A 61104-nucleotide genomic window follows, 5' to 3' on the forward strand; every position below is an offset into this window, starting at 1 on the left:
GGGAACTTCTTTACTCAGAGAGTGGTGGCTGTGTGGAATGAGCTTCCAGTGGAAGGTGGTGGAGGCAGGTTCGTTTTTATCATTTAAAAATAAATTGGATAGTTATATGGACGGGAAAGGAATGGAGGGTTATGGTCTGAGCGCAGGTATATGGGACTAGGGGAGAATACGTGTTCGGCACGGACTAGAAGGGTCGAGATGGCCTGTTTCCGTGCTGTAATTGTTATATGGTTATATGGTTATATGGACCTGTTGAGTTACTCCAGCATTTTTGTGTCTGACTTTACTCTAAATCAGCATCTGCAGTTCCTTGCAGTTATTGAATGTGCATTCTTGCAAATTGCATTATTTTGAATGTAGCGAGCAAAGAAGAATTTAAGCAATTAAAAAATCAAAGGCATTGGCATTGCAGCTTTGACCGCCCACATTGTGCTTTGGGGAAGTAATATGGTCAGGACGGGGCGGGGATATTTGCATTTGTTTTCTGTTGTGTGTGTGTGGTGCTGGAGGGGGAAGCCATTGGCACCCGGACGTCGAGCGAAGCAGGAGAGAGGGAAGAAGGCGGGAAAGACGATTGGAAGCGGCGCGCGTCTCCCACCGCCCGCCCGTTCAAACCCCGGCGGCGGTTGCCGGGGGAACCGCCACCGCTTGGCCAATCAGCGACCACCCGGGGGCTGTTGCTGGGTGAAAAAGCCCCCGCTCGGCCAATCAAGGACCACCGGGACGCTGTTGCTAGGTGGAAAAAAGCCCCCCCGCTCGGCCAATCAAGGACCACCCGGGGGCTGTTGCTAGGTGGAAAAGCCCCCCCGCTCGGCCAATCAAGGACCACCCGGGGGCTGTTGCTGGGTGAAAAAGCCCCCGCTCGGCCAATCAAGGACCACCGGGGGCTGTTGCTGGGTGAAAAAGCCCCCGCTCCGCCAATCAAGGACCACCGGGGGGCTGTTGCTGGGTGAAAAAGCCCCCGCTCGGCCAATCAAGGACCACCGGGACTCTGTTGCTAGGTGGAAAAAAGCCCCCCCGCTCGGCCAATCAAGGACCACCCGGGGGCTGTTGCTGGGTGAAAAAGCCCCCGCTCGGCCAATCAGCGACCCCCAGGTGAAAAAGACCCCGTTCGGCCAATCAAGGACCACCCGGGGGGCTGTTGCCAGGTGGAAAAGCCCCCGCTCGGCCAATCAGCGACCCCCCAGGTGAAAAAGACCCCGCTCGGCCAATCAGCGACCCCCCGGGGCAGTTAAAGCCCCGCTCGACCAATCAGCGATCCCCCCGGGGGGCTGTTGCTGGGTGACAAAAAGCCCACGCTCGGCCAATCAGCGACCACCGGGGGCTGTTGCTGGGTGGAAAAGCCCCCGCTCGGCCAATCAGCGGCCCGGTTGGGGTCTTCCCTCCAAAATGAGGGGCAACGGACGGCGATGGCGATGGCTGCTCCTCCTCGGCTTCTTCTTGCTCGACGCTGCGGCCCTGGGTGAGGAGGGAGGAGGGGGGTGGAGGGAGAGGAGGGTGGAGGGAGAGGAGGGTGGAGGGGGGTGAAGGGAGAGGAGGGTGGAGGGAGAGGAGGGTGGAGGGGGGTGAAGGGAGAGGAGGGTGGAGGGAGAGGAGGGTGGAGGGGGGTGAAGGGAGAGGAGGGTGGAGGGAGAGGAGGGTGGAGGGGGGTGAAGGGAGAGGAGGGGAGGGAGAGGAGGGAGGGGGAGGGGGGTGAAGGGAGAGGAGGGTGGAGGGAGAGGAGGGGGGAGGGGGGTGAAGGGAGAGGAGGGTGGAGGGAGAGGAGGGTGGAGGGGGGGTGTGAAGGGAGAGGAGGTGGATGGAGGGAGAGGAGGGTGGAGGGGGGTGAAGGGAGAGGAGGGTGGATGGAGAGGAGGGTGGAGGGGGGGGAAGGGAGAGGGGGGTGAAGGGAGAGGAGGGTGGAGGGGGGTGAAGGGAGAGGAGGGTGGAGGGAGAGGAGGGTGGAGGGGGGGTGAAGGGAGAGGAGGGGTGGAGGGAGAGGAGGGTGGAGGGGGGTGAAGGAGAGGAGGGTGGAGGGGGTGAAGGGAGAGAGGAGGGTGGAGGGAGAGGAGGTGGAGGGGGGTGAAGGGAGAGGAGGGAGAGGAGGGTGGAGGGGGGTGGAGGGAGAGGAGGGTGGAGGGAGAGGAGGGTGGAGGGGGGTGGAGGGGGAGGAGGGTGGAGGGAAAGGGGGAGGATTAGATTAGATTAGATTAGATTATACCTTTAATAATCCTTTACAGGAAATTACAGTGCCACGACAGCTTCAAGACAGACATAATAATAATAATAATAAATTTTATATTTAATGGGCGCCTTTCATACAAAATCTCAAGGACACCTTACATAGTAATCGGAATAAAAACATATAATCGGAGTAAAACAAGTAATTAAAGACATCACAATGACATAACACCACACATTTCCTCAAAATGGCTTCCATACTTAACAAGTTAAAATACAATTAATTTTAAAAAAAAAAGAGGGGTGGAGGGAGAGGAGGTGGAGGAGGGTGAAGGGAGAGGAGGGGGGATGGGGAGGGGGGGGTGGAGGGAGAGGGGGGGAGGGGAGGGAGAGGAGGGTGAGGAGGGAGGGGGAGGGGGGTGCAGGGAGAGGGGGTGGAGGGAGAGGGGAGGGGGGTGGAGGGAGGAGGGGGAGGGGGGTGGAGGGAGAGGAGCGGGAGGAGGGATGAGGGGGGGGAGGGAGAGGAGGGGAGGGGGGGAGGGAGGGGGGGGAGGGAGGGGGTGGAGGGGGAGGAGGGGGGAGGGGAGGGGGAGGAGGAGGGGGAGGGGGGGGTGAGGGGGGAGGGAAGTGGTGGTGGAAGGGGGAGGGGGGGGAGGGGGTGGAGGGAGAGGGGGGAGGATGGGGAGGCGAGAGGAGGTTGGAGGGAGAGAGGAGGGGAGGAGGGTGGAGGAGGGAGAGGGGGGTGGAGGGGGGTGGGAGGGGAGGAGGGGGAGAGGGGGATGGAGGGGAGGGTGCGTTGTGGGTGGAGGGTAGGAAGAGGGTGGAAGGGGAGGAGGGGGGTGGAGGGAGAGGGGGGGAGGAGGGTGGATGGAGAAGAGGGTGGAGGGAGAAGAGGGGGGAGAGGGGGATGGAGGGGGTGGAGGGAGAGGGGGTGGAGGGAGAGGGGGGCGGAAGGGGAGGGGGGTGGAGGGAGAGGAGGGGGAGGAGGGTTAAGGGAGAGGGGGTGGAGGGAGAGAGGGGGGAGGGTTAGGTAAGTAAGTAAGTTTTATTTATATAGCATGTTTCAAGTCAACTCGCATTGACTCCAAAGTGCTTTACATAAAATAGGTAATAAGTTTCCATACAAACCATAGAAAAAGGTTAAAAACATAAAGAAAATGGACACAACACATTATAGAGTTCAACACAAACGTCCCCCCACAGCAGAATCAAAAATTTCCACTGTGGGGAAAGGCAGCAGAAAGTTAAGTCCTCTTCCTCTGAAACACCCGAGGTCGGGGCCCATTTGTGGCCTTGCAGCCAGTCCGATGATTTTCAGGGCCCTGGATGTGAAGATGGAACATCCGGCGTTGGGTGAAACATTCCTCAAGCGGCTTGGAAAGTCTGGATTAAGGGTGAGGGAGATGAGGGTTGAGGGAGATGAGGGTTGAGGGAGAGGGGGGTTGAGGGAGAGGACGGTTGAGGGGGTGAATGGTTGAGGGAGAGGAGGGTGGAGGAAGAGGAGGGGGTGGAGGGTTGAGAGATGAGGGTTGAGAGAGAAGAACTGTATGGGGTGGAGGGTGAAGAAGAGGAGGGGGTGGAGGGTTAGGGAGTTTCGAAGGATGAGAGGGAATCTTATTGAGACATATAAATGTTTCAATAAGATCCCCTCTCATTCTTCTGAACTCCAGAGTGTACAACCCCAGCCGCTCCATTCTCTCAGCATATGACAGTCCCGCCATCCCGGGAATTAACCTTGTAAACCTACGATGCACTCCCTCAATAGCAAGAATGTTCTCTCTCAAATTAGGGGACCAAAACTGCACACAATACTCCCGGTGTGGTCTCACTAGGGCTCTGTACAACTGCAGAAGGAACTAGGGCTCTGTACAACTGCAGAACTGGTTCTGTTATGTTCTGTTTAGTTTTTGCACAATCTGCAGGCATTGCCACTTTCATTTCACTGCACATCTTGTATGTGTAAGTGACAAATAAAGTTGACTTTACTTGATTTGAAGAGGAAGAGGTTGGAGGGGGTGAAGAGGGCATGGGTGGGGGATGAATTTGGCAGCAGGTTAGGGGGGAAGAGGGTGGGGTGAAGAGAGCATGTGGTGAATGGGTGCCTTTCGACAATTTGACAAACAAATCAATGCCGTGGTAAAGGCTAGCTTCTTTCAGCTTCGGATGATAGCTAAAATAAAACAATTCCTCCTGGAAAAGATCATCCACACATTCATCTCCCCCCGCCTAGATTACTGCAACTCACTTTACACTGGCATCAGCCAATCTTCCCTGTCCCGCCTGCAACTGGTCCAAAACGCCACAGCGAGACTCCTGACGGGCACCCGAAAAAGGGACCACATCACCCCGATCCTGGCCTCTCTCCACTGGCTCCCTGTGCGGTTCCGTATAAACTTCAAGATCCTCCTCCATGTCTACAAAGCCCTCAATGGGCTTGCCCCCACCTACATAAAAAGTCTTCTCACCCACCACTCCACCTCCAGGCCCCTCAGATCGGCCGACTTGGGGTTGCTGAATATCCCGCGGTCTAGGCATAAGCTCAGGGGCGATCGACCACACCTTTGCGGTTGCAGCCCCTAGACTGTGGAACAGCATCCCCCTTCCCATCAGAACGAACCGCCCCCTCCATCGACTCTTTTAAGTCAAGACTAAAGACTTATCTATACTCCCAAGCCTTTCCTGACGTCCTCTGAGTAAGGGCTACATGTATATATGTATGTAGTTTGTTTTGTTGTACAATACAATACAATTCAATTTATTGTCATTTGGACCCCTTGAGGTCCAAACAAAATGCCGTTTCTGCAGCCATACATTACAAACAAATAGACCCAAGACACAACATAATTTACATAAACATCCATCACATTGCTGTGATGGAAGGCCAAAAAAACTTCTCTCTCCACTGCACTCTCCCCCCCGATGTCAGAGTCAAAGTCAAAGCCCCGGCGGGCGATGGCGAATTGTCCCGTGGCCATTAAAGCCACGCCGGGTGATGCAAGGTCGCGCACCGGGTCTTGGTGTTAGAGCCCCCGGCGTGCGCTCGCAGAGACCCGCCGCCATTCCAAGCCGCGCGGGGCGGTGCTGTAAGGCCCCTCTCCAGGAGCTCTTCAACCCCGCAACTCGGGCGGGACAAGTCGCCGCTGCGGAAGCCCCGAAAAGCGGTCTCCCTCCAGGGACCCGCGGGCTCCCGGTGTTACCGTCCGCCAAACCCGCAGTTGCAGCCTCCAAATCTCCGGGGGTCGGGTCGCAGCAGCGTCCACCACAGCTCCACCCGCTCTGGACTCGGCCAGCTCCGCGACGGTGAGGTGAGTAGTCGGCACCAGAGCCCCCGGTCTTCCTGTTGGAGGCCGCTCCTCGTTGCAGCCCCAACGACAACGGAGACCCGACAAAGAAAGGTCGGGTCTCCCGTGCAGGGAGAGATTTAAAAGTTACCCCCAACCCCCCCACACCACCCCCACACCCCCACACACATACCCCAACAAAAATAATAAAAACTACATAAAAACATAGACATAAAATAATAAAAATGCAGACGGACTGCAGAGGCCGCTGCAGACGAGAGTCGCCCGCCTACCGCATTGTGCTATTCTTATAACAAATGCAAAGCACTTTGGCCAACGAGAGTTTTTTAAATGTGCTATAGAAATAAATGTGACTTGACTTGACTTTCACCCCAACATCGATTATTTTCCGCTCACCAGGGATGCACGTGGGTCAAGTGAGCATTTCTTGTGCTGGTGAAGATTTCTCCCTGGCGCTCCTGCGATTTGCATTCGACGGCGAAGAGTACATCCGCTTCGAATACTCCTTGAACAAGTTTGTAGCCAAACACCCCCTGGCAGAGCCATACGCCGATGAGCTGAACAAAAATGAGAGAGTTATCAGCAACGTTGCCCGTTACGTTCGCCGCTGGCCGTTAATCTCTAAGATAGTTAAAGGAGGCATCCGAGCTGAGACGGGTAAGGTTTTGCACGGCTTCACATCACGCTGAAGGTGGCGGAAATGTTGGAGGACAACGTTCGGTACCGATTAGGAAAAGGGGAGATGCAACGAGACCTGGGTGTCATGGTACACCAGTCATTGAAAGCAGGCATGCAGGTGCAGCAGGCAGTGAAGAAAAGCGAATGGTATGTTAGCATTCATAGCAAAAGGATTTGAGTATAGGAGCAGGGAGGTTCTACTGCAGTTGTACAGGGTATTGGTGAGACCACACCTGGAGTATTGTGTACAGTTCTGGTCTCCTAATCTGAGGAAAGACATTCTTGCCATAGAGGGAGTACAGAGAAGGTTCACCAGACTGATTCCTGGGATGTCAGGACTTTCATATGAAGAAAGACTGGATAGACTCGGCTTGTACTCGTTGGAATTTAGAAGATTGAGGGGGGATCTTCTAGAAACTTACAAGTTGGACAGGCTAGATGCAGGAAGATTGTTCCCGATGTTGGGGAAGTCCAGAACAAGGGGTCACAGTTTAAGGATAAGGGGGAAATTTTTTAGGACCGAGATGAGAAACATATTTTACACACAGAGAGTGGTGAATCTGTGGAATTCTCTGCCACAGAAGGTAGTTGAGGCCACAGTTTGTTGGCTATATTTAAGAGGGAGTTAGATGTGGCCCTTGTGGCTAAAGGGATCAGGGGGTATGGAGAGAAGGCAGGTACAGGATACTGAGTTGGAGGATCAGCCATGATCATATTGAATGGCGGCGCAGGCTCGAAGGGCCGAATGGCCTACTCCTGCACCTAATTTCTATGTTTCTAAGGATAAGGGGGAAATTTCTTAGGACCGAGATGAGAAACATATTTTACACACAGAGAGTGGTGAATCTGTGGAATTCTCTGCCACAGAAGGTAGTTGAGGCCACAGTTCGTTGGCTATATTTAAGAGGGAGTTAGATGTGGCCCTTGTGGCTAAAGGGATCAGGGGGTATGGAGAGAAGGCAGGGATGGGATACTGAGTTGGATGATCAGTCAAGATCATATTGAATGGCGGTGCAGGCTCGAAGGGCCGAATGGCCTCTACTCCTGCACCTATTTTCTATGTTTCTATGTACGGAGGTTGACGGAGATGATGAGAAGAGTCTCTGCAAGAGGCAGGGTGGGAGGAGTAGTCCTTTCTAGGATATCCGAGATGCCCTCACAAGTGATATCTGGACTAAACCTACTCCCATCCATCTTCTTGCAAAGACGTTATCTCTTACTCACTGTATCACTGTCTCCCAGGATGAAGCCTGACTACGGGCGCATGTCTGTGTAGAGTTTGCACGTTCTCCCCATGACCTGCTTGGGATTTCTCCAAGATCTTCAGTTTCCTCCTACACTCCAAAGACAAGCTTGGTGTAAATGTAAAACATTGTCCCATGTGTGTGTAGGGTCAGTCAGTCAGTCAATTGTATTTGTATTGCACATTTAAATACAACTCACGTTGACCAAAATGCTGTACATCAGTGCAGGTATTGGTGTTATCTGCAGACCTCCAAATAGTAGCCCGGATGTAGGGTGTAAGTTGCAGCAGGAGTTAAAACTGGTATGTAACAAAGGTAATGCCACTATGGTGATGGGGGATTTCAATATGCAGGTAGACTGGGAAAATTAGGTTGGTTCAGGACCCCAAGAAAGAGAGTTTGTAGAATGCCTCCGAGATGGATTCTTAGAACAGCTTGCAATGGAGCCGACCAGAGAAAAGGCACTTCTGGATTTAGTGTTGTCCAATGAACCAAATTTGATAAGAGAACTCATAGAAACATAGAAAATAGGTGCAGGAGTAGGCCATTCGGCCCTTCGAGCCTGCACCGCCATTCAATATGATCATGGCTGATCATCCAACTCAGTATCCTGTACCTGCCTTCTCTCCATACCCCCTGAGCCACAAGGGCCACATCGAAATTCCCTCTTAAATATAGCCAATGAACTTGCCTCAACTACCTTCTGTGGCAGAGAATTCCACAGATTCACCACTCTCTGTGTGAAAAATGTTTTCCTCATCTCGGTCCTAAAAGATTTCCCCCTTATCCTTAAACTGTGACCCCTTGTTCTGGACTTCCCCAACATCGGGAACAATCTTCCTGCATCTAGCCTGTCCAACCCCTTAAGAATTTTGTAAGTTTCTATAAGATCCCCCCTCAATCTTCTAAATTCTAGCGAGTACAAGCCGAGTCTATCCAGTCTTTCTTCATATGAAAGTCCTGACATCCCAGGAATCAGTCTGGTGAACCTTCTCTGTACTCCCTCTACGGCAAGAATGTCTTTCCTCAGATTAGGAGAACTCGAGGTAAAGGAACCGCTTGGAGGTAGTGATCATAATATGATTAGTTTTAATCTGCAATTTGAGAAGGAGAAGGTTAAATCGGAAGTGTCAGTGATGCAGTGGAACAAAGGGGACTATGAAGGCATGAGAGAGGAGCTGGCCAAGGTAGACTGGAAAGGGATCCTAGCAGGAATGATGGTGGAACAGCAATGGCAGGAATTTCTGGGCATAATCCGGAAGACGCAGGATCATTTCATTCCAAAAAGGAAGAAAGATTCTAAGGGGAGTAGGAGGCAACCGTGGCTGACAAGAGAAGTTAGGGATAGAATAAAACTAAAAGAAAAGATGTATAACACAGCAAAGAGTAGCTGGAAGCCAGAGGATTGGGAAACTTTCACAGGACAACAGAAGGAAACGAAACGGGCAATACTAGTGTTACTGTGCGGACTCGGTGGGCTGAAGGGCCTGTATCATCCACACATTCATCTCCTCCCGCCTAGATTACTGCAACTCCCTTTACACTGGCATCAGACAATCTTCCCTGTCCCGCCTGCAACTGGTCCAAAACGCCGCAGCGAGACTCCTGACGGGCACCCGAAAAAGGGGCCACATCACCCCGATCCTGGCAAAACTCTCTCCGCTGGTTCCCTGTGCGGTTCCGTATAAACTTCAAAATACTCCTCCATGTCTACAAAGCCCTCAATGGGCTTGCCCCCACCTACATAAAAAGTCTTCTCACCCACCACTCCACCTCCAGGCCCCTCAGATCGGCCGACTTGGGGTTGCTGAATATCCCGCGGTCTAGGCATAAGCTCAGGGGCGATCGACCGCGCCTTTGTGGTTGCAGCCCCTAGACTGTGGAACAGCATCCCCTTTCCCATCAGAACGAACCGCCCCTTCCATCGACTCTTTTAAGTCAAGACTAAAGACTTATCTATACTCCCAAGCCTTTCCTGATGTCCTCTGAGTGAGGGCTACATGTATATATGTATGTAGTCTGTTTTGTTGTGCTATTCTTATAACAAATGCAAAGCACTTTGGCCAACAAGAGTTGTTTTTTAAATGTGCTATAGAAATAAATGTGTCTTGTCTTGACTAAAAATCCTGAGTCCGTCGAGCACGTTTACACTCTGTTTGTTCCTGTCCACTTCAGCGAAGCCTGCGATCACGATCACCTCAAGGCGTCCAAATGCACAGGGACATCCCTTGGTCCTGACCTGCAGAGTGGATGGGTTTTACCCGATGGACATCAACACCACCTGGTTGCGGAACGGCAAAGACATCGACCAAGAGGTGCTAAGGAGCAACATTCTGCCCAACTTTGACGGGACGTTCCAGATGAGACTGCAGCTTAGTGTTGACCCCAGTGGAATCGGCGACACCTATTCCTGCCAAATCACACACACAAGCGTGCCTGACAACCTGACTGCAGTTTGGGGTAAGGATCAGAATCGGGACTTCTGCGGCTGATAAGTTTCCCTACTCCCTCCTCTCCTTCCAGGCCCGGCCACAAATAACAGATCCATCCCCATCACCGACTGACTTCCACGGCCGACTTTGCAGGCTGGAATCTCGTGGGGGGGGGGGCTAACCGAAGTCTGATAGAGTTGCCAACATAATAATAATAATGAATAATGGATGGGATTTATATAGCGCCTTTCTAATACTCAAGGCGCTTTACATCGCATTATTCATTCACTCCTCAGTCACACTCGGTGGTGGTAAGCTACTTCTGTAGCCACAGCTGCCCTGGGGCAGACTGACGGAAGCGTGGCTGCCAATCTGCGCCTACGGCCCCTCCGACCACCACCAATCAGTCACACACATTCACACACAGGCAAAGGTGGGTGAAGTGTCTTGCCCAAGGACACAACGACAGTATGCACTCCAAGCGGGATTCGAACCGGCTACCTTCCGGTTGCCAGCCGAACACTTAACCCATTGTGCCATCTGTCGCCATAGACACAAAATGCTGGAGTAACTCAGCGCGACAGGCAGCATCTCTGGAGAGAAGGAATGGGCGACGTTTTGAGGAGTTGTGTTAAATCCTGCTATGGAAAGATTGAAACAGCCAATGCCACTAATTCTATTAAACGTCTAACCTTAAGATTTGAGCTTGCATGTGCAAAAAACCTACTAACACAAATAGCAGAACCACTACCCTTGTACAACTTGCAAACATGCAGAATGACTAACCACTGCCAACCCCTACTGTGCAGTGGTGGCCAGTGCTCTGTTTTTTGCTGTGGCCTGTTGGGGAGATGGCGCCCGTATAGCGGATAAAAACAGACTGGACAAACTAATCAGGAAGGCCGGCTCAGTGGTCGGGGCTGAGCAACGAACGGTCCAGCAGGTGGCAGAGGCCAGAACTCTGAACAAACTAGGTTCTATAATGACAAACCCCACTCACCCACTCCATGCCCTGAAGGTGATCAAGAGCAGCATCTTCAGTCAGAGGCTGATTGCACCAATGTGCAAAACGGAGAGACATAGGAAGTCCTGTTTACCAGCTGCTATAAGATTTTATAATGCGCATAAATAATTGCACTTTTGAGGAAATGTGTGGTGTTATGTCTGTCTTGAAGCTGTCGTGGCACTGTAATTTCCTGAAAAGGATTATTAAAGGTATAATCTAATCTAATCTAATCTAAGAGAACTGATTTTACCAAAGAATGGAAAACAAACAACTTCATAATTGGAGGTGATCAACTTTAAGCAACTTTGCTGACAACCAACCTCAAACACAGGGTGAAAAACAACCCCATATTTGAAGAGGACCGATGACATCATGCTAATGGATGACTGATGTAAAGGAATATGTGGCAGAAATGTAATTGGATAAGAAGGGGGAAGGAAAGCTTTGTTTAAATATATATTAGGTAATGACTGGAGAAGAGGAGTAGCGACTCTTTGCAGGGTTACCTGGTCTACGGCCGGGTGAACTGATGTAAAGACTCTGCTCAATAAAAACGTACGTTTTTGGGAACCCAGTGGTCTGGTCGATTATTGTCACAACAACCGATGAAAAAAAGGCTTGAATCCTCAGTTTCGGGTCGAGACCCATCTCCCACAATATTCCTTCTGATAGAGTTGCGTTTACTGTAACATCTTCTGACTCTTTGCTCTTTTTCTCCAGATCCCCAGAACCAAAACTTATCAGTCTATGGATATGTGGTTGGAATAATGGCTGGATTAATCGGTATTCTGATTGTTCTATCTGCAGGAGTCATGAGATGGAAAGGTATTTTTGCATGTCCTCGTCAGTCTAGGAAAAGTTTTCCTTTGTAATCTAGTCTCGGTCCCTTGCTAATGCCACAATTTGCATGGATGCAAGTATAGGGGGGTTGCACGGAAGGTCACCGGGTCATAGGGCTCGTCGCACGGAGCCGCTAAATCCAACTGGAAGACATCCGTCACTTCCCGTATGTGTTATTAATGCTAGAAACACGTACTTTCCTACCTGTTAAAAAACGCCAAAATGGTGAATTTTTGCGCTGAAAAAAATTGTGGGAGTCGGGGTAAGTGTGAGAGACATGTACCCAACTTTAGAATTCGAAACTTGAAGCGAAATGAAGGTATAGAGAAGCGAGAACTGAAGGGACAACAGCAGCTAAAGTGCTTGGTGAACATTGGAAATATTGGGAATTATCGCGTTTGCTCACTGCATTTCATCAACAGTAAGGCATTATTTGTTCAAGAAGGAACTGCAGATGCTGGAAGATCGAAGGTACACAAAAATGCTGGAGAAACTCAGCGGGTGCAGCAGCATCTATGGAGCGAAGGAAATAGGCGACGTTTCGGGCCGAAACCCTTCTTCAGACTGATGGGGGGGTGGGGTGGGGGGAGAAGGAAGGAAAAAGGGAGGAGGAGGAGCCCGAGGGCGGGGGGATGGGAGGAGACAGCTCTAGGGTTAAGGAAGGGGAGGAGACAGCAAGGGCTAGCAAAACTGGGAGAATTCAACGTTCATGCCATCCGGACGCAAGCAACCCAGGCGGAATATGAGGTGCTGTTCCTCCAATTTCCGGTGTTGCTCACCCTGGCAATGGAGGAGACCCAGGACAGAGAGGTCGGATTGGGAATGGGAGGGGGAGTTGAAGTGCTGAGCCACCGGGAGTTCAGCGTTATTTGTGTTTTTTCTTGATTCCTTTGGTATCTAAAAATCCTCAGAAGTGATAAATCTGGCTGTAAATTTTTCTTCAGATGTGTTTTCATTTTGTATGTAAAAACCCATGGACGATTTAAAAAAATTACAGCCAGATTTATCACTTCTGAAACTTGTTAGATGCCAAAGGAATCAAGAAAAAACACAAATAATGCCTTACTGTTGATGAAATGCAGTGAGCACACGGCCAATGTTCGCCAAGCACTCTGGCTGTTGTTGTCCCTTCAGCTCTCGTTTCTATCTACCGTCATTTCTCCTCACTTTTGGAATTCTGAAGTGGGCTAAATGTCTCTCACGCTTATCCCGATTTCCATCATTATTTACAGCTCAAAAATTGACAATTTCAGCGGGTTTTAACGGGCCCGATACGCTGGAAACAAGGGTAAGTGCCTACCCGCAGTTCATCGCGTGTAATCCACTTGGAGTGGCGTAGCAACAGTACGGGTCATGGGTCGTGACCTGACTGCCGTGAAACCTCCCTATACTGTACTTCAGCACCATTTATGTGGTGACTCTTTGCATACCTTAGGAAAAAGGTTCTGATTATCTACCCTATCGTTTAAGAAGGAACTGCAGATGCTCACATCTCCTCCCCTTTCGGCTTTCCGCAGAGACCGCTCCCTCCGCAACTCCCTGGTCCATTCGTGCCTTCCCACCCTAACCACCCCCTCCCCTGGTACTTTCCCTTGCAACCTGCAGGAAATGCTACACTTGTCGTTTTACCTCCCCCCCCCCTCGACTCCATCCAAGGACCCAAGCAGTCGTTCCCGGTGCGGCAGAGGTTCGCCTGCACCTCCTCCAACCTCGTCTATTGCATCCGCTGCTCTAGGTGTCGGCTGCTCTACATCGGTGAGACCAAGCGCAGGCTCGGCGATCGCTTCGCCCAACACCTCCGCTCGGTTCGCAATTACCGACCCAATCTCCCGGTGGCTCAGCACTTAAACCCCCCCCCCCCCCCCCTCCCATTCCGTATCCGACCTTTCTGTCCTGGACCTCCTCCATGGCCAGAGTGAGTCTCATTGTACTTCCCCTTTTCCTAACCCGACACCATTCAGATAATAATCTGCCTTCTTGTTCTTTCCACCAAAGTGGAAACATGCGATTATCTTTCTCCAGTGAACCAGAGCCAAGACTCACAACTTGGGCCGAACCAGAGCCAACCCATGACCTCTTCGGATATGTCTTCAGGTAACCACCTCCTCGTCAAACGCAAATAGCTAAGCGTGAATATCGCCTCTGGCCCTTAACAAACAAACATAGAACGAGGTACAATATAACACGAGAACGGGTCCTTCAGCCCACAATGTCTGTGCCGAACAAGACGCTGATTTAAACAAATCCCATCTGCCTGTACACGATTCATATCCCTCTATTTTCCTGCTCTCCCATCTGCCCATCTAAAAGCCTATCAAAGACACGGTCAGGATTACCACTGTAAAGGGCCTGTCCCACTTGCCGATCTTTTTCGGCGACATCCGGCGTCATATCAGGGTCGGCAAAAGATTTTGAACATTTCAAAATCCAGCGGCGACATTAAAAACGTCGCCACACTTGATGATCCGCCACGCTCAATACGTCGTCACGCCCCCGAAAAAAATCAGCAAGAGGGACAAGCCCTTGTGGAAGCAACACTGCCGTTAAACCACAGTACCGCCCTCATTAGCCAGAGGCACGTGACAAGGAAGTACAATAACAACATTTAAAAATAGAGAGAAACAAGGAACTGCCGATACTCTCCCACAACCATTGTCTCTGCCTCTTCCTTCCTTCTTCCCGCCCCCACCACCACCACCACCACCCCCATCTGTCAATCACCGCCTTTAAAATACCCAAGGACCCGACCTCCACAGGACAAAGGATAAAGGACATTTATTGTCACATACACCAATTAGTGCGGTGAAATTTGAGTTACCATGCAGGACACAAATAAGATAAACACAACACTATAGAATTTAACATAAAACACAGCCGTCTGGGGCAAAGAATTCCACAGATTCGCCATCCAAAGCTAATGGTATGTTAGCATTCATAGCAAAAGGATTTGAGTATACCTGTAGGAGCAGGGAGGTTCTACTGCAGTAGTACAGGGTCTTGGTGAGACTACACCTGGAGTATTGGGTACAGTTTTGGTCTCCTAATCTGAGGAAAGACATTCTTGCCATAGAGGATTTGAGTATAGGAGCAGGGAGGTTCTACTGCAGTTGTACAGGGTCTTGGTGAGACCACACCTGGAGTATTGCGTACAGTTTTGGTCTCCTAATCTGAGGAAAGACATTCTTGCCATAGAGGATTTGAGTATAGGAGCAGGGAGGTTCTACTGCAGTTGTACAGGGTCTTGGTGAGACCACACCTGGAGTATTGCGTACAGTTTTGGTCTCCTAATCTGAGGAAAGACATTCTTGCCATAGAGGATTTGAGTATAGGAGCAGGGAGGTTCTACTGCAGTTGTACAGGGTCTTGGTGAGACCACACCTGGAGTATTGAGTACAGTTTTGGTCTCCTAATCTGAGGAAAGACATTCTTGCCATAGAGGATTTGAGTATAGGAGCAGGGAGGTTCTACTGCAGTTGTACAGGGTCTTGGTGAGACCACACCTGGAGTATTGCGTACAGTTTTGGTCTCCTAATCTGAGGAAAGACATTCTTGCCATAGAGGGAGTACAGAGAAGGTTCACCAGACTGATTCCTGGGATGGCAGGACTTTCATATGAAGAAAGACTGGATAGACTCGGCTTGTACTCGCTAGAATTTAGAAGATTGAGGGGGGATCTTATAGAAACTTACAAAATTCTTAAGGGTTAGATGCAGGAAGATTGTTCCCGATGTTGGGGAAGTCCAGAACAAGGGGTCACAGTTTAAGGATAAGGGGAAATATTTTAGGACCGAGATGAGAAAAACATTTTTCACACAGAGAGTGGTGAATCTGTGGAACTCTCTGCCACAGAAGGTAGTTGAGGCGACAGTTCATTGGCTATATTTAAGAGGGAGTTAGATGTGGCCCTTGTGGCTGAAGGGATCAGGGGGTATGGAGAGAAGGCAGGTACAGGATACTGAGTTGGATGATCAGCCATGATCACATTGAAATGGCGGTGCAGGCTCGAAGGGCCGAATGGCCTACTCCTGCACCTATTTTCGATGTTTCTATCCTCTGACAAAGTAAATTCCTCCTCGTCTTCGTTCCAAAAGTACGTTCCAAAGATAATGCATCATAAAAGTTAACCAGAGCGCACTTTATAGACACGATTCTACCAAACGGAGTCTGGGCATTGTAACGCTGAGGTTTACGCAGCTAAAATCGGACTGCTGCCGCCTTGTGTTTGTGCCTGCATCATCCCGTCTCTTCCTTACTTCCCAGATGTCAGTGCAGAGCGTGAAGACATCCAACTTTGTGAAGACGTCACATCTTTGCCGAGCCCCGTCTCTGCAAATATGTCAGAAGTTTAAAAACGAATTGCCCAATAAAATCCAGCGACCAGCCTCTTGAAGACCTCATGTTTAAACTGACGTGCCAACAATCGCCACCCCCTCCCCGTGTTTTGTGATCCGGACTTTATATCAGACGCTTACGGGCTGAATCGGCCCGTTCGCGGGGCCTTTCATCGCCCGGCGCGGCTTAAAATCAAACCGCTCCATCGAGGCGATCGAGGCTCCAGATGTTGAAGCCCCCGCCGGCCGATGAAAGGCCCCCCCCCCCCCCGCGAAGAGCCGATTCAAGCCCCACGATTCGGGGTGGACGAAGCTGCTGTTGCTGGAGTCGGTCACCAACCAGGTCAGCTCCCGATGTTACCGTCCACAGGGCCCGCGGCCGAAGCCTCGCGCGTGAGTGCACGTGCGCGCGCACGGCCGCCAAGGAAGCGTGTCCCCCCGCATGTTTTGATAGCGATTTCCGTGCCTGCGATTTGCGACGAAATAGTCGCACATTTGGATAGCAGTAACAGGATCGGTCCGAGTCAGCATGGATTTACGAAGGAGAAATCATGCTTGACTGATCTGGAATTTTTGAAGATGTAACTAGGAAAATGGACAAGGGAGAGCCAGTGGATGTAGTGTACCTGGACTTTCAGAAAGCATTTGATAAGGTCCCACGTAGGGGATTAGTGGGCAAAATTAGGGCACATGATATTGGGGGGAGAGTGCTGACACGGATAGAGAAGTGGTTGGCAGACAGGAGACAAAGAGTAGGGATTAACGGGTCCCTTTCAGAATGGCAGGCAGTGACTAGTGGGGTACCGCAAGGCTCGGTGCTGGGACCGCAGCTATTTACAATATACATCAATGATTTGGATGAAGGAATTCAAAGTAACATTAGTAAATTCACAGCTGACACAAAGCTGGGTGGCAGTGTGAACTGTGAGGAGGATGCTATGAGAATGCAGGGTGACTTGGACAGGTTGGGGGAGCGGGCAGATGCATGGCAGATGCAGTTTAATGTGGATAAATGTGAGGTTATCAAAATCAGGAAGGCAGATTACTATCTAAATGGCGTCAAGTTGGGAAAAGGGGAAGTACAACGGGATCTGGGGGTCCTTGTTCATCAGTCTATGATAGTAAGCATGCAGGTACAGCAGGCAGTGAAGAAAGCAAATGGCATGTTGGCCTTTATAACAAGAGGAGTCGAGTATAGGAGCAAAGAGGTCCTTCTGCAGTTGTACAGAGCCGTAGTGAGACCACACCTGGAGTATTGTGTGCAGTTTTGGCCTGTTGGCCTTCATAACAAGAGGAGTCGAGTATAGGAGCAAAGAGGTCCTTCTGCAGTTGTACAGGGACCTATTGTCTATTGTCTGTACAGAGTTTGTACGTTCTCCCCTTGACTGCGTGGGTTTTCTCCGAGTGCTCCGGTTTCCTCCCACTCTCCAAAGATGTACAGGTTTGTAGGTTAAATGGCTTTGGTAAAGATTGTAAATTGTTAGAAACATAGACAATAGGTGCAGGAGTAGGCCATTCGGCCCTTCGAGCCTGCACCGCCATTCAATATGATCATGGCTGATCATCCAACTCAGTATCCTGTACCTGCCTTCTCTCCATACCCCCTGATCCCTTTAGCCACAAGGGCCACATCTAACTCCCTCGTCCCTAGCGAGTACAAGCCGAGTCTATCCAGTCTTTCTTCATATGAAAGTCCTGACATCCCAGGAATCAGTCTGGTGAACCTTCTCTGTACTCCCTCTATGGCAAGAATGTCTGTCCTCAGATTAGGAGACCAAAACTGTATGCAATACTCCAGGTGTGATCTCACCAAGACCCTGTACAACTGCAGTAGAACCTCCCTGCTCCTATACTCAAATCCTAGTGTGTAGGATAGTGCTAGTGTACAGGGATCGCTGCTCGGCATCGACTCGGTGGGACGAAGGGTCTGTTTCCGCGCTGTATCTCTAAACTAAACTAAACTAAAATCAAAACAAACATGTACTTGGATACGCAAGGAATGGAGGAATATGGATTATGTACAGGATGAAAGGTTTAGTTTAGAGATTCAGCACAGAAACAGGCCCTTCGGCCCACCGAGTCCGTGCTGACCAGCGATCGCCCGTTCACATACTAGTTTAGCTTAGAGATACAGCGCGGAAACAGGCCCTTCGACCCACCGGGTCCGCGCCGACCAGCGATCCCCGTACACTAGAAACATAGAAATTAGGTGCAGGAGTAGGCCATTCGGCCCTTCGAGCCTGCACCGCCATTCAATATGATCATGGCTGATCATCCAACTCAGTATCCCGTACCTGCCTTCTCTCCATACCCTCTGATCCCCTTAGCCACAAGGGCCACATCTAACTCCCTCTTAAATATAGCCAATGAACTGGCCTCGACTACCCTCTGTGGCAGGGAGTTCCAGAGATTCACCACTCTCTGTGTGAAAAAAGTTCTTCTCATCTCGGTTTTAAAGGATTTCCCCCTTATCCTTAAGCTGTGACCCCTTGTCCTGGACTTCCCCAACATCGGGAGCAATCTTCCTGCATCTAGCCTGTCCAACCCCTTAAGAATTTTGTAAGTTTCTATAAGATCCCCTCTCAATCTCCTAAATTCTAGAGAGTATAAACCAAGTCTATCCAGTCTTTCTTCATAAGACAGTCCTAACATCCCAGGAATCAGTCTGGTGAACCTTCTCTGTACTCCCTCTATGGCAATAATGTCCTTCCTCAGATTTGGAGACCAAAACTGTATGCAATACTCCAGGTGTGGTCTCACCAAGACCCTGTACAACTGCAGTAGAACCTCCCTGCTCCTATACTCAAATCCTTTTGCTATGAAAGCTAACATACCATTCGCTTTCTTCACTGCCTGCTGCACCTGCATGCCCACTTTCAATGACTATCCTCGATTTACGAGTTTACAAAGCCAGATAACTTACAAAACCTGTACGTCTTTGGAGTGTGGGCGGAATCGTGAGCACCCGGAGAAAACCCACACAGGTTATACGGAGAGAAGATTACGGAGAGTCGGTTTGTCAAGGAGGACTCTCTCTCGAACTTCTACGGGTGCACAGTATAGAGCATGCCGACCGGTTGCATCGTGGCTTGGTTCGGCAACTTGAGCGCCCAGGAGCGGAAAAGACTGCAGAAAGTTGTGACCACTGACCAGTCCATCATCGGCTCTGACCTCCCCACCATTGAGGGGATCTATCGCAGTCGCTGCCTCAAAAAGGCTGCCAACATAATCAAGGACACACACACCATCCTGGCCACACACTCATCTCCCCGCTGCTATCAGGTAGAAGGTACAGGAGCCCGAAATCTGGTACATCCAGGTTCAGGAATAGCTGCTTCCCCACAGCCATCAGGCTATTAAACTCCATCAAACAAACTCTGAACTATAACAGCCTATTGCACTATCTGTGTATTTATGTGTGTGTATATATGGTCTATGCTATATAGACAAACTGGACTGTTCTGTATTTATGCTTACAATACTCTGTTGTGCTGCAGCAAGCAAGAATTTCATTGTCCTATCAGGGACACATGACAATAAACTCTCTTGACTTGACTTGACTTGAGAACGTACAAACTCCGTACAGACAGAGGTCAGGATTGAACCTGGGTCTCCAGCACTGTAAAGGTTCAGTCCCACTTTCACGATCTTGTTTAACTCGTGGACATTTTTCATCGGGCTAGAAAAACGCCCCGACCTACTTGATGCCACGGAGCTATATTTAAGAGGGAGTTAGATGTGGACCTTGTGGCTAAGGGGATCAGAGGGTATGGAGAGAAGGCAGGTACGGGATACTGAGTTGGATGATCAGCCATGATCATATTGAATGGCGGTGCAGGCTCGAAGGGCCGAATGGCCTACTCCTGCACCTAATTTCTATGTTTCTATGTTTCTATGCCTACGACTAGCATCTTAAAAGATAGCGGAGTCAGGGGATATGGGTCGGCCATTTTGAACGGAGGCGATGAAACACTTTTTGTCACAGAGAGTTGTGAGTCTGTGGCCATTTAGGACTGAGACGAGGAGAAACTTTCCCACCCAGAGTGTTGTGAGTCTGTGGAATTCTCTGCCTCAGAGGGCCGTGGAGGCCGGTTCTCTGGAGAGAATTCTTTCACGAGAGAGCTAGATAGGGCTCTTAAAGATAGCGAGAGAGAGTCAGGGGATATGGGGAGAAGGCAGGAACGGGGTACTGATTGGGGATGATCAGCCATGATCACATTGAATGGCGGTGCTGGCTCGAAGGGCCAAATAATAATAATAATAATAAATTTCATTTATGGGCGCCTTTCAAGAGTCTCAAGGACACCTTACAAAAATTTAGCAGGTAGAGGAAAAACATGTAAGGGGAATGAAATAAATAGTAGAGACATGACTAGTACACAAAGTAAAGACAGAATTCAATTCAAAACACAATATGAGGCAATTAATGCACAGATGAAAAGGGAGGGGGACGTGGGGCTAAGGATAGGCAGAGGTGAAGAGATGGGTCTTGAGGCGGGACTGGAAGATGGTGAGGGACACGGAATTGCGGATCAGTTGGGGGAGGGAGTTCCAGAGCCTGGGTGCTGCCCTGGAGAAGGCTCTGTCCCCAAAACTGCGGAGGTTGGACTTGTGGATGGAGAGGAGACCAGCTGATATGGATCTGAGGGACCATGAGGGTTGGTAGGGGGAGAGGAGGTCAGTGAGATTTGGGGGGGCCAGATGGTGGAGGGCTTTGCAGGTGAGGATCAGGATTTTGTAGGTGATCCGGTGGGAGATGGGAAGCCAGTGAAGTTGTTTGAGGACTGGAGTGATGTAGTGCCAGGATTTGGTGTGGGTGATGAGTCGGGCGGCTGCGTTCTGGACCAGTTGGAGTCGGTTGATGTAGGTGGAGCTGATGCCAAGGAGAAGTGAGTTGCAATAGTCCAGTCGGGAGGAGATGAAGGCATGGATGAGTTTCAGCAGTGGGAGGTGTGAGAGAGGGTCTGAGGTTGGCGATGTTGCGGAGATGAAAGAAGGAGGTTTTAATGACATGGCGGATGTGAGGCTCAAGGGAGAGGGTGGAATCAAAGATCACGCCAAGGTTGCGGGCCTGGGGAGATGGGGAGTCAGTGGTGCCGTCGATGGTGAGAGTGGAGTTATTGATTTTGCTGAGTGTGGCTTTGGAGCCTATGAGGAGGAATTCTGTCTTATCGCTGTTGAGTTTGAGGAAGTTATGTTGCATCCAGGTTTTTATAGCTGACAAACAGGAGTTGATATGGGAGAGGGGGGGGTTGTGGGGGGATTTGGTGCCGAGGTAGATCTGGGTGTCATCGGCGTAACAGTGGAAGTCCAGGTTGAAGTGGCCTGCTCCTATTGTCTATTGACCTACCTACAACCTCATGACGACCATGCTGTGAGTGTGAGTCAAGGGCAAACTCGGCAGAGGTCGTGAAAGTGGGACAGCCCCTTAAGGAGGCAGCAACTCTACCACTGGCCTAGGCACAATGTTCGGCATAGAGACTGGGCAAAATGACCTGTTGCTATGCTTTTTTTTCAATGTTTATTTTATTAGAGGCAATTGTACAAAAATAAAGCAATCGGCATAACAATTATACAATTTTCGTCCAGCTTTTAACATATTTAACATTTTATAAATCGATACATGAATCGGGGGGAAAAAAGTGAAATGGAAAGAATGAAGAAAAAGAACAAAAGACCCCTGAACTGCCTAAGAAGCGGGAGAAGGAAAAAATAAGAGAAAAGAGAAAAATACCTGGAGATATGTCCCACTATCCTTCCCTTCCCAAGCATCGGGTTTAAATCTGTGTTAAACCATTCTATTGTTACTATGCTGTACTGTTCCATGTTCTATGAACAGCAGAGCACTCGATGGGCCAAATGGCCTAATTCTGCTCATGCCAAGTATGTCTTTAATCTGTTTAAAAGCTGCCTGGAGAAGGGGAGTTTACGGGGACTTTCTGAAGCAACGAGGAAATAAATCACAGTGTAACGAGATCCGTGTACATATCTTGCCGTAAGCTATGCTAATTAAAATGTGGAACCAACAATGAATGTTAAAAGGCCTACGTTGAAATAAGATAGCTATTATTAAAGGGCATGCTGGTATTTCCATAACAACATGAATCAGCGTGTAACAAAATACTGGGCTGAACTCGCAAGGAAGAGTTCAAGAAGGAACTGCAGATGCTGGAAAATCGAAGGTAGACAAAAGTGCTGGAGAAACTCAGCGGGTGTGGCAGCAGCATCTATCGAGCGAAGGAAATGGGCAACGTTTCGGGCCGAAACCTTTCTTCAGACTCCATAGATTTGAGTATAGGAGCAGGGAGGTTCTACTGAGACCACACCTGGAGTATTGCGTGCAGTGTTTAAGAAGGAACTGCAGATGCCGGAAAATCGAAGGTACACAAAAAAGCTGGAGAAACTCAGTATTGCGTACAGTTTTGGTCTCCTAATCTGAGGAAAGACATTCTTGCCATAGAGGGAGTACAGAGAAGGTTCACCAGACTGATTCCTGGGATGTCAGGACTTTCATATGAAGAAAGACTGGATAGACTCGGCTTGTACTCGTTAGAATTTAGAAGATTGAGGGGGGATCTTATAGAAACTTACAAAATTCTTAAGGGGTTGGACAGGCTTGATGCAGGAAGATTATTCCCGATGTTGGGGAAGTCCAGAACAAGGGGTCACAGTTTAAGGATAAGGGGGAAATCTTTTAGGACCGAGATGAGGAAAACATTTTTCACACAGAGAGTGGTGAATCTGTGGAATTCTCTGCCACAGAAGGTAGTTGAGGCCAGTTCATTGGCTATATTTAAGAGGGAGTTAGATGTGGCCCTTGTGGCTAAAGGGATCAGGGGGTATGGAGAGAAGGCAGGTACAGGATACTGAGTTGGATGATCAGCCATGATCTTATTGAATGGCGGTGTAGGCTCGAAGGGCCGAATGGCCTACTCCTGCACCTATTTACTATGTTTCTATAGATGCTGCCTCGCCGATAAGGACGAGATTCCTCAGTTCCAAAGAGTTAGGGCAGAATTAGGCCATTCGGCCCATTAAGTACCATCACAGTTCAATCAATAGACAATAGGTGCAGGAGTAGAGGCCATTCGGCCCTTCGAGCCAGCAGCACCATTCAATGTGATCATGGCTGATCATCCACAATCAGTATCCCGTTCCTGCCTTCTCCCCATATCCCCTGACTCTGCTATCTTTAAGAACCCTATCTAGCTCTCTCTTGAAAGCATCCAGAGAACCTGCCTCCACTGGAGTCTGAAGAAGGGTTTCGGCCCATTTCCTTCGCTCCATAGATGCTGCCGCACCCACTGAGTTTCTCCAGCACTTTTGCCTACCTTCGATTATCCAGCATCTGCAGTTCCTTCCTGAGGCAGAGAATTCCACAGACTCACCACTCTCTGTGAGAAAAAGTGTTTCCTCGTCTCCGTTCTAAATGGCCGACCCCTTATTCTTAAACTGTGTGTGGCCCCTGGTACTGGACTCCCCCCAACATCGGAAACATGTTTCCTGCCTCTAGTGTGTCCAAGCCCTTAACAATCTTATATGTTTCAATGAGATATCCTCTCATCCTTCTAAACTCCAGAGTGTACAAGCCCAGCCGCTCCATTCTCTCAGCATACGACAGTCCCGCCATCCCAGGAATTAACCTGGTGAACCTACGCTGGGCTCCCTCAATAGCAAGAATGTCCTTCCTCAAATTAGGATAGATAAATGCTGGAGAAACTCAGCGGGTGAGGCAGCATCTATGGAGCGAAGGAAATGGGCAACGTTTCGGGCAGAAGCCTTTCTTCAGACTGAAGAAGGGTTTCGGCCCGAAACGTTGCCCATTTCCTTCGCTCCATAGATGCTGCCTCACCTCCCTGTTTCCACCAATCTTTCCACCACCACGCACAAGGCAGACACCATCGTATGCAGATGACGAGAAGTGTGTTGAGGTCTGGCTGAACAAATTCTAAGTGTGTGGGCTCGATAAGAAGATCCCTTTAAGGTGAAGGGGAAAAGATTTAATAGGAATCTGAGGGGTAACTTTTCCACACAGAGGGTGGTGGGTGTATGGAACGAGCTGCCAGAGGAGGTAGTTGAGGCTGGGACCATCCCAACGTTTAAGAAACAGTTAGACAGGTGCATGGATAGGACAGGTTTGGAGGGATATGGACGAAACGCAGGCTGGTGGGACTGGTGTAGATGGGGCATGTTGGCCATTGTGGGCAAGTTGGGCTGAAGGGCCTCTCTATCTCTCTATGACATGGAGGCGCAGCGGTAGAGTTGCTGCCTTACAGCGAATGCCAGCGCCGGAGACCCGGGTTCGATCCCGACTACGGGTGCTGTCTGTACGGAGTTTGCACGTTCTCCCCATGGCCTGCGTGAGTTTTCTCCGAGATCTTACAAAATTCTTAAGGGGTTGGACAGGCTAGATGCAGGAAGATTGCTCCCGATGTTGGGGAATTCCAGGACAAGGGGTCACAGCTTAAGGATAAGGGGGAAATCCTTTAAAACCGAGATGAGGAGAACTTTTTTCACACAGAGAGTGGTGAATCTCTGGAACTCCCTGCCACAGAGGGTAGTCGAGGCCAGTTCATTGGCTATATTTAAGAGGGAGTTAGATGTGGCCCTTATGGCTAAGGGGATCATAGGGTATGGAGAGAAGGCAGGTACGGGATACTGAGTTGGATGATCAGCCATGATCATATTGAATGGCGGTGCAGGCTCGAAGGGCCGAATGGCCTACTCCTGCACCTAATTTCTATGTTTCTATGTTTCTATCTTCGGTTTCCTCCCACACTCCAAAGACGTGCAGGTTTCTAGATTAATTGGCTTGGTAAATGTTAAAAAAAAATGTTCGTAGTGGGTGTGGGATAGTATTAGGGTTTAAGAAAGAACTGCAGATGCTGGAAAAATCGAAGGTAGACAAAAATGCTGGAGAAACTCAGCGGGTGAGGCAGCATCTATGGAGCGAAGGAATAGGTGACGTTTCGGGTCGAGACCCTTCTTCAGACTGATGTTGGGTGGGGGGTGGGGGCGGAAAGAAGAAAGGAAGATGCGGAGACCAGTGGGCTGTGGGAGAGCTGGGAAGGGGAGGAGAAAGCAGGGACTACCTGAAATTGGAGAAGTCAATGTTCATACCACTGCCCAAGCGAAATATGATGTGATGTTCCTCCAATTTGCGCTGGGCCTCACTCGGAGTCCCAGGACAGAAAGGTCGGATTGAGAATGGGAGGGGGAGTTGAAGTGCTGGGCCACCGGGAGATCAGGTTGGTTGATGCGAACCGAGCGGAGGTGTTGGGCGAAGCGATCGCCGAGCCTGCGCTTGGTCTCACCAATGTAGAGCAGTTGACACCTAGAGCAGCGGATGCAATAGATGAGGTTGGCGGAGGTGCAGGTTAAACTCTGCCTCACCTGGAAAGACTGCTTGGGTCCTTGGACAAGTTAGTGTTAATGTGCGGGCATCGCTGGCCGGCGTGGACCCGGTGGGCTGAAGGGCCTATTTCCGCGCTGTATCTCTAAGCTAAACTAAACTAATCACAATAATTTCTTGGCAAAAAGGATTTGAGTATAGGAGCAGGGAGGTTCTACTGCAGTTGTACAGGGTCTTGGTGAGACCACACCTGGAGTATTGTGTACAGTTTTGGTCTCAAAATCTGAGGAAAGACATTCTTGCCTTAGAGGGAGTACAGAGAAGGTTCATCAGACTGATTCCTGGGATGTCAGGACTTTCATATGAAGAAAGACTGGATAGACTCAGCTTGTACTCGCTAGAATTTAGAAGATTGAGGGGGGATCTTATAGAAACTTACAACATTCTTAGGGGGTTGGACAGGCTAGATGCAGGAAGATTGTTCCCGATGTTTGGGGAAGTCCAGAACAAGGGGTCACACAGTTTAAGGATAAGGGGGAAATCTTTTAGGACTGAGATGAGATGAGAAAAACATTCTTTTTCACACACACACAGAGTGGTGAATCTGTGGAATTCTCTGCCACAGAAGGTAGTTGAGGCCACACAGTTCATTGGCTATATTTAAGAGGGAGTTAGATGTGGCCCTTGTGGCTAAAGGGATCAGGGGGTATGGAGAGAAGGCAGGTACAGGATACTGAGTTGGATGATCAGCCATGATCATATTGAATGGCGGTGCAGGCTCGAAGGGCCGAATGGCCTACTCCTGCACCTATTGTCTATGTTTCTATGTTTCTAATAAAGAGTCCTTCAAAATACTGATCGCTTTACATTTTATTTACAAGAAAAACAGGTTCTATTTTGCATTTTCCGTTTTCAGGCCTTCAATTTTCATAATCTTATGAACAGGGATTTCAGCCACGTTCCTGCAGAAAATGTCAATGTAAAAGAAAAAGTCAGGTTAGTCACGGAGCTAAACCACCGACCCACAGTCCTTTCACAAATTTTGGTAGAGTCATGGATTTTGGTAGTCGGAGTAAAGGTGTAGACTATTTACTAAATGGGGAGAGAATCCTGAATCAGATGTGCAAAGGGAATGCTGTTGCAGAATTCCCCAAAAAGTTAATCTGCCAGTTGGGAAAACAGGAAGTACAACGGGATCTGGGGGTCCTTGTTCATCAGTCTATGAAAGTAAGCATGCAGGTACAGCAGGCAGTGAAGAAAGCGAATGGCATGTTGGCCTTTATAACACGAGGAATCGAATATAGGAGCAAAGAGGTCCTTCTGCAGTTGTACAGAGCCCTAGTGAGACCACACCTGGAGTATTGTGTGCAGTTTTGGCCTGTTGGCCTTCATAACAAGAGGAGTTGAGTATAGGAGCAACGTGGCCCTTCTGCAGTTGTACAGAGCCCTAGTGAGACCACACCTGGAGTATTGTGTGCAGTTTTGGCCTGTTGGCCTTCATAACAAGAGGAGTTGAGTATAGGAGCAACGTGGCCCTTCTGCAGTTGTACAGAGCCCTAGTGAGACCACACCTGGAGTATTGTGTGCAGTTTTGGTCCCCTAATTTGAGGAAGGACATTCTTGCTATTGAGGGAGCCCAGCGTAGGTTTACAAGGTTAATTCCCAGGATGGCGGGACTGTCATATACTGAGAGAATGGAGCGGCTGGGCTTGTACACTCTGGAGTTTAGAAGGATGAGAGGGGGTCTCATTGAAACATATAAGATTGTTAAGGGTTTGGACACGCTAGAGGCAGGAAACATGTTCCCGATGTTGGGGGAGTCCAGAACCAGGGGCCACAGTTTAAGAATAAGCAGCCATTTAGAACGGAGACGAGGAAACACTTTTTCTCGCAGAGAGTGGTGAGTCTGTGGAATTCTCTGCCTCGGAGGGCGGTGGAGGCAGGTTCTCTGGATGCTTTGAAGAGAGAGCTGGATAGGGATCTTAAAGATAGCGGAGTCAGGGGATATGGGGAGAAGGCAGGAACTGATTGGGGACGATCAGCCGTGATCACATTGAATGGCGGTGCTGGCTCGAAGGGCCAAATGGCCTCTACTCCTACATCTATTGTCTATTGTCTATTGAATCAGTAGTAAAGAAATCAAACCGAATGCTGGCATTTATTTCAAGAGGGCTTGTATACAAAAACAGGGATGAAATGCTGAGGCTCTATAAGGCCGCATTTGGAGAATTGTGAGCAGTTTTGGGCCCTGTATCTGAGGAAGGATATGCTGGCTCTGGAGAGGGTCCAGAGGAGGTTTACAAGAATGATCCCACGAATGAGTGGGTTAACTTATGATTAACAAAGAACTGCTTGAAAAATCGATGGTAGACAAAAATGCTGGACAAACTCTAACCTATGATAATAATAATAATAATAAATTTTATTTATGGGCGCCTTTCAAGAGTCTCAAGGACACCTTACAAATATTTAGCAGGTAGAGGAAAAACATGTAAGGGGAATGAAATAAATAGTAGAGACATGACTAGTACACAAATTAAAGACAGAATACAATTCAAAACACAATATGAGGCAATTAATGCACAGATGAAAAGGGAGGGGGACGTGGGGCTAAGGATAGGCAATTGGTGAAGAGATGGGTCTTGAGGCGGGACTGGAAGATGGTGAGGGACACGGAATTGCGGATCAGTTGGGGAAGGGAGTTCCAGAGCCTGGGAGCTGCCCTGGAGAAGGCTCTGTCCCCAAAACTGCGGAGGTTGGACTTGTGGATGGAGAGGAGACCGGCTGATGTGGATCTGAGGGACCGTGAGGGTTGGTAGGGGGAGAGGAGGTCAGTGAGATATGGGGGGGGGGCCAGATGGTGGAGGGCTTTGTAGGTGAGGATCAGGATTTTGTAGGTGATCCGGTGGGAGATGGGAAGCCAGTGAAGTTGTTTGAGGACTGGAGTGATGTGGTGCCAGGATTTGGTGTGGGTGATGAGTCGGGCGGCTGCGTTCTGGACCAGTTGGAGTCGGTTGATGTAGGTGGAGCTGATGCCAAGGAGAAGTGAGTTGCAATAGTCCAGTCGGGAGGAGATGAAGGCATGGATGAGTCTTTCAGCAGCAGGCGGTGTGAGAGAGGGTCTGAGTTTGGCGATGTTGCGGAGGTGAAAGAAGGAGGTTTTAATGACATGGCGGATGTGAGGCTCAAGGGAGAGGGTGGAATCAAAGATCACGCCAAGGTTGCGGGCCTGGGGAGATGGGGAGACAGTGGTGCCGTTGATGGTGAGAGTGGGGTTATTGATTTTGCTGAGTGGCTTTGGAGCCTATGATGAGCGTTTGTCGGCACTGGGCCTGTTCTCGCTGGAGTTTAGAAGATTGAGGGGGGGGACCTCATTGAAACGTACAGGCCTGGATAGAGTGGATGTGGAGAGGATGTTTCCACTAGTGGGAGAGTCTAGGACTAGAGGTCACAGCCTCAGAATTAAAGGACGCGCTTATCGGAAAGAGATGAGGAGAAATTTATTTAATCAGAGGGTGGTGAATCTGTGGGATTCGTTGCCACAGACAAAGGTGGAGGCCACAAGTCAGTGGATATATTTAAGGCAGAGATAGATAGATTGTTGATGAGTGCGGGTGTCAGGGGTTACGGGGAGAAGGCGGGAGAATGGGGCTGGGAGGGAGAGATAGATCATAGAAACATAGAAAATAGGTGCAGGAGTAGAGGCCATTCGGCCCTTCGAGCCTGCCCCGCCATTCAATATGATCATGGCTGATCATCCAACTCAGTATCCTGTACCTGCATTCTCTCCATACCCCCTGATCCCTTTAGCCACAAGGGCTACATCTAACTCCCTCTTAAATATACATAGATACATAGAAAATAGGTGCAGGAGTAGGCCATTCGGCCCTTCGAGCCTGCACCGCCATTCAATATGATCATGGCTGATCATCCAACTCAGTATCCCGTACCTGCCTTCTCTCCATACCCCCTGATCCCTTTAGCCACAAGAGCCACATCTAACTCCCTCTTAAATATAGCCAATGAACTGTGGCCTCAACTACCTTCTGTGGCAGAGAATTCCACAGATTCACCACTCTGTGTGTGAAAAATGTTTTCCTCATCTCGGTCCTAAAAGATTTCTCCCTTATCCTTAAACTGTGACCCGTTGTTCTGGACTTCCCCAACATCGGGAACAATCTTCCTGCATCTAGCCTGTCCAACCCCTTAAGAATTTTGTAAGTTTCTATAAGATCCCCCCTCAATCTTCTAAATTCTAGCGAGTACAAGCCGAGTCTATCCAGTCTTTCTTCATATGAAAGTCCTGACATCCCAGGAATCAGTCTGGTGAACCTTCTCTGTACTCCCTCTATCAGCCGTGATTGAATGGTGGAGTAGAGTCGATGGGCCGAATGGCCTAATTCTGCTTATGGCCTTATGACCTTACCTTTTGTGTATCTCTCTGCCCAAGTACAAGGTTAGCATTAGCCCAAGTACTCCCACAAAAACTCCGACCACACAGACAGTGATCCCCGAGATGGGTGTTCGAGCTGGCCGATCTGCGGAAAAAATCAAGGCGCCATGTTAATTCCTAGGTACACAAAAATGCTGGAGAAACTCAGCGGGTGCAGCGGCATCTATGGAGCGAAGGAAATAGGCAACGTTTCGGGCCGAAACCCTTCTTCAGACTGATGGGGGGTGGGGGGGAGAAGGAAGGAAAAAGGGAGGAGGAGGAGCCCGAGGGCGGGGGGATGGGAGGAGACAGCTCGAGGGTTAAGGAAGGGGAGGAGACAGCAAGGGCTAGCAAAATTGGGAGAATTCAACGTTCATGCCATCCGGACGCAAGCAACCCAGGCGGAATATGAGGTGCTGTTCCTCCAATTTCCGGTGTTGCTCACTCTGGCAATGGAGGAGACCCAGGACAGAGAGGTCGGATTAGGAATGGGAGGGGGAGTTGAAGTGCTGAGCCACCGGGAGTTCAGGTAGGTTCTTGCGGACTGTGAGCGGAGGTGTTCGGCGAAACGATCGCCCAACCTCCGCTTAGTCTCCCCGATGTAAATCAGCCGACATCTAGAGCAGCGGATGCAGTAGATGAGGTTGGAGGAGATACAGGTGAACCTTTGTCGCACCTGGAACGACTGCTTGGGTCCTTGAATGGAGTCGAGGGCGGAGGTGAAGGGACTGGTGTTGCATTTCTTGCGGTTGCAACGGAAAGTGCCCGGGGAGGGGGTGGTACGGGAGGGAAGGTAATTCCTTATGACTTGCAGTCTACATACCATTCGTCACATGCAGTGCTAGCCCCTCAGGCCCACTCCCCCTTAGAGTCCTATCACAAATCTTGGTAGAGTCATGGATTTTGGTAGTCGGAGTAAGGCGTAGACTGCTTTCTAAATGGGGAGAGAATCCCGAAATCGGATGTGCAATGGGAATGCTGGTGCAGGATTAGGCCATTCGGCCCATCAAGTCTACTCCGACATTCAATCATGGCTGATCCATCTCTCCCTCCAACCCCATTCTCCTGCCTTCTCCCCGTAACCCCTGACACCCGCATTGATCAAGAATCTATCTATCTCTGCCTTAAATATATCCACTGACTTGTGGCCTCCACCGCCGTCTGGGGCAACGAATCCCACAGATTCACCACCCTCTGATAAAATAAATTTCTCCTCATCTCTTTCCTATAAGCACGTCCTTTAAATCTGAGGCTGTGACCTCTAATCCTGGACTCTCGCACTAGTGGAAACATCCTCTCCACATCCACTCTACCCAGCTTGAAACAGGCCCTTCTACCCAACTTGCCCACACCGGCCAACATGTCCCAGCTACACTAGTCCCACCTGCCTGTGTTTGGTCCATATCCCTCCAAACCTGTCCTATCCATGTACCTGTCCAACTGTTTCTTAAACGTTGGGATAGTCCCAGCCTCAACTACCTCCTCCGGCAGCTCGTTCCATACACCCACCACCCTCTGTGTGGAAACGTTACCCCTCAGATTCCTATTAAATCTTTTCACCTTGAACCTATGTCCTCTGGTCCTCGATTCCCCTACTCTTGGCAAGAGACTCTGCCCGATCTATTCCTCTCATAGAAATCGGTACCCTGTTCCTGCATTCTCCCCATATCCCCTGACTCCGCTATTTTTAAGAGCCCTATCTAGCTCTCTCTTGAAAGCATCCAGAGAACCTGCCTCCACCGCCCTCTGAGGCAGAGAATTCCACAGACTCACACCACTCTCTGTGAGAAAAAGTGTTTCCTCGTCTCCGTTCTAAATGGCTTACTCCTTAGAAACATAGAAAATAGGTGCAGGAGTAGGCCATTCGGCCCTTCGAGCCTGCACCGCAATTCAATATGATCATGGCTGATCAGTATCCTGTACCTGCCTTCTCTCCATACCCCCTGATCCCTTCAGCCACAATCTAACCCTCTTAAATATAGCCAATGAACTGTGGCCTCAACTACCTTCTGTGGCAGAGAGTTCCAGAGATTCACCTTGCACCTATGGTCCTACATTCCCCAACTCTGGGCAAGAGACTCTGTGCGTCTACCCGATCTATTCCTCTCATGATTTTATACACCTCTGTAAGATCTCCCCTCATCCTCCTGCGCTCCATGGAATAGAGACCCAGCCTACTCATCCTCTCCCTGTAGCTCACACCCTCTAGTCCTGGCAACATCCTCGTAAATCTTCTCTGAACTTCGACTATATCTTTCCTATAATATGGTGCCCAGAAACATAGAAACATAGAAATTAGGTGCAGGAGTAGGCCATTCGGCCCTTCGAGCCTGCACCGCCATTCAATATGATCATGGCTGATCATCCAACTCAGTATCCCGTACCTGCCTTCTCTCCGTACCCTCTGATCCCCTTAGCCACAAGGGCCACATCTAACTCCCTCTTAAATATAGCCAATGAACTGGCCTCGACTACCCTCTGTGGCAGGGAGTTCCAGAGACTCACCACTCTCTGTGTGAAAAAAGTTCTTCTCATCTCGGTTTTAAAGGATTTCCCCCTTAAGCTGTGACCCCTTGTCCTGGACTTCCCCAACATCGGGAGCAATCTTCCTGCATCTAGCCTGTCCAACCCCTTAAGAATTTTGTAAGTTTCTATAAGATCCCCTCTCAATCTCCTAAATTCTAGAGAGTATAAACCAAGTCTATCCAGTCTTTCTTCATAAGACAGTCCCGACATCCCAGGAATCAGTCTGGTGAACCTTCTCTGCACTCCCTCTATGGCAAGAATGTCCTTCCACAGATTAGGAGACCAAAACTGTACGCAATACTCCAGGTGTGGTCTCACCAAGACCCTGTACAACTGCAGTAGAACCTCCCTGCTCCTATACTCAAATCCTTTTGCTATGAAAGCTAACATACCATTGGCTTTCTTCACTGCCTGCTGCACCTGCATGCCTACTTTCAATGACTGGTGTACCATGACACCCAGGTCTCGCTGCATCTCCCCCTTTCCTAGTCGGCCACCATTTAGATAATTTAGAGAACTGAACACAATATTCTGAATGCGACCTCACCAACCTGTTATGCAACTGCAACATGACCTCCCAACTTCTATACTCAATACTCTGGCTGATGAAGGCCCAAGTGCCAAAAGCCTTCATGACTACCTTATCTACCTGCGACTCGACCTTGCACCTGTACGCCTAGATCCCAGCTATTTACAATATATATTAGTGACCTGGATGAGGGAATTGAATGCAACATCTCCAAATTTGCGGATGACACGAAGCTGGGGGGCAGTGTTAGCTGTGAGGAGGATGCTAGGAGGCTGCAAGGTGACTTGGATAGGTTGGGTGAGTGGGCCAAGGCATGGCAGATGCAGTATAATGTGGATAAATGTGAGGTTATCCACTTTGGTGGCAAAAACAGAAAAGTAGACTATTATCTGAATGGTGGCCGATTAGGAAAAGGGGAGATGCAACGAGACCTGGGTGTCATGGTACACCAGTCATTGAAAGTAGGAATGCAGGTGCAGCAGGCAGTGAAGAAAGCGAATGGTATGTTAGCATTCATAGCAAAAGGATTTGAGTATAGGAGCAGGGAGGTTCTACTGCAGTTGTACAGGGTCTTGGTGAGACCACACCTGGAGTATTGCGTACAGGTTTGGTCTCCTAATCTGAGGAAAGACATTCTTGCCATAGAGGGAGTACAGAGAAGGTTCACCAGACTGATTCCTGGGATGGCAGGACTTTCATATGAAGAAAGACTGGATAGACTCGGCTTGTACACGCTAGAATTCAGAAGATTGAGGGGGGATCTTATAGAAACTTACAAAATACTTAAGGGGTTGGACAGGCTAGATGCAGGAAGATTGTTCCCGATGTTGGGGAAGTCCAGAACAAGGGGTCACAGTTTAAGGATAAGGGGGAAATCTTTTAGGACCGAGATGAGAAAAACATTTTTTTTCACACACAGAGAGTGGTGAATCTGTGGAATTCTCTGCCACAGAAGGTAGTTGAGGCCACAGTTCATTGGCTATATTTAAGAGGGAGTTAGATGTGGCCCTTGTGGCTAAAAGGATCAGGGGGTATGGAGAGAAGGCAGGTATAGGATACTGAGTTGGATGATCAGCCATGATCATATTGAATGGCGGTGCAGGCTCGAAGGGCCGAATGGCCTACTCCTGCACCTATTTTCTATGTTTCTATGTTCCCGATTTTGGGGGAGTCCAGAACCAGGGGCCACACGCAGTTTAGGAATAAGGGGGGTCGGCCATTTAGAACGGAGACGAGGAGAAACTTTTTCCACCCAGAGATTTGTGAGTCTGTGGCCATTCAGGACTGAGATGAGGAGAAACTTTTCCACCCAGAGAGTTGTGAATCTGTGGCCATTTAGGACTGAGATGAGGAGAAACTTCTCCACTCAGAGAGTTGTGAATCTGTGGCCATTTAGGACTGAGATGAGAAGAAACTTTTCCACCCAGAGAGTTGTGAATCTGTGGCCATTTAGGACTGAGATGAGGAGAAACTTTTCCACCCAGAGAGTTGTGTGAATCTGTGGCCATTTAGGACTGAGATGAGGAGAAACTTTTCCACCCAGAGAGTTGTGAATCTGTGGCCATTTAGGACTGAGATGAGGAGAAACTTTTCCACCCAGAGAGTTGTGAGTCTGCGGAATTCTGTTCCACATTCCACATCTGTTCCAGATGTTGGGGGAGGCCAGAACCAGGGGCCACACAAACAGTTTAAGAATAAAGGGCCGAATGGCCTACTCCTGCACCTAATTTCTATGTTTCTATGTTTCACTGCCTGCTGCACCTGCATGCCTACTTTCAATGACTGGTGTACCATGACACCCAGGTCTCGTTGCATCTCCCCTTTTCCTGACAACAAACCAAACCAAGCCACTTACCAAGCGAGAGAGTCAGGGCTTCATCGAGGCTGACGTGAGCCACAAGGCAGCTGAAAGTGTCCCCGCGTTGGGGCTCGATCCGGATGTACTTCAGGATGTTGAATGTCCAGTCTGTCTCGACCAGCAGTGGGGACGAGTCTACGGGGCCGGTGAAGGGTTGGCCATTGACCAGGAACTGGAGCTCAATCTCGAAAGGGTAGAACCTCTCGGCGAAACAGTACAGGGTGTTGGGTCTCTGCAGGACGTAGTCCTCTTCCGTGTAGATGTGGACGATCGGTTTCTCTGCAACAAGAGGTGAGACTTTAACAAGAGGAATCGAATATAGGAGCAAAGAGGTCCTTCCGCAGTTGTACAGGGCCCTAGTGAGACCACACCTGGAGTATTGTGTGCAGTTTTGGCCTGTTGGCCTTCATAACAAGAGGAGTTGAGTATAGGAGCAAATAGGGCCTTCTCCAGTTGTACAGGGCCCTGGTGAGACCACACCTGGAGTATTGTGTGCAGTTTTGGCCTGTTGGCCTTCATAACAAGAGGAGTTGAGTATAGGAGCAAGGAGGTCCTTCTGCAGTTGTACAGGGCCCTAGTGAGACCACACCTGGAGTATTGTGTGCAGTTTTGGCCTGTTGGCCTTCATAACAAGAGGAGTTGAGCATAGGAGCAAAGAGGTCCTTCTGCAGTTGTACAGAGCCCTAGTGAGACCACACCTGGAGAATTGTGTACAGTTTTGACCTGTTGGCCTTCATAACAAGAGGAGTTGAGTATAGGAGCAAAGAGGTCCTTCTGCAGTTGTACAGGGCCCTGGTGAGACCACACCTGGAGTATTGTGTGCAGTTTTGGTCCCCTAATTTGAGGAAGGACATTCTTGCTATTGAGGGAGCCCAGCGTAGGTTCACCAGGTTCATTCCCGGGATGGCGGGACTGTCATATGCTGAGAGAATGGAGCGGCTGGGCTTGTACACTCTGGAGTTATAGTCAATAGACAATAGGTGCAGGAGTAGGGGCCATTCGGCCCTTCCAGCCAGCACCGCCATTCAATGTGATCATGGCTGATCATCCCCAATCAGTACCCCGTTCCTGCCTTCTCCCCATATCCCCTGACTCCGCTATCTTTAAGAGCCCTATCTAGCTCTCTCTTGACAGCATCCAGAGAACCGGCCTCCACCGCCCTCTGAGGCAGAGAATTCCACAGACTCACAACTCTCTGTGAGAAAAAGTGTTTCCTCGTCTCCGTTCTGAATGACTTACTCCTTATTCTTTAACTGTGTGTGGCCCCTGGTTCTGGACTCCCCCAACATCGGGAACATGTTTCCTGCCTCTAGCGTGTCCAAGCCCTTAACAATCTTATATGTTTCAATAAGATAACCTCTCATCCTTCTAAACACCAGAGTGTACAAGCCCAGCCGCTCCATTCTCTCAGCATATGACAGTCCCGCCATCCCGGGAATTAACCTGGTGAACCTACGCTGGGCTCCCTCAATAGCAAGAATGTCCTTCCTCAAATTAGAGGACCAAAACTGCACACAATACTCCAGGTGTGGTCTCACTAGGGCCCTGTACAACTGCAGAAGGACCTCTTTGCTCCTATACTCAACTCCTCTTGTTATGAAGGCCAACAGGCCAAAACTGCACACAATACTCCAGGTGTGGTCTCACTAGGGATTTGTACAACTGCAGAAGTCAAACTCAGACCCTCTCTCACACCGCCCGCTGCTGAAAGACTCATCCATGCCTTCATCTCCTCCCGACTGGACTATTGCAACTCACTTCTCCTTGGCATCAGCTCCACCTACATCAACCGACTCCAACTGGTCGAGAACGCAGCCGCCCGACTCATCACCCACACCAAATCCTGGCACCACATCACTCCAGTCCTCAAACAACTTCACTGGCTTCCCATCTCCCACCGGATCACCTACAAAATCCTGATCCTCACCTACAAAGCCCTCCACCATCTGGCCCCCCCATATCTCACTGACCTCCTCTCCCCCTACCGACCCTCACGGTCCCTCAGATCCACATCAGCCGGTCTCCTCTCCATCCACAAGTCCAACCTCCGCAGTTTTGGGGACAGAGCCTTCTCCAGGGCAGCTCCCAGGCTCTGGAACTCCCTCCCCCAACTGATCCGCAATTCCGTTTCCCTCACCATCTTCCAGTCCCGCCTCAAGACCCATCTCTTCACCTCTGCCTATCCTTAGCCCCACGTCCCCCTCCCTTTTCATCTGTGCTTGAATTGCCTCATATTGTGTTTTGTATTGAATTCTGTCTTTACTTTGTGTACTAGTCATGTCTCTACTATTTATTTCATTCCGCTTACATGTTTTTCCTCTACATGCTCAATTTTTGTAAGGTGTCCTTGAGACTCTTGAAAGGCACCCATAAATAAAATTTATTATTATTATTATTAGAAGGACCTCTTTGCTCCTATATTTGATTCCTCTTGTTATAAAGGCCAACAGGCCATTGGCTTTCTTCACTGCCTGCTGTACCTGCATGCTTACTTCCATAGACTGATGTACAAGGACCCCCAGATCCCCTTTTCCCAACTTGACGCCATTTAGATATATGCTGCCTCACCCGCCGAGTTTCTCCAGCACTTTTTGTCTACGTTCCTTTGGTTTATTTACGTTTCATTCGCAAGAAGAGGCCTCCGATTTCGCCCACTTACTGCTGCCGATGGGTTGGTTGTTGTTGGCAGCCGTCAGCTCGCTCATGTCGCCCCGGATTTGGTTCTGAAACCCCTCGGCCCTCTTCGCAAAGTAGGTCACCTCCGCCTCGCCCAGCTCCTCCCTCCCGTCCGTGGCCTGGCCGTTGACGGAGAAGGCGCGGGCCTCGTGGTCGTAGGCGAGGAAGGGCACGGAGTTCACGCTGAGGATGTCCAGAGTCTTCTCCGGGCCCGACGGACTCCGGCCGTAGACGAAATGCTCAGACACCGTCTCGATCTCTGGTGGGGGGGCGAGAGAATGTCGGAGAAGAGAATCGATAATGTTAGTCAAGTCAAAAGTGCTGGAGAAACTCAGCGGGTGAGGCAGCATCTATGGAGCAAAGGAAATTTCGATCCCCTCATTTGCAGTTGAACAGGGCCCTAGTGAGACCACACCTGGAGTATTGTGTGCAGTTTTGGCCTGTTGGCCTTCATAACAAGAGGAGTTGAGTACAGGAGCAAAGAGGTCCTTCTGCAGTTGTACAGGGCCCTAGTGAGACCACACCTGGAGTATTGTGTGCAGTTTTGGCCTGTTGGCCTTCATAACAAGAGGATTCGAGTATAGGAGCAAAGAGGTCCTTCTGCAGTTGTACAGGGCCCTAGTGAGACCACACCTGGAGTATTGTGTGCAGTTTTGGTCCCCTAATTTGAGGAAGGACATTCTTGCTATTGAGGGAGCCCAGCGTAGGTTCACCAGGTTAATTCCCGGGATGGCGGGACCGTCATATGCTGAGAGAATGGAGCGGCTGGGCTTGTACACTCTGGAGTTTAGGATGAGAGGGAATCTCATTGAAACATATAAGATTTTTAAGGGTTTGGACACGCTAGAGGCAGGAAACATGTTCCCGATGTTGGGGGATTCCAGAACCAGGGGCCACACACAGTTTAAGAATAAGGAGTTTAGATGTGGCCCTTGTGGCTAAAGGGATCAGGGGGTATGGAGAGAAGGCAGGGATGGGATACTGAGTTGGATGATCAGCCATGATCATATCGAATGGCGGTGCAGGCTCGAAGGGCCGAATAGCCTACTCCTGCACCTATTTTCTATGTTTCTATGTTTCTAAGGAGTAAGCCATTTAGAACGGAGACGAGGAAACACTTTTTCTCACAGAGAGTGGTGTGAGTGTGGAATTCTCTGCCTCAGAGGGCAGTGGAGGCCGGTTCTCTGGATGCTTTCAAGAGAGAGCTAGATAGGGCTCTTAAAAATAGCGGAGTCAGGGGATATGGAGAGAAGGCAGGAACGGGGTACTGATTGGCGATGATCAGCCTTGATCAAGAGAGAGCTAGATAGGGCTCTTAATAATAGCGGAGTCAGGGGATATGGGGAGAAGGCAGGAACGGGGTACCGATTGGCCAAAAGCATGTTCCCGATGTTGGGGGAGTCCAGAACCAGGGGCCACACACAGTTTAGGAATAAGGGGGGGTCGGCCATTTAGAACGGAGACGAGGAGAAACTTTTTCCACCCAGAGAGTTGTGAATCTGTGGCCATTCAGGACTGAGATGAGGAGAAACTTTTCCACCCAGAGAGTTGTGATTCTGCGGAATTCTGTTCCGCATTCCACATCTGTTCCAGATGTTGGGGGAGCCCAGAGCCAGGGGCCACACACACACAGTTTAAGAATAAGGGGTCGGCCATTTAGATCGGAGACGAGGAAACACTTTTTCTCACAGAGAGTTGTGAGTCTGTGGAATTCTCTGCCTCAGAGGGCGGTGGAGGCAGGTTCTCTGGATACTTTCAAGAGAGAGCTAGATAGGGCTCTTAAAGATAGCGGAGTTAGGGGGTATGGGGAGAAGGCAGGAACGGGGTACTGATTGTGAATGATCAGCCATGATCAAGAGAGAGCTAGATAGGGCTCTTAAAGATAGCGGAGTCAGGGGATATGGGGAGAGGGCAGGAACGGGGTACTGATTGGGGATGATCAGCCATGATCGCATTGAATGGCGGTGCTGGCTCGAAGGGCTGAATGGCCTCTAACCCTGCACCTATTGTCTGTTGTCTATACCATTAACCCGCTGAGACAAAAGTATGTCTGAAGAAGGGCCCCGACCCCAAACGTCGCCCGTTCCTTCTGTCCAGGGATGCTGCCTGTCCCAAAATGTTGAGTTACTCCAGCATTTTTTGCAACCAGTCTTTGGTGTAAACTTCCTACTCACCAATCTCTGCCACGGCTGCAGCCAGAGACAGCAGGGCCATTAGCAAGCCTCTGAGACCCATGTTCCAGAACAGTCTATCTCCCCCGGAGACTTGTACAGAGGATCTCCTGGTCAGCGAACGTCGCGAAGAGTTCTAGCAGGTGCTGGGACAACCCACTAACCTCCCGTAAGTTGAGCCGAGTTATGTACCACGCATTTCACAATCAATATTAATTGCTAGGGTGAGAGCCAAACCTAAATTGGCTCAGGTTCAAAATCATTACCTTCGGGAACTTCCCCAGGATGTACGTCATTTTTTTTATGAAGAGGGCATTGTTTCGGCTTTCGAAAACCATTGTCTATTGTCATTCGCAGTTCCTCATGTCTCCATTCCTTGACGCCAAGTGCGTGTCACGGAATGTTTGCATTCACCTCAGTGAGCGACAGGCTTTTTCACGGGCAGGGCCGGATTTGGATGAAGAGAGGCCTTAGGCTATTCCACTTGTGAGGCCCCTCCCAACCCCCTATGTAAGGCCCGTTCCAACCAGCCTATGAAAGCCGATAGGTAACTGGAAATACAAATGTTATTGAGCTACCTCCATGCATTGTCAAAGACTCTACCCAAATTTATGAAAAGGCGAAGGTACACAAAATTGCTGGGGAAACTCAGCGGGTGCAGCAGCATCTATGGAGCGAAGGAAATAGGCGACGTTTCGGGCCGAAACCCTTCTTCAGACTGGGGGGGGGGGGAAAGAAAGAAGGAAAAGGGGAGGAGGAGGAGGAGCCCGAGAGCGGGCGGATGGGAGGGTGGGAGGAGACAGCTAGAGGGTTAAGGAAGGGGAGGAGACAGCAAGGGCTAGCCAAATTGGGAGAATTCAATGTTAATGCCATAAGGACGCAAGGTTCCCAGACGGAATATGAGGTGCTGTTCCTCCAATTTCCGCTGTTGCTCACTCTGGCAATGGAGGAGACCCAGGACAGAGAGGTCGGATTGGGAATGGGAGGGGGAGTTGAAGTGCTGAGCCACCGGGAGGTCAGGTAGGTTATTGCGGACTGAGCGGAGGTGTTCGGCGAAACGATCGCCCAACCTACGCTTGGTCTCACCGGTGTAAATCAGCTGACATCTAGAGCAGCGGATGCAGTAGATGAGGTTGGAGGAGATACAGGTGAACCTTTGTTGCACCTGGAGCGACTGCTTGGGTCCTTGAATGGAGTCGAGGGGGGAGGTGAAGGGACAGGTGTTGCATTTCTTGCGGTTGCAACGGAAAGTGCCCCGGAGGAGGGGGTGGGTGCGGGAGGGAAGGGAAGAATTGACGAGGGAGTTGCGGAGGGAGCGGTCTTTGCGGAAGGCAGACATGGTGGGGAGATGGGAAGATGTGGCGAGTGGTGGGGTCATGTTGGAGGTGGCGGAAATGGCGGAGGATTATGTGTTGTGACTGATGGGGGGTGGGGGGGGGGAAAGAAAGAAGGAAAAGGGGAGGAGGAGGAGGAGCCCGAGGGGATGAAAAGGCTGACATGCTTGGTTGTTTTAATGAGCATTTCATTGCCTCTGGTTCACTTTTCAACTCTCAAAACACAGCTCAAGGCTCCTCTGCTTGCTCTGATAGTAGTTGTTTTTTTGAGGGACAAGCCTTTACTTTTGACACTGTTTTACACACTTTCAGAGGTGCGTAAGGCCCTGAGATGTTTAGACACAAAAAAATCGGCAGGTCCAGACAACCTTGAGCCTTACTTCCTAAAGTTAGCCGCTGATTTTGATTCTGTTAGGTTAGACAAGCACACCTCTTCAACCCTCACCCTGAACACCGGCGTTCCACAGGGCTGTGTGCTGAGCCCCCTCCTCTACTCCCTCTTCACCTATGACTGCACACCTGTACATGGTACTAACACCATCATCAAGTATGCAGATGATACAACGGTGATTGGCCTCATCAGCAACAACGATGAGTCGGCCTACAGGGAGGAGGTCCAGCACTTAGCAGCATGGTGCGCTGACAACAACCTGGCCCTTAACTCCAAGAAGACCAAGGAGCTCATTGTAGACTTCAGGAAGTCTAGGGGCGGCACGCACACCCCCATCCACATTAACGGGACGGAGGTGGAACGTGTTTCCAGCTTCAGGTTCCTGGGGGTCAACATCTCCGATGACCTCTCTTGGACCCACAACTCTGATCAAGAAGGCTCACCAGCGTCTCTTCTTCCCGAGGAGACTGAAGAAGGTCCATCTGTCTCCTCAGATCCTGGTGAACTTCTACCGCTGCACCATCGAGAGCATCCTTACCAACTGTATCACAGTATGGTATGGCAACTGCTCTTGTCTCCGACCGGAAGGCATTGCAGAGGGTGGTGAAAATTGCCCAACGCATCACCGGTTCCCCGCTCCCCTCCATTGAGTCTGTCCAAAGCAAGCGTTGTCTGCGGAGGGCGCTCAGCATCGCCAAGGACTGCTCTCACCCCAACCATGGACTGTTTACCCTCCTACCATCCGGGAGGCGCTACAGGTCTCTCCGTTGCCGGACCAGCAGGTCCAGGAACAGCTTCTTCCCGGCGGCTGTCACTCTATTCAACAACGTACCTCGGTGACTGCCAATCACCCCCCCCCCCCCCGGACACTTATTATTATTTATTCAAATCATTTGCTATGTCGCTCTTCCAGGGAGATGCTAAATGCATTTCGTTGTCTCTGTACTGTACACTGACAATGACAATTAAAATTGAATCTGAATCTGAATCTGAATCGGATCTGGTTTTACTGCATTGCCTCTGAATTATCTTTTTAATCTAGACCCTGGAGACAAACGAAATTCCCCTTATTTGGAAATCTGCCTTTGTTCTCCCACTGTTAAAAGGGTGTGTTAAACAACTATAGGGCCATCTCCAAACTATCTGTTTTAATTAAGGTGCTGGAATCCATTGTAAACCAACAACTGAAGGATTTTTTTTATCAACAAACAGTATTTTATCTGAATTTCGATCTGGTTTTAGGAAAAAATATAGAACGTCAACAGCTGCTTTAAAAGTAGTAAATGATTTTATTGAATTTTATTTAGACAATAAGCAACACTGTGCAGCCCTTTTCGTTGACTATTCAAAGGCTTTCGATACTGTGGATCATGCCTTATTCTTACAAAGACTATGCAGCATCGGTTTGTCTGATCAAGCTGTCTGTTGGTTTAAAAACTATCTATCAGGCAGATCCCAGTGTGTGCGAGCAGAAGGTATTACTTATAGCTCTCTTAATGTATCCAAGGGTGTGCCACAGGGATCGGTCCTAGGACCTTTATTATTTACTATTTATAATAATAGTCTAGATCATAAAGCTCCGAATGCAAATTTTCACTTTTATGCTGACGAGTCGAATATTGGAGCAAAGAGGTCCTTGTTCTGGACTTCCCCAACATCGGGAACAATCTTCCTGCATCTAGCCTGTCCAACCCTTTAAGAATTTTGTAAGTTTCTATAAGATCCCCCCTCAATCTGAAGAAAGCGAATGGTATGTTAGCATTCATAACAAAAGGATTGGCGTATAGGAGCAGGGAGGTTCTACTGCAGTTGTACAGGGTCTTGGTGAGACCACACCTGGAGTATTGCGTACAGTTTTGGTCTCCAATTCACTTATATTGCTCTGCGTCTGTCTACCCCAAATCAGGCTCTCTGTCAGCTCCAAACTGCTTTTAACACTGTGCAACGTAACCTGTGTGATTTAAAACTTGTTTTAAATGCTGACAAGACAAAGCTCATGCAACGTAACCCGTGTGATTTAAAACTGGTTTTAAATGCTGACAAGACAAAGCTCATGCTGTTCTCTAAAGCTAAATCAAAGCCCTCGGACCTCCCTCCTATCACCACTTTGCAGGGCTCTGGGGTTGAATCTGTGTCTCAATATAAATCTCTGGGAATTATAATTGACGATTCTCTCTCTTTTAAACCTCATATCCAGCAACTTGTGAAAAAACGAAAGATAAAATTAGGTTTTTACTTTAGAAACAAATCTTGTTTTTCTTTTGAAGCCAAAAAAAGACTTGTTGCTGCAACGTTTATGTCTGTGTTGGACTATGGTGATGTTTTATATATGAATGCATCTTCAAAATGCCTACAGTCTTTGGACACGGTCTACCACGGAGCACTGAGATTTGTTACTAATTTTAAAACCCTCATGAACCACTGCTCTTTGTATGCTCAAGTTGGATGGTTTGCCCTGTCCACCCGCAGACTCCATCATTGGCATATCCTTATTTATTAGACTAAATGGTGGCCGACTAGGAAAAGGGAAGATGCAGCGAGACCTGGGTGTCATGGTACACCAGTCATTGAAAGTGGGCATGCAGGTCCAGCAGGCAGTGAAGAAAGCGAATGGTATGTTAGCTTTCATAGCAAAAGGATTTGAGTATAGGAGCAGGGAGGTTCTACTGCAGTTGTACAGGGTCTTGGTGAGACCACACCTGGAGTATTGCGCACAGTTTTGGTCTCCAAATCTGAGGAAGGACATTATTGCCATAGAGGGAGTGCAGAGAAGGTTCACCAGACTGATTCCTGGGATGTCAGGACTGTCTTATGAAGAAAGACTGGATAGACTTGGTTTATACTCTCTAGAATTTAGGAGATTGAGAGGGGATCTTATAGAAACGTACAAAATTCTTAAGGGGTTGGACAGGCTAGATGCAGGAAGATTGCTCCCGATGTTGGGGAAGTCCAGGACAAGGGGTCACAGCTTAAGGATAAGGGGGAAATCCTTTAAAACCGAGATGAGAAGAACTTTTTTCACACAGAGAGTGGTGAATCTGTGGAATTCTCTGCCACAGAGGGTAGTCGAGGCCACAGTTCATTGGCTATATTTAAGAGGGAGTTAGATGTGGCCCTTGTGGCTAAGGGGATCAGAGGGTATGGAGAGAAGGCAGGTACGGGATACTGAGTTGGATGATCAGCCATGATCATATTGAATGGCGGTGCAGGCTCGAAGGGCCGAATGGCCTACTCCTGCACCTAATTTCTATGTTTCTATGTTTCTATCCTCGGTGTTCTTCCTTCATACCTGCAGAAGTATGTAACTCGAAAAAGCACAGGAACTTATCAGCTCCGCTCTGAGGACTTGTTCTTACTAACTGTACCTAAAGTCCGTACTGAACTGGGGGAAAGGGCATTTAGTTATGCCGCTCCCTTCGCATGGAACCAGCTGCAGAATGAACTGAAACTTAAGGAGCTGGTTTCTATAAACAGATTTAAATCCCTTCTTAATGATGTTGAAGCGGGCTCTTCTGTCTATACATGCTTTGTTTGATGATGTTCTGACTGTGACTCTATTTATATGTTCTCTGTTGTTTTTAAATTATTGTCTGTAACTGTGGAACTGTGCTGCTGCCTGTCTTGGCCAGGACTCTCTTGTAAAAGAGATTTTTAATCTCAATGAGACTTCTCCTGGATAAATAAAGGTTAAATAGAAAAATAAAAAAATAAAGGTAAATCCTGCCTTGCCCGAGGCCCCCCTAGATCTCGAGGCTCTAAACTTAAGCTTGTGAAGCTTATACGTAAATCCGGCCCTGATCATGGGCCTATTGTGAAAGAATAAATGCTAATCCGTGTTGCTTTGGGTTTGGACACGCTAGAGGTCAGGACTTTCATATGAAGAAAGACTGGAAGCAAATGGTATGTTAGTATTCATAACAAAAGGATTTGAGTCTAGGAGCAGGGAGGTTCTACTGCAGTTGTACAGGGTCTTGGTGAGACCACACCTGGAGTATTGCGTACAGTTTTGGTCTCCTAATCTGAGGAAAGACATTCTTGCCATAGAGGGAGTACAGAGAATGATTCCTGGGATGTCAGGACTTTCATATGATGAAAGGCTGGATAGACTTGGCTTGTACTCGCTAGAATTTAGAAGATTGAGGGGGGATCTTATAGAAACTTACAACTTAAAAGACATTCTTGCCATAGAGGATTTGAGTATAGGAGCAGGGAGGTTCTACTGCAGTTGTACAGGGTCTTGGTGAGACCACACCTGGAGTATTGCGTACAGTTTTGGTCTCCTAATCTGAGGAAGGACATTATTGCCAGAGAGGGAGTACAGAGAAGGTTCACCAGACTGATTCCTGGGATGTCAGGACTTTCATATGATGAAAGGCTGGATAGACTTGGCTTGTACTCGCTAGAATTTAGAAGATTGAGGGGGGATCCTATAGAAACTTACAAAATTCTTAAGGGGTTGGACAGGCTAGATGCAGGAAGATAGTTCCCGATGTTGGGGAAGTCCAGAACAAGGGGTCACACAGTTTAAGGATAAGGGGGAAATCTTTTAGGACCGAGATGAGAAAAACTTTTTTTTTCACACACAGAGAGTGGTGAATCTGTGGAATTCTCTGCCACAGAAGGTAGTTGAGGCCACACAGTTCATTGGCTATATTTAAGAGGGAGTTAGATGTGGCCCTTGTGGCTAAAGGGATCAGGGAACAATCTTCCTGCATCTAGCCTGTCCAACCCCTTAAGAATTTTGTAAGTTTCTATAAGATCCCCCCTCAATCTTCTAAATTCTAGCGAGTACAAGCCGAGTCTATCCATATGAAAGTCCTGACATCCCAGGAATCAGTCTGGTGAACCTTCTCTGTACTCCCTCTATGGCAAGAATGTCTTTCCTCAGATTTGGAGACCAAAACTGTACGCAATACTCCAGGTGTGGTCTCACCAAGACCCTGTACAACTGCAGTAGAACCTCCCTGCTCCTAGACTCAAATCCTTTTGTTATGAATGCTAACATACCATTCGCTTTCTTCAGATTGAGGGGGGATCTTATAGAAACTTACAAAATTCTTAAAGGGTTGGACAGGCTAGATGCAGGGAGATTGTTCCCGGTGTTGGGGGAGGACCTATTTGCTCCTATATTCGACTCCTCTTGTTATGAAGGCCAATAGGCCAAAACTGTACACAATACTCCAGGTGTGGTCTCACCAGGGCCCTGTACAACTGCGGAAGGACCTCTTTGCTCCTATATTCGACTCCTCTTGTTATGAAGGCCAACAGGCCAAAACTGTACGCAATACTCCAGGTGTGGTCTCACCAAGACCCTGTACAACTGCAGTAGAACCTCCCTGCTCCTAGACTCAAATCCTCTATGGCACGAATGTCTTTCCTCAGATTAGGAGACCAAAACTGTACGCAATACTCCAGGTGTGGTCTCACCAAGACCCTGTACAACTGCAGTAGAACCTCTCTGCTCCTATACTCAAATCTGCGTTCGCTCCTCTCCGCCCCGCCCACAGGAAGGACATACATTTTCCGCCACGTCTGGTGTCTGTTTCAAGTGGGTGGGGTTGGATATATTGCTTGTATCTGAACCTCCCGTCTCAGTTCATTCACTTTCCCAGTCGATTCAGGCTGGTCGAGAATCCTTTGCTTCTCCTGAAGATGAGAGGGAGTTTCGTGGCCATTCTTCATACGTTTGTTTCAATCGTAGATGCGCTTGCCAGCAATCAAAGTGGTGAGTTGCTCCTTCCTCTTCTGCTCCCGTGTGTCTTTTAGACCTGCAGCTCCGTTGAGGTGAGCCCGGCCAACGTGTCAATCAGACCTCGTTCACCATTCGGTGGCCAGTGTTTGGGGCAACTGGTGATCATGTGTGCCCCACTGTCTGTGTTGGGTCACCCACACACTCAATAGACAATAGACAATAGGTGCAGGAGTAGAGGCCATTCGGCCCTTCGAGCCTGCACCGCCATTCAATGTGATCACGGCTGATCATCCCCAATCAGTACCCCGTTCCTGCCTTCTCCCCATAGCCCCTGACTCCGCTATCTTTAAGAGCCCTATCTAGCTCTCTCTTGAAAGCATCCAGAGAACCGGCCTCTGAGGCAGAGAATTCCACAGACTCACAACTCTCTGTGAGAAAAAGTGTTTCCTCGTCTCCGTTCTAAATGGCCGACCCCTTATTCTTAAACTGTGTGTGTGTGTGGCCCCTGGTTCTGGACTCCCCCAACATCGGGAACATGTTTCCTGCCTCTAGTGTGTCCAAGCCCTTAACAATGTGTGTGGCCCCTGGTTCTGGACTCCCCCAACATCGGGAACATGTTTCCTGCATCTAGTGTGTCCAAGCCCTTAACAATCTCATATATGTCTCAATAAGATCCCTCTCATCCTTCTAAACTCCACAGAGTGTACAAGCCCAGCCGCTCCACATTCTCTCAGCATATGACAGTCCCGCCATCCCGGGAATTAACCTGGTGAACCTACGCTGCACTCCCTCAATAGCAAGAATGTCATTCCTCAAATTAGGGGACCAAAACATGTTTCCTGCCTCTAGCGTGTCCAAGCCCTTAACAAGCTTATATGTTACATTGTGAGTTGTGAATTTGTGGAATTCCCTGCCACAGAGGGCAGTGGAGGCCAAGTCACTGGATGGATTTCAGATAGAGCACTAGGGGCTAGTGGAGTCAAGGGATATGGGGAGAAGGCAGGCAGGCAGGGGAGAAGGAACCCCCCCATCATCCTTCTAAACTCCAGTGAATACAAGCCTAGTCTTTTCAATCTTTCCTCATTCTTATTCTTAAACTCCTTATTCTTAAACTGTGTGTGTGGCCCCTGGTTCTGGACTCCCCCAACATCGGGAACATGTTTCGCGAGATGCTGCCTGAACCGCTGAGTTACTCCAGTATTTTGTGTCGATCGGTTTGTGAACTGCCACTGTAAGCACTTGTTAGCAGCCAGTAGTTAGTTATACCTTCGATTTTACCGGCATCTGCGGCTCTTTCTTACACATCTTACGAGCCCGTGAATATGCAGATGATACTAAGATAGGTGGGGTTGCGGGTAATGAAGTAGAGTTTCAAAGTCTACAGAGAGATTTAGGCCATTTTGGAACAGCGGGCTGAAAGATGGCAGATGGAGTTTAATGCTGATAAGTGTGAGGTGCTACATCTTTGCAGGACAAATCAAAATAGGACGTACATGGTAAATGGTAGGGAATTGAGGAATGCAGTTGAACAGAGGGATCTAGGAATAACTGTGCACAGTTCCCTGAAAGTGGAATCTCATGTAGATAGGGTGGTAAAGAAAGCTTTTGGTGTGATGGCCTTTATAAATCAGAGCATTGATTATAGAAGTTGGGATGTAATGTTAAAATTGTACAAGGCATTGGTGAGGCCAATTCTGGAGTATGGTGTACAATTTTGGTCGCCTAATTATAGGAAGGATGTCAACAAAATAGAGAGAGTACAGAGGAGATTTACTAGAATGTTGCCTGGGTTTCAGCAACTAAGTTACAGAGAAAGGTTGAACAAGTTAGGGCTTTATTCTTTGGAGCGCAGAAGGTTAAGGGGGGACTTGATAGAGGTTTTTAAAGTGATGAGAGGGATAGACAGAGTTGACGTGGAAAAGCTTTTCCCACTGAGAGTAGGGAAGATTCAAACAAGGGGACATGACTTGAGAATTAAGGGACTGAAGTTTAGGGGTAACATGAGGGGGAACTTCTTTACTCAGAGAGTGGTAGCGGTGTGGAATGAGCTTCCAGTGAAGGTGGTGGAGGCAGGTTCGTTTTTTATCATTTAAAAATAAATTGGATAGTTATATGGATGGGAAAGGAATGGAGGGTTATGGTCTGAGCGCAGGTATATGGGACTAGGGGAGATTATGTGTTCGGCACGGACTAGAAGGGTCGAGATGGCCTGTTTCCGTGCTGTAATTGTTATATGGTTATATGGTGAACTAAGTAAGATTGCGTTGTGTTTCGTCGCAGGCCTGCATGTTATGCACCAGTTCTGCGGCTGCAGCCAGCGGGGTGAGCAGACGGTCGTGTCTTGGGTGGACGGCTACGATGGGGAGACAGTCCTTTACTACCAGCTGGGCAACAAGTCGTTCGTTGCCACCCAGCCCCACGCCCAGTCGCTGGTGAACGGGCGCAACGCCATCCCCCAGTTCGTGGAGGCCGTCCCCCAACTGGTGTCCAATCTCTGTGACAAAATCAAACGCCTCGCTGCCCTCACCAACGTCACCCAGGAGAGGAGAGGTCAGTGTCCCATAGATGCTGCCTCACCCGCTGAGTTTCTCCAGCATTTTTGTCCACCTATCTCTCCCTCTTCACCCCATTCAAGTCAAGTCAGGGTGGGATGTCAGGACTTTCATATGAAGAAAGACTGGATAGACTCGGTTCTACTGCAGTTGTACAGGGTCATGGTGAGACCACACCTGGAGTATTGCGTACAGTTTTGGTCTCCTAATCTGAGGAAGGACATTCTTGCCATAGAGGGAGTACAGAGAAGGTTCACCAGACTGATTCCTGGGATGGCAGGACTTTCATATGAAGAAAGACTGGATAGACTCGGTTTGTAATCGCTAGAATTTAGAAGATTGAGGGGGGGATCTTATATGGATAAATGTGAGGTTATCCACTTTGGTGGCAAAAACAGAAAAGTAGACTATTATCTGAATGGTGGCCGATTAGGAAAAGGGGAGATGCAACGAGACCTGGGTGTCATGGTACACCAGTCATTGAAAGTAGGCATGCAGGTGCAGCAGGCAGTGAAGAAAGCAAATGGTATGTTAGCATTCATAGCAAAAGGATTTGAGTATAAGAGCAGGGAGGTTCTACTGCAGTTGTACAGGGTCTTGGTGAGACCACACTTGGAGTATTGCATACAGTTTTGGTCTCCTAATCTGAGGAAGGACATTCTTGCCATAGAGGGAGTACAGAGAAGGTTCACCAGACTGATTCCTGGGATGTCAGGACTTTCATATGAAGAAAGACTGGATAGACTCGGCTTGTACTCGCTAGAATTTAGAAGATTGATGGGGAATCTTATAGAAACTTACAAAATTCTTAAGGGGTTGGACAGGCTAGATGCAGGAAGATTGTTCCCGATGTTGGGGAAGTCCAGAACAAGGGGTCACAGTTTAAGGATAAGGGGGAAATCTTTTAGGACCGAGATGAGAAAAACATTTTTTTTCACGCACAGAGAGTGGTGAATCTGTGGAATTCTCTGCCACAGAAGGTAGTTGAGGCCACACAGTTCATTGGCTGTATTTAAGAGGGAGTTAGATGTGGCCCTTGTGGCTGAAGGGATCAGGGGGTATGGAGAGGAGGCAGGGATAGGATACTGAGTTGGATGATCAGCCATGATCATATTGAATGGTGGTGCAGGCTCGAAGGGCCGAATGGCCTCTACTCCTGCACCTATTTTCTATGTTTCTATGTGTCCTATAGATGCTGCCTCACCCGCTGAGTTTCTCCAGCATTTTTGTCCACCTATCTCTCCCTCCTCACCCCATTCAAGTCAAGTCAAGTTTATTTGTCACATATACATATGCGGAAGGAAAAGGGGAAAAAAACAGCAAATAAAAAAAAGTGGTACAATAAAAGTTAGTCCCTGGTGAGATAGGAGTTTGCAGTCCGAATGGCCTCTGGGAAGAAACTCCTTCTCAACCTATCCATTCTCACCGCATGACAACGGAGGCGTTTGCCTGACCGTAGCAGCTGGAACAGTCTGTTGCTGGGGGGGAAGAGGTCCCCCATGATCTTCCCATCTTCCCATCTCCCCCCATGTCTGCCTTCCGCAAAGACCGCTCCCTCCGCAACTCCCTCGTCAATTCTTCCCTTCCCTCCCGCACCACCCCCTCCCCGGGCACTTTCCGTTGCAACCGCAAGAAATGCAACACCTGTCCCTTCACCTCCTCCCCCCTCGACTCCATTCAAGGTCCCAAGCAGTCGTTCCAGGTGCGACAAAGGTTCACCTGTATCTCCTCCAACCTCATCTACTGCATCCGCTGCTCTAGATGTCAGCTGATTTACATCGGTGAGACCAAGCGTAGGTTGGGCGATCGTTTCGCCGAACACCTCCGCTCAGTCCGCAATAACCTACCTGACCTCCCGGTGGCTCAGCACTTCAACTCTCCCTCCCATTCCCAATCCGACCTCTCTGTCCTGGGTCTCCTCCATTGCCAGAGTGAGCAACAGCGGAAATTGGAGGAACAGCACCTCATATTCCGTCTGGGGACCTTGCGTCCTTATGGCATTAACATTGAATTCTCCCAATTTGGCTAGCCCTTGCTGTCTCCTCCCCTTCCTTAACCCTCTAGCTGTCTCCTCCCACCCTCCCATCCGCCCGCCCTCGGGCTCCTCCTCCTCCTCCCCTTTTCCTTCTTTTTTTCCCCACCCCCGATCAGTCTGAAGAAGGGTTTCGGCCCGAAACGTCGCCTATTTCCTTCGCTCCATAGATGCTGCTGCACCCGCTGAGTTTCCCCAGCAATTTTGTGTACCTCCCATGATCTTGTTGGCTCTGGAGTTGCACCTCCTGATGTATAGTTCCTGCAGGGAGGGCGAGTGAAGTTCCCATAGTGCGTTTGTTCGGCTGAACACACACTACTCTCTGCAGAGCCTTCTTGTCCTGGGCAGAGCTGTTCCCAAACCAGATAGTAATATTTCCGGACAAGATGCTTTCCACATCCGCTGCGTAGAAGCACTGGAGGATCCTCAGAGAGACTCTGAATTTCCTCAATTGCCTGAGGTGGTAAAGGCACTGCCTTGCCTTACTCACGTGTGTGATGTCCATGTCATATCCTCAGAGATGTGGATGTGACATTCTCCCCATAACCCCACGACACCCGTACTAATCAAGAATCTATCTAACTCTAGCCTTCAAAATATCCACTGACCTGGCCTCCACAGCCGTTGAGTATAGGAGCAGGGAGGTTCTACTGCAGTTGTACAGGGTCTTGGTGAGACCACACCTGGAGTATTGTGCACAGTTTTGGTCCCCTAATTTGAGGAAGGACATTCTTGCTATTGAGGTAGGTTTACAAGGTTAATTCCCAGGATGGCGGGACTGTCAAATGCTGAGAGAATGGAGCAGCTGGGCTTGTACACTCTGGAGTTTAGAAGGATGAGAGGGTATCTCATTGAAACATACAAGATTGTTAAGGGTTTGGACACGCTAGAGGCAGGAAACATGTTCCCGATGTTGGGGGAGTCCAGAACCAGGGGCCACACACACAGTTTAAGAATAAGGGGTCGGCCATTTAGAACGGAGACGAGGAAACACTTTTTCTCACAGAGAGTTGTGAGTCTGTGGAATTCTCTGCCTCAGAGGGCGGTGGAGGCAGGTTCTCTGGATGCTTTCAAGAGAGAGCTAGATAGGGCTCTTAAAGATAGCGGAGTCAGGGGATATGGGGAGAAGGCAGGAACGGGGTACTGATTGGGGATGATCAGCCATGATCACATTGAATGGCGGTGCTGGCTCGAAGGGCCAAATGGCCTCAACTCCTGCACCTATTGTCTATTGATATGGGGAGAAAGCAGGAACGGGGTACTGATTGGGGATGATCAGCCATGGATCAGTTTGAATGGCGGTGCTGGCTCGAAGGGCCGAATGGCCTCTACTCCTGCACCTATTGTCTATGTTTCTCTGTGTCTCTAATCCAACCTGTGTCTCGTTCCCCCGATGTTTGTGCAGCTCCAACCTACACCAGGGCTTACACCCGGAGGAGGCTGGCACAAGACTACCTGGTGTGCCGGGCGAGTGGGTTCTTCCCCCGAGACGTCAACGTGAGCTGGGTCAGAGACGGAGAGGTGGTGGAGAAGGGGCAGGAGACGGTACACATGGTCCCTCAAAGGGACGGGACTTTCCAAGTCGGGAGCGTGCTCCCGCTAAACGGCCATCGCGGGACGTACGTCTGTCAAGTGGAACACGAGGCCCTCAAGGGGAAGCTCTTCATACCTCTAGGTAAGAGATACATATTCGTGAAAAGATCACACTCAAGATTCAAGAGAGTTTATTGTCATGTGTCCCTGTATAGGACAATGAAATTCTTGCTTTGCTTCAGCACAACAGGACATAGTAGGCATTGACTACAAAACAGATCAGTGTGTCCATATACCATGATATAAATATATACACACACATGAATAAATAAACTGATAAAGTGCAAATAACAGATAATGGGTTATTAATAATCAGAGTTTTGTCCGAGCCAGGTTTAATAGCCTGATGGCTGTGGGGAAGTAGCTATTCCTGAACCTGGTCGTTGCAGTCTTCAGGCTCCTGTACCTTCTACCTGAAGGTAGCAGGGAGATGAGTGTGTGGCCAGGATGGTGTGGGTCTTTGATGATACTGCCAGCCTTTTTGAGGCAGCGACTGCGATAGATCCCCTCGATGGAAGGGAGGTCAGAGCCGATGATGGACTGGGCAGTGTTTACTACTTTTTGTAGTCTCTTCCTCTCCAGGGCGCTCAAGTTGCCGAACCAAGCCACGATGCAACCGGTCAGCATGCTCTCCACTGTGCACCTGTAGAAGTTCGAGAGAGTCCTCCTTGACAAACCGACTCTCCGTGATCTTCTCAGGAAGTAGAGGCGCTGATGTGCTTTCTTGATAATTGCATCAGTGTTCTGGTCCAGGAATTGAAGAAGGCCAATGTGCCAGGCGTCTCTGACCAACCTATCCAAATTGTGGGGCGTATTTCCCCTTGCTGTATTTCGAAACTCTAACTGAATAGTTATTTGCACTTCACAAAGTGTCTTCTCAACAGAACACAACCTGGCAGTGTCGAATGAAGCTTTGATCATCATCGGAAGTGTGATGGGAATACTGGGAATCTCCGCATCGGTGGTGGCCATGGTGATTCATTGCTGGCTCTTACATGGTAGGTTAAGTCTACTATCTAAGTGGCGTCAAGTTGGGAAAAGCGGAAGTACAACGGGGTCTGGGGGTCCTTATACATCAGTCACTGAAAGTAAGCATGCAGGTACAGCAGGCAGTGAAGAAAGCCAATGGCGTGTTGGCCTTTATAACAAGAGGAATCGAATATAGGAGCAAAGAGGTCCTTCTGCAGTTGTACAGGGCCCCTAGTGTCCTTCCTCAAATTAGCAGACCAAAACTGCACACTATACTCCAGGTGTGGTCTCACCAGGACCCTGTACAACTGCAGCAAAACTGCACACAATACTCCAGCTGTGGTCTCACCAGGGCCCTATACAACTGTAGCATGACCTCTTTGCTCCTATACTCAACTCCTCTTGTTATGAAGGCCAACAGGCCAAAACTGCACACAATACTCCAGGTGTGGTCTCACCAGGGCCCTGTACAACTGCAGAAGAACCTCTTTGCTCCTGTACTCAACTCCTCTTGTTATTAAGGCCAACAGGCCAAAACTGCACACAATACTCCAGGTGTGGTCTCACCAGGACCCTGTACAACTGCAGAAGGACCTCTTTGCTCCTGTACTCGACTCCTCTTGTTATGAAGGCCAACAGGCCAAAACTGCACAAAATACTCCATGTGTGGTCTCACCAGGGCCCTGTACAACTGCAGAAGAACCTCTTTGCTCCTATACTCAACTCCTCTTGTTATGAAGGCCAACAGGCCAAAACTGCACACAATACTCCAGGTGTGGCCTCACCAGGGCCCTGTACAACTGCAGAAGGACCTCTTTGCTCCTATACTCAACTCCTCTTGTTATAAAGGCCAACAGGCCATTGGCTTTCTTCACTGCCTGCTGTACCTGCATGCTTACTTGATACGGAGTGAATTTATGGAGGTGTATAAGATCATGAGAGGAATAGGTCGGGTAGACGCGCAGTTCTTTTGCCCAGAGTAGGGGAATTAAGAACTAGACGTCATACTGTAGGTTTAACGTGAGGGGGGGAAAGATTTAATAGGAACTTGAGGAGCTTGTTTCAATATTGATGCGAAAAATTCTTTGCACAGGTGGAACGAAGTCAGGTGTTACTCCAACAGGTGAGTCAAAAGTCTCAATAGCTTATATACAATGTAGATGTAAGCATAATATACCACCTCATCTTCCATCAGAGACATCGAAACATAGAAAATAGGTGCAGGAGGAGGCCATTCGGCCCTTCGAGTCAGCACCGCCATTCATTGTGATCATGGCTGATCGTCCCCAATCAATAACCCGTGCCTGCCTTCTCCCCATATCCCTCGCCTCCACTAGCCCCTAGAGCTCTATCTAACTCTCTCTTAAATCCATCCAGTGACTTGGCCTCCACTGCCCTCTTGTGGCAGGGAATTCCACAAATTAGGCAATAGACAATAGACAATAGGTGCAGGAGTAGAGGCCATTCGGCCCTTCCAGCCAGCACCGCCATTCAATGTGATCGTGGCTGATCATCCACAATCAGTACCCCGTTCCTGCCTTCTCCCCATATCCCCTGACTCCGCTATCTTTAAGAGCCCTATCCAGCTCTCTCTTGAAAGCATCCAGAGAATCGGCCTCCACCGCCCACAGAAGCAGAGAATTCCACAGACTCACAACTCTCTGTGAGAAAAAGTGTTTCCTCGTCTCCGTTCTAAATGGCTTACTCCTTATTCTTAAACTGGGGCCCCTGGTTCTCGACTCCCCCAACATCGGGAACATGTTTCCTGCCTCTAGCATGTCCAAGCCCTTAACTCTCTGGGTGAAAATGTTTTTTTCTCACCTCAGTCTTAAATGACCTCCCCTTTATTCTAAGACTGTGTGTGGCCCCTGGTTCTGGACTCGCCCAACATTGGGAACATTTTTCCTGCATCTAGCTTGTCCAGTCCTTTTATAATTTTATATGTTTCTATAAGAGCCCCCCCCCTCATCCTTCTAAACTCCAGTGAATACAAGCCTAGTCTTTTCAATCTTTCCTCAAACGACAGTCCCGCCATCCCAGGGATCAATCTCATGAACCTACGCTGCACTGCCTCAATCACAAGGATGTCCTTCCTCAAATTAGGAGACCAAAACTGTACACAATACTCCAGATGTGGTTTCACCAGGGCCCTATACAACTGCAGAAGAACCTCTTTACTCCTATACTGAAATCCTCTTGTTATGAAGGCCAACATTCCATTAGCTTTCTTCACTGCCTGCTGTACCTGCACGCCAACTTTCAGTGACCGGTGTACAAGGACACCCAGGTCTCGCTGTACCTCCCCCTTACCTAACCTAACCCCATTGAGATAATAATCTGCCCCCTTGTTTTTGCCGCCAAAGTGGATAACCTCACATTTATCTATATTATACTGCATCTGCCACGCATCTGCCCACTCACTCAACCTGTCCAGGTCACCCTACAACCTCCTAACATCCTCTTCAGATGACTTTGGTGGCAAGAACAGGAAAGTAGACCATTATCCGAATGGTGGCCAATTAGGAAAAGGGGAGATGCAACGAGACCTGGGTGTCATGGTACACCAGCCATTGAAAGTAGGCATGCAGGTGCAGCAGGCAGTGAAGAAAGCGAATGGTATGTTAGCATTCATAGCAAAAGGATTTGAGTATAGGAGCAGGGAGGTTCTACTGCAGTTGTACAGGGTCTTGGTGAGACCACACCTGGAGTATTGCGTACAGTTTTGGTCTCCTAATCTGAGGACAGACATTCTTGCCATAGAGGGACTACAGAGAAGGTTCATCAGACTGATGACTGGGATGGCAGGACTTTCATATGAAGAAAGACTGGATAGACTCGGCTTGTACTCGCTAGAATTTAGAGGAATTTAGAAGGGGGGATCTTATAGAAACTTACAAAATTCATAAGGGGTTGGACAGGCTAGATGCAGGAAGATTGTTCCCGATGTTGGGGAAGTCCAGAACAAGGGGCCACACACAGTTTAAGGATAAGGGGGAAGTCTTTTAGGACCGAGTTGAGATGAGAAAAACATTTTTCACACAGACAGTAGTGAATCTCTGGAACTCCCTGCCACAGAAGGTAGTTGAGGCCACACAGTTCATTGGCTATATTTAAGAGGGAGTTAGATGTGGCCCTTGTGGCTAAAGGGATCAGGGGGTATGGAGAGAAGGCAGGGATGGGATACTGAGTTGGATGATCAGCCATGATCGTATTGAATGGCGGTACAGGCTCGAAGGGCCGAATGGCCTCTACTCCTGCACCTATTGTCTATATTTCTGTGACAGTAATAAATCAAATGCAATACAATGTGACTTTGTTCTTTCCACAGTAGGCTTTAATAAGGAGACTGGGTTATGCCGAACCTACACATGCGGTGGGAGTGTGCACTCCAACACGTCCAACAGCTCAGATTCCAGCGGAGATTCAGGTAATACGAGACACAGGAATAGACTTAGAAACATAGAAACATAGAAAATAGGTGCAGGAGTAGAGGCCATTTGGCCCTTCGAGCCTGCACCGCCATTCAATATGATTATGGCTGATCATCCAACTCAGTATCCCATCCCTGCCTTCTCTCCATACCCCCTGATCCCTTTAGACACAAGGGCCACATCTAACGCCCTCTTAAATATAGCCAATGAACTGTGGCCTCAACTACCTTCTGTGGCAGAGAATTCCACAGATTCACCACTCTCTGTGTGTGAAAAAAAAAATGTTTTTCTCATTTCGATCCCCTTATCCTTAAACTGTGTGGCCCCTTGTTCTGGACTTCCCCAACATCGGGAACAATCTTCCTGCATCTAGCCTGTCCAACCCCTTATGAATTTTGTAAGTTTCTATAAGATCCTCCCTTCAATCTTCTAAATTCTAGCGAGTACAAGCCGAGTCTATCCAGTCTTTCTTCATATGAAAGTCCTGCCATCCCAGGAATCAGTCTGGTGAACCTTCTCTGTACTCCCTCTCTGGCAATAATGTCCTTCCTCAGATTAGGAGACCAAAACTGTACGCAATACTCCAGGTGTGGTCTCACCAAGACCCTGTACAACTGCAGTAGAACCTCCCTGCTCCTATACTCAAATCCTCTATGGCAAGAATGTCTTTCCTCAGATTAGGAGACCAAAACTGTACGCAATACTCCAGGTGTGGTCTCACCAAGACCCTGTACAACTGCAGTAGAACCACCCTGCTCCTATACTCAAATCCTCTATGGCAAGAATGTCTTTCCTCAGATTAGGAGACCAAAACTGTACGCAATACTCCAGGTGTGGTCTCACCAAGACCCTGTACAACTGCAGTAGAACCTCCCTGCTCCTATACTCAAATCCTCTGTGGCAAGAATGTCTTTCCTCAGATTAGGAGACCAAAACTGTACGCAATACTCCAGGTGTGGTCTCACCAAGACCCTGTACAACTGCAGTAGAACCTCCCTGCTCCTATACTCAAATCCTCTATGGCAAGAATGTCTTTCCTCAGATTAGGAGACCTAATCTGTATGCAATACTCCAGGTGTGGTCTCACCAAGACCCTGTACGACTGCAGTAGAACCTCCCTGCTCCTATACTCAAATCCTTTTGCTATGAATATCGGTTCGAATATAGATGCAAAAAGCTGGAGTAACTCAGCGGGACAGGCAGCATCTGTGGAGAAAAAGGAATAGGTGACGTTTCGGGTCGAAACCCTTCTTCAGACCCGAAACGTCGCCTATTTCCTTCGCTCCTTGGTACACGTGACAATAAACTGAACTTGCACTTCATGTTTTTTTTTGCAGCTGATGGATTGACGAAATCTTCGGCGTAAGGTACATTCGGTCAGTTTTATTCTTGCTATTGAGGGAGCCCAGCGTAGGTTCACCAGGTTAATTCCCGGGATGGCGGGATTGTCAAATGCTGAGAGAATGGAGCGGCTGGGCTTGTACACTCCTCCCCTCCCCTCTTCCCCGTCCCCTCTACTCTCCTCTCCTCCCCTCACCTCCCCTCTCATCCCTCCTCTCCATTCCCCTCCTCACCATCCTCTACTCTCCTCCCCTCTCCTCCCGTCCCCTCTACTCTCCTCTCCTCGTCCTCCCCCTCCTCTCCTCCCCTCCCCTCCCCTCTTCCAGATCCCGAACTACGGGTGCTGTCTGCGCGGAGTTTGAACGCTCTCCCCGTGACCTGCGTGGCTTTTCTCCGGTTTCATCCCACATTTCCAAGAGCGTGCGGGTTTGTAGGTCTGGAGTTTAGAAGGATGAGGGGATATCTCAAACAACTTCACTGGCTTCCCATCTCCCAACGGATCACCTACAAAATCCTGGTCCTCACCTACAAAGCCCTCCACCATCTGGCCCCCCCCCATATCTCACTGACCTCCTCTCCCCCTACCAACCCTCACGGTCCCTCAGATCCACATCAGCCGGTCTCCTCTCCATCCACAAGTCCAACCTCCGCAGTTTTGGGGACAGAGCCTTCTCCAGGGCAGCTCCCAGGCTCTGGAACTCCCTCCCCCAACTGATCCGCAATTCCGTGTCCCTCACCATCTTCCAGTCCCGCCTCAAGACCCATCTCTTCACCTCTGCCTATCCTTAGCCCCACGTCCCCCTTCCTTTTCATCTGTGCATTAATTGCCTCATATTGTGTTTTGTATTGAATTCTGTCTTTAATTTGTGTACTAGTCATGTCTCTACTATTTATTTCATTCCCCTTACATGTTTTTCCTCTACCTGCTAAATTTTTGTAAGGTGTCCTTGAGACTCTTGAAAGGCGCCCATAAATAAAATGTATTATTATTATCTTATCGAAACATATAAGATTATTAAGGGCTTGGACACGCTAGAGGCAGGAAACATGTTCCCGATGGTCTCCTAATTTGAGGAAGGACATCCTTGTGATTGAGGGAGCGCAGCGTAGGTTCACCAGATCAATCCCTGGGATGGCGGGACTGTCATATGAGGAAAGATTGAAAAGACTAGGCTTGTATTCGCTGGAGTTCAGAAGGATGAGGGGATATCTTATGTAAACATATAAAATTATAAAAGGACTGGACAAGCTAGATGCAGGATAAATGTTCCCAATGTTGGGCGAGTCCAGAACCAGGGGCCACACACAGTCTTAGAATAAAGGGGAGGTCATTTAAGACTGAGATGAGAAAAAACATTTTCACCCAGAGAGTTGTGTGATTTCGTGGAATTCCCTGCCACAGAGGGCAGTGGAGGCCAAGTCACTGGATGGATTTAAGAGAGAGTTAGATAGAGCTCTAGGGGCGAGTGGAGTCAAGGGATATGGGGAGAAGGCAGGCATGGGTTATTGATTGGGGACGATCAGCCATGATCACAATGAATGGCGAATGGTGCTGGCTCGAAGGGCTGAATGGCCTCCTTCTGCACCTATTTTCTATGTATTATCTAAATGGTGGCCGACTAGGAAAAGGGGAGATGCAGCGAGACCTGGGTGTCATGGTACACCAGTCATTGAAAGTGGGCATGCAGGTGCAGCAGGCAGTGAAGAAAGCGAATGGTATGTTAGCTTTCATAGCAAAAGGATTTGAGTATAGGAGCAGGGAGGTTCTACTGCAGTTGTACAGGGTCTTGGTGAGACCACACCTGGAGTATTGCGTACAGTTTTGGTCTCCAAATCTGAGGAAGGACATTATTGCCATAGAGGGAGTACAGAGAAGGTTCACCAGACTGATTCCTGGGATGTCAGGACTGTCTAATGAAGAAAGACTGGATAGACTTGGTTTATACTCTCTAGAATTTAGGAGATTGAGAGGGGATCTTATAGAAACTTACAAGATTCTTAAGGGGTTGGACAGGCTAGATGCAGGAAGATTGCTCCCGATGTTGGGGAAGTCCAGGACAAGGGGTCACAGCTTAAGGATAAGGGGGAAATCCTTTAAAACCGAGATGAGAGGAACTTTTTTCACACAGAGAGTGGTGAATCTGTGGAACTCTCTGCCACAGAGGGTAGTCGAGGCCAGTTCATTGGCTATATTTAAGAGGGAGTTAGATGTGGCCCTTGTGGCTAAGGGGG

At 49.1% G+C, this 61104-nt stretch overlaps 3 protein-coding genes and 1 long non-coding RNA gene across 7 annotated transcripts; 2 read left to right on the forward strand and 2 right to left on the reverse strand.

Annotated features, from left to right (window-relative positions):
• Nucleotides 1–497: 497 nt before the first annotated feature.
• Nucleotides 498–16059, forward strand: LOC116969090 (class II histocompatibility antigen, B-L beta chain-like). 4 transcript variants are annotated; one of them, XM_033016040.1, is made up of 7 exons: nucleotides 498–1095; nucleotides 1188–1462; nucleotides 5862–6119; nucleotides 9560–9844; nucleotides 11543–11647; nucleotides 13658–13756; nucleotides 15923–16059. In XM_033016040.1, the coding sequence occupies exons 2-7, from the start codon at nucleotides 1390–1392 to the stop codon at nucleotides 16009–16011; spliced, it is 909 nt and encodes a 302-aa protein (XP_032871931.1). In that variant the 5' UTR covers nucleotides 498–1095; nucleotides 1188–1389; the 3' UTR covers nucleotides 16012–16059. The 4 variants fall into 4 exon arrangements, with proteins under 4 accessions (XP_032871931.1, XP_032871932.1, XP_032871933.1 ...); XM_033016041.1 differs by having other exon boundaries at nucleotides 498–1057; nucleotides 1096–1462; XM_033016042.1 differs by having other exon boundaries at nucleotides 498–1462; nucleotides 13685–13756.
• Nucleotides 1389–20524, reverse strand: LOC116969091. The gene is made up of 3 exons (XR_004410618.1): nucleotides 20515–20524; nucleotides 5338–5344; nucleotides 1389–1419 (listed from the first exon to the last, which is right to left on the reverse strand). It is a non-coding gene; the product is annotated as an uncharacterized LOC116969091 (long non-coding RNA).
• A 5673-nt stretch (nucleotides 20525–26197) lies between these two features.
• LOC116969092 (HLA class II histocompatibility antigen, DR alpha chain-like) lies at nucleotides 26198–39726 on the reverse strand. Its single transcript, XM_033016045.1, has 5 exons — nucleotides 39541–39726; nucleotides 37350–37625; nucleotides 34688–34969; nucleotides 29772–29883; nucleotides 26198–26307 (listed from the first exon to the last, which is right to left on the reverse strand). The coding sequence occupies exons 1-5, from the start codon at nucleotides 39599–39601 to the stop codon at nucleotides 26238–26240; spliced, it is 801 nt and encodes a 266-aa protein (XP_032871936.1). The 5' UTR covers nucleotides 39602–39726; the 3' UTR covers nucleotides 26198–26237.
• Nucleotides 39727–46835: 7109 nt separating this feature from the next.
• LOC116969094 (RLA class I histocompatibility antigen, alpha chain 11/11-like) lies at nucleotides 46836–58966 on the forward strand. The gene is made up of 7 exons (XM_033016047.1): nucleotides 46836–46987; nucleotides 49235–49504; nucleotides 52944–53213; nucleotides 54016–54129; nucleotides 55194–55223; nucleotides 57429–57527; nucleotides 58869–58966. Exons 1-7 carry the CDS (start codon nucleotides 46915–46917, stop codon nucleotides 58895–58897), a joined length of 885 nt encoding a protein of 294 aa, XP_032871938.1. The 5' UTR covers nucleotides 46836–46914; the 3' UTR covers nucleotides 58898–58966.
• The last annotated feature ends 2138 nt before the right edge of the window (nucleotides 58967–61104 follow it).

Source organism: Amblyraja radiata, unplaced genomic scaffold, assembly GCF_010909765.2.
Source record: "Amblyraja radiata isolate CabotCenter1 unplaced genomic scaffold, sAmbRad1.1.pri S103, whole genome shotgun sequence".
Lineage (NCBI taxonomy): Eukaryota > Metazoa > Chordata > Chondrichthyes > Rajiformes > Rajidae > Amblyraja > Amblyraja radiata.

Bases quoted from the DNA above. Each gene is read 5' to 3' on its own strand.
- LOC116969090 (XM_033016040.1), top strand. From the start codon at position 1,390: ATGAGGGGCAACGGACGGCGATGGCGATGGCTGCTCCTCCTCGGCTTC. The intron at 6,120-9,559 runs GTAAGGTTTTGC...TGTCCACTTCAG, and splicing joins AGGCATCCGAGCTGAGACGG to CGAAGCCTGCGATCACGATC. The intron at 13,757-15,922 runs GTAACCACCTCC...CTTACTTCCCAG, and splicing joins CTCTTCGGATATGTCTTCAG to ATGTCAGTGCAGAGCGTGAA.
- LOC116969092 (XM_033016045.1), bottom strand. From the start codon at position 39,601: ATGGGTCTCAGAGGCTTGCTAATGGCCCTGCTGTCTCTGGCTGCAGCC. The intron at 34,970-37,349 runs GTAAGTGGGCGA...CTCTTGTTGCAG, and splicing joins CAACCAACCCATCGGCAGCA to AGAAACCGATCGTCCACATC. The intron at 29,884-34,687 runs GTAAGTGGCTTG...TTTTTTCCGCAG, and splicing joins AGCCCTGACTCTCTCGCTTG to ATCGGCCAGCTCGAACACCC.
- LOC116969094 (XM_033016047.1), top strand. From the start codon at position 46,915: ATGAGAGGGAGTTTCGTGGCCATTCTTCATACGTTTGTTTCAATCGTA. The intron at 54,130-55,193 runs GTAGGTTAAGTC...TTCTTTGCACAG, and splicing joins TCATTGCTGGCTCTTACATG to GTGGAACGAAGTCAGGTGTT. The intron at 57,528-58,868 runs GTAATACGAGAC...TTTTTTTTGCAG, and splicing joins AGATTCCAGCGGAGATTCAG to CTGATGGATTGACGAAATCT.